Here is a 69,947-nt window from a genome sequence, read left to right as displayed (position 1 = left end):
AAGGCTTTCTTCTTGGGCTGCTGGAATGCCCCAGAATAGAGTTTTCCAGTCTCCAGCCTAAAGAACAGAGGGGTTCAGATTCTCTGCATCCAGCATTCCAATGACACCTGGGCACATACCTTCAGTATGGTGTCTCAGTTCTGGATGCCCAAGGTTCTGCCAGTCCAGCGCATCTTCTTCTCAGAAGAAAATCCCACAGGCCCTGTTGGTTATGGGAAAGATGGACTGTTTCTTGGTGGTTTAAGAGTTAGGGAAGAGACCTAGGAATCGAATTGTGCTTTGATTGGTCTTTCCTTTAGCCCACGCTCCCACAGTTCCTGAGGCATTAGGGTCGCCAGTTTCTGTACTTTCTGACAACAGTGTGATGTGAATCAACCTGACTCTAGGTTTCCTTTCTGTCAGTTGGAGACAGCTTTTTGCTCAGGGCGGCTAAGTCAGTAACTGTGTGCCTGCCAGCCATCCTGCCTCAAAGGTCCTGTTGCTCTTGGCCCTTCCTGTCCCCTCCATCCTTGTAGAGTTATCCATCGACTCTAAAGTCTTCTTAATGATGTTTTAATAGGGTTTTGGGAGAGAGTGAAATTAGAGGTATGAATTCAGTCACCATCTTAACCGAGAGACCTAACTTCCCCCCTTTTCAATATCTTTGTGAAAATATCATTCTTGGGAATAACCCTGCTTGGTCATGGAAGATTGCAGCTTTAATGTACTGGGATATGTTTATTTCTGCCTTTTCACTTAGAAGTCTTTAAGGGAACATGATTAGCAAGAAATGAGGCTTTCTAAGAGGGGGATTTAAAGAGAATGTCTCCAGTGGGGGTAGCTTTTATTAAGCATATGAGAAAAACAGCGTCTGAATCCTAGCATGCTGCCTGTAAGCGGCCCCTAATGGCCTGAGGAAGGGACAGAGTAGTGACTTCCTTTAGAGACAGCCAGGGCAGGTCTTTCCTAGTGTTGTGTTTGGAGATTCAGGATAAATCCCAGACTCTCACAGTCATTGACTGACTATGAGAGCTTAGTGGGAGACTGGATTTGAACTTGTATTTATTGACCCCATGAGTTCTGTGATCAGAAAATGAGTCTCGGATGCCTTTCTGAATCACAACACATTGCATGCTCTTCCTCAACCAAAAGACTATGCTGGCTCTCTGCTTTCTGGAGTAGGACTAGATCATTTTTATCTGTCTGTCTGTCTGTCTATTGGGGCTGGTTTTCATGTAGCTTAAGCTGGCCTCAAAATTCCCCTGTGGCCAGTCAAGGATAGCCTTGGATTTGGATCCTTTTGTCTTTACTGCCCAAAGAGTGATGCTAGGTTTTTGTCCTAAGACCCAGCACAGTGGGCAAGTCTTTTGCAGTTTGGTCTGTCTGCCTTTCTGTCTGTCTGTCTGATTGGTTGGTTGGGGTTTTATTGCTTGTTTTCGAGATTATCAACTTGTAGTCCTGACTGATCTCAAACTTTCAGTCTTTCAAGTGACAGAGTTAAAGGCATTTGCTATTCTCTCTCTCTCTCTCTCTCTCTCTCTCTCTCTCTCTCTCACCTTTTTTTTTTTTTTTTTTGGTTCTTTTTTTCAGAGCTGGGGACCGAACCCAGGGCCTTGCGCTTCCTAGGTAAGCGCTCTACCACTGAGCTAAATCCCCAGCCCCTCTCTCTCTCACCATTAAACACAGTATTTTTGAAGAAGGAAAGCAGGAATGGATTTAGACACTCCAGACAAACACAAACTACACTTATTCAGTCAGTCAAGGATACAGCTTCTAGACAGTGCAGCGGGCTTAAGTGACTGCTCGGTACTCCTAGCTAGCAGTCCTGTGAGGCCGTACGTACGCTTTCTTTGTTTCCATGCTCTTCTACCACGTCTTATTGGAGACATTGTGGTCCACCTCACACACCAGCTTGTATCACAAGATATTCTCTCCCACAGATATTTCTGAAGCTGAGTATTTTGGAGAGATTTTAGCAAAAAGAGGTGTTATGAATGGGGATTGACACTTGGCAGTTGGCCTGCAAGGAAGCGTAGGAGGCCCTCCTCAGTGGTTGTATGTTTGCAAACCACCAGGTGATGAAGAAGGCAAGCAGAGAGATTGAGTTCAAGTCTCTGACAAGCTGAGCAATCTTAAGCTATTTTGTAAGTTCTGGGGACTTACTTTTTCTATCTCTAAAATGGGAACATATTCATTCCCATTGTTGTAATGTAGATCTTTATCCCGGGCTTAACAGAGTGGATTTGATTGCCTGGGATGCTATCCTATGCCAGACTACCGTTGTGTGTGTGCATGTACTCGTGTGCATGTGAGTGTGCGTGTGTGTGTGTGTGTGTGTGTGTGTGTGTGATTGCGCGCGCGCGCTCGAGCGCGCCCAGTGCCCTCGCCCGAGGGTGTTTCTCCGGAATGGCGTGCATGTGGGTGTGTGCGCTGGGCCGTCCTCCGAGCCTGTGGCTGCCAGCGCCAGGCTGAGAACGAGGCACCGGCTCTCCCGCAGCTGATTGGCAGTGCTGGGTGAATGAGTGCGCTTGGGGCAGGAGCAGCGAGGCTGCTGCGGCTCGGCTCTGATGTGCGCGCCCGCCTGCCGGCCCGGGTAGGGGCGGACCGCGGGCGGCGGGCGGGCTGGGAGGAGGGAGAGGAGGGCGGACGCGGGAGGCGGCGGGGAGGGCTGTGAGAGCCGGGCAGCCGCGGGGCCCCGGCGCGGGCGCTGGGCCGGGGAGTCGGGCTCACAGCCAGGAGGCGGCGCCGCGGGGAGGGAGCGGAGAGCCGAACGCGAGCGCAGCCCGGCAGCTCAGCAGCCCGCCGCCTGCTGAGAGCGCTGCGGGTCGTAGACCTGGCTGGGGACAGCCCAGCTTCGGGTGGGCTAAGCTGTGATCGCCCAGCAAGGCAAAGGGAGTCCCAGCTTTGGGCGCAACGGAGAACAGGCTAGACTCGCCGAGCCTTGCCCAGCTGGGGCCCGCTGAGCCAGGGAGCCCCTTCTCCCAGGGGTTGGCCCGGGGGACTCGCCGGAGGGAGAGAAGCAGGTCCGTCGGTCCCGACTGGGGGAACGGGAGTGTGGTGTGCGCACGCGCGTGTGCTTGTGTGCCTGCGAGGGGTGGGTGTGTAAGGGGTGTGAGGGGGGCATGATAGAAATGATGGTGTGTGGTGTATCTGTATAGTGTGTGTTAGGGTTGTGTGTGTTGCTGATTGCATATGCAGAGAGAGAGAGAGAGAGAGAGAGAGAGAGAGAGAGAGAGAGAGAGAGAGAGAGCGCCACGTAGGAGGGAGAGGGGTACATCAGGTATCAGGGTGGAGTGTATACATGTGCAGGAGTGTGTGAAGGGTGCGTGGGTGAGTGTGTCACGGGTGCTAGGTGCGGCTGTGTGTGTGTGATGTAAGGGTACTGGGTGCACGTATGTCCCTGGTTCATTCTCCCTTCCCCCACCAGATGTGTTCTGGGGAGGGGGGAATAGCCTTTCTGCAACTGCCCCTTACCAAGCTTACCCGCCTGACCTCCTTTCCCACGGAGAAAGAAAGGGTTAATCGCTCCCTCCCTCAAAAACTCCTAGGGTCACAGGGAGGGTAGCAGCAGGCCAAGCCCCCAGAAAGACGGGAAAGGCTCCAGAGAGCCTCTGCTAGGCCAGGGACTCTGCTTCTCTGATATTAGCCAGTGTAGCCTTCCGGGTCAGATCACTCAGGCTTCTGTCCTGCCCTTCCTGAGGGCCTCGTGCTCCAGTAGTTTCTCTCAGGGACTGGAGGTGTGGATCAGGAGCCACCGGGAGGGTCTACTTTTTTGCCACTGTCTTACTGAAACGATGCTTGTTATACAGTGGGTCTCAGTAGATATTTGAGAGAGGGGAGAAAAAGCTGGGTAGGGGTTGGGGAGGAGGGAGAGAATCTGCATCTGGGAGGCCAAGTCGATTCCCTCTGTTCTGGTTGAGGAAGAGGCTACTGCTTGTTAGTCAGACATCAGTCCCTCTTGTGGGAAGGTTGGGTGCATTGTGGTGGTGGGGTGTGCAGAGAAGAGATTTGCACTGGAGCCTGCAGGAAGGTGCTGGTAAGAAGAGGTGCTGTGCCCCTTTCAAGCATAACATTTTGCTTGTGTTCCTGCACCTGCTTCTCTGTGATTAGAGCCTTCGCCTAGGGCATCTGATCCCCGGAAATGGAAGAAGGTGGTGGAGGCCTTGGCTCACAGGACTTCTCCTCCCTCTAGGACCCCTGAGCTCACAACGTGCTGACAAAGTGAGCCCCCTGCCTGCCCAGGCTGCTGAGCCAGGTGGGGCCATGGCAGGCCGTGGCTGCCTGGAGCTGGGGCTGTTCTGCTGGGTCCTGCTTGCTGTACCTGTGGGTCCACAGCCTGCTTCCTCTGTACCAGGTGCCCCTCTTACTACTCTGACCCCACCACCTCAGAGTGAGGCCTCTATGCTATCTCTCAACCTGGGACTAAACTTCAAATTCCATCTTCGGGGACCTGCTGCTGTCTGGGGAAGCCCTGTCACCGAGACCCATCCTCTCTCTCCTGGACTAGGCCAGGAGTCTGAGGAAGATCTGGAAGGTGATCTGAGGACCGATCCCCTTTGGGAACTGCTGGTGGGTTCCCCTGGGAACTATGTCCCAGAGTGGGGCTCTGCCGAAGGCAGCTTTACACCCTGGGCTTCCTCCCTGCCTCCTGAGTCTACATCCCCCCTCTCAGGGCCCACCAAGAGGCCCACTGCTCCCTCTCAACCTAGGATGAGCACTGTGACCTGGGCCACTGCTCTGACAGCTACAGCACCTCCAACCAGTGCTCCCAGGCCTCGGCAGAGTGAGCTTGAGCTGAAGTTCGATGTGGCTTTGAGAGCAGGTGCAGCCCCCACTCTCGGTCATCGGTCACTACCCCTGCTGCCCAGCCTGAGGGCCAGCCTGGCAGAGATTGCTGGGCGCTTGGGACCTTTTGGTAAGTAGCCACCCCATTTGAGGTGAATCTCTGCTGGGCATCGGTTGATGAATATACACTGTGCAGTAGTAGGTGGGAGGCAACTTCAGCCCAGACTCCTTCTGCAGGGTTCTTCGGTACTACTCTGTCTCCACTCCGCAACTTCTCGAGTCAGAGTTACCAAGGCACAACAGCACAGCCAAGTTTTGCTTCTGAAGTGTCAGATTTTCCCGGTGAGTGCTGGCTTTATTGTAACAAACATCTGCATGGGATCAGCTGAGCTAGTGGTCTGTGGTTCGACCATCATCACCTTTCTTGGCCTGAGGAATTGTCTGCATTGCTTTTTCTAAGCTCCGGGACAAGGGCTAGCATTCCTTGGTGAGGGGAGGGAGGGGGGAAAGCAGACTCCTTGATATATTGACTCTGACTTGGTGCTTGTAATTTAGTTCATGGTGTACATGTGGCTATTGTTCTTGGGGCTATGCTTTTCTTAACACAAGCTCTGAGGAAGGATAGAATTTTCTCCAGCTGGTAGGATGATACTTGAGCCCCATGTGCTTCTTTTACAGGGCTCTTTGGTACCACTGGGTCCCTTCCCCCACCACTCCTGGAAAGGAAGTTCTCAAGCCCAAGCCCATTGGATTCAGTGGCTTCCCCCAGCTCTGCCTCAATCAAGACCACACCAGTGCAACATGGTAAGCACACAAAGTCATTTGTATTTGACACACTGCATGCTGGACACTCAGCAGTATCCTGGGACCTTTCTGTGTCACTGTCCTCATAACCACCTCTCCCTTCATCGTCACGGTGGGGAAATTATACATTAATGATCTAACGGGTATTGTCTGGGAAGGTACTACATGGACTTAGGGAAGTGTTCTCTGAGTTGTCTGCTGCCATAGACAAAGTAGGACAGAAAGAGGTAAGTCAGAGCCAACCAGTGCAGGGGCTACTTCACTCCCCCTCCCCCCTTCCATCCTGGGTGCCTGGTCTGCCTTCCTCCCTCCACTCCAGCCAGCCTTGGAGTTTTCTCCTCTGCTGTTTGATCTGTCATGACATGCTGTCAGACCTGGACAAGGTTGAGCCCTTCACAGAGAAGATATTAAAGAGAGGACCATGAACAGACAGATGTCACCCTTGTTCTAGGGAGCCTTTCAGAACATGCACCTAGACAGGTGGATGGTGCCAAGGAAGCATTCGACTTCTTTTTTTTTTTTTTTTTGGAGCTGGGGACCGAACCCAGGGCCTTGCGGTTGCTAGGCAAGCGCTCTACCCCTGAGCCAAATCCCCAACCCCTACATTCGACTTCTTTGAGCCTAAGTCTTCTCACTTATATAGGGTCTAGTAATAGAACACTCTGTGCGTGCGTGCGTGCGTGTGTGCGTGTGTGCGTGCGTGTGTGCGTGCGTGTGTGCGTGTGTGTGTGTGCGTGTGCGTGTGTGTGTGTGAAACTCTAATGTCTCCAGGTAGTGTAGAGTCTTGCTGGATACCAAGTAGAAACTCATTAAACAGTAGCTCCTTAACTTTGCCTCTTGCTCACACTGAGCCTCGAATATACTCTCCCTCAGTCTTGCAGATACCCTGGCCTTGACCCCACCTGCTGATGGGATAACAGAGTTCCTAGGGCAGAGGGCAGGGGTGCTCAAGGAGAAGCTTTGCTAAATGAGGCCATGGGAGCCATGGGTAGGGACTTCCAGTCCAGCTTTGTTCTACTAAAGACTTTCTGTGTCTGTGAAACAGCTAAGCCACCCCACTAAGCTCGCCCATGGATACTCTGGCTCTCTAGCCCCAACCCTGACAATGTGCTGTATTTTATAGCATCCTTCAGCCATCATTGTAGTGTTCCCTCTGTGGTGTGCAAGAAATGGCCACTGCACTGTTAGTGTGTAGCAGCAGCAGCAGGATCTGCCGTGGGTGGGGGGCAACTCTGTGCCTCAGGGGATAGATGCTGGCTGGCATTCTGTCAGCCTGGGTGACAGTGCTGGCCAGGCAGGTTTAATGAGTCTGGACAGTATCAGAGGCAGCCCAGCCCACAACCCCCCTCTCCCCACCTCCGCTTCGCTGCTGGTTGCAGGAACCCAGAAGTCTGGGTTTTAACCCTTGCTCGTGTGTGTGTGTGTGTGTGTGTGTGTGTGTGTGTGTGTGTGTGTGTGAGAGAGAGAGAGAGAGAGAGAGAGAGAGAGAGAGAGAAAGAGAGAGAGGAAGAGAGAGAGAGAGAGAGAGAGAGAGAGAGAGAGAGAGAGAGAGAGAGAGGGGAGAGGAGATCAAACTTGTAACAAATATATTCTGTGTTGTTGTGTTGTTTTGTTTTAAGATAAGGTCTCATGTAGCTCAGGCCTGCCTCAAACTGGTTTTGCAGCTGAGGCTGGCTTTGAACTCCTGATCCTTCTGCTTCTACCTCATAAGTGCCGGTATTTCAGGTGTGTCTCACCATACCAAGCATCCTAGGATATTTCTAACTCAAGTATCTCGTTGTGTCATGATATAGGGCTCCTTTGCAGTGGGTCCCCTTTTCCTGAGGACCTTGTATTTTCACACTGAAATTTTATAATGGGCTCTCTCCCATATCCAAGGACTTCAGGCCCATTGATGAGTCTTCATTGTTCTCCCTCTGCTCCCTGATCATACTGGCAAGTCTGGGCTAAGAATGGCCAATGCCTGGGCTATCTGGTTGTTAAATATTTCCAGTGTCACTGCTGCAGAGGATCAGTCCTCTACAGTGCTGGAGTTGGGGGCAGGGAGAAAGATGCTGCCAAACCAGTAAAAGGGCTGCAGCTTCCAGCATCCAGAGTTGATTCCTCAGCCCTTTGATCTGGGCAGCTGGTAGATAATCAGACCTGGCTTCTCCTGGACCTAGCTTATCGTGTCCCATCCCCCTCCTCAGCCAGCTCTGCCTCGACAATTACTCATGTTGACACCATCTTTTCTCTCACTCCTGAGGTCAAGGGCCACAAGGACAGACTGGAACCTTCCTGAAGGGGTGGCTTGCTCAAGGGATCCATCTCCTGGGGGATATAAGGAATACAGGGCTTTTAGGGAAAACTCAAAGCTATTTCTGAGGAAGCTACAAATGGAGAGACAAGAGATGAGGACAAGTGGCGTCCTCAGAGGCAGAAGCTAGGCTGTCTCCTACCTGTCTTCATCCACACTTGGCCCAGTGGGGCTCTCTGGATAAACTCTGGTCCTTAGGAACACCGTTCCAAATTGAGAAGTTCATCTCTTATACTTGAGGTGTTTCTCGTGCTTTGCCTATTTTCTCTCCTGGATTTTATAACTGTGACATTCGCTCTATTGGCTATTGCGCTTGGGAATAGAGATGAGAAATGGGGCTTCATGTGGCCATTAGTGAGAAGTGGGTGGACATGTTCTCTGAGAACACGTGCCTGTATGGTAAGCACAGAGGAGAGGCGGAGGAATCACAGGTGGGGACAGACATGGGCTTCTGGGCAGGAAAGGACCAAAGGAAACCAAGGTAATCTAGTAACTGAGTAGCAGTAGGTTAGACCAGGGCATTAAAGGGGGCCAGAAACTGAGAAGATGAGTGTATTAGTTTGATGCACTGACTTCAGGCTGGTGCCTCCTCTGACCATCAGAGCTAAATGGCCACTGGGGAGGAGGGTAACACAGCACTAGGTCAGTGTCCTTCGAACAACTCAGACTGAGACAATAGACTGCTATCTACTCAGTGGGCTCACTGTTGTCTTTCTAAACAAGTTTAAGAGGTGCTAAGGGCTCTCCACACAGACCATAGACTTAAGTTGTTAAACCAAGCACTAATCTATGGGGCTGGAGACAAGATTCAGTGGTTAAAAGCACACACTGCCAGGTTGATTCCAAGAACCCATATTGGATAGCTCACAGTCCATAACTCCAGCCCCAGGGGTTGCAACACCCTCTTCTGGCCTTTGTGGACACATGCACTCAGCCTGTAAATACCCAACACATATAACTACAAATAAAATAGATCTTTAAGAAAGAACTAATTTGAAGTCAGAACTGATCACACACAAACAAGACGATTGATTGCAGATAAACATTAGCCAGTTATGATACTGTCCAGAATTATATATTGAATGATTTTTTCTTTTCTTTTTTTTCCGGAGCTGGGGACCGAACCCAGGGCCTTGTGCTCGCTAGGCAAGCGCTCTACCGCTGAGCTAAATCCCCAACCCCTTGAATGATTTTTTTACACACCTCATTTGTCTTCACGACTGTTCTGTGTAATAGGTATTCTTACCCAGTTCAGATTTCTGACGTAGTGGGAACTGAAGTGCATGCTGTCACTTGTAGCTGGCAGGGAGCTCTGCCCTTTTAAATTTCTGATTGCTACCCCCATGCCTTTCCTAAGTGTCCAATTCTTCTTACCGTCTGTCTCTTGAGCTGCCTGGGATTTCACTATGTTTTCTTCTGTTAGGTTTTTGCTGTCTCCAGCAGGAGGGAGAACAGCCCCGAGGTGGAATTTCCTCCATTATCCTGCTTTGGAATCAGTGGGGGATGGACAGGCAACTGGAGCATGAGTAGTGTAACCATTAGAGGTCCTTACTCCTCAGCACACACCTGTCTCCTGTCCTCCCCATCCCCTGTGGCTGTCTCTAGACTTCATTACCACCTTTGCTTCTGCCATTTTTTTTTTTTTTTTTTTGCCTGCAGCTGTGGTCCCACTGAAACTTCGAGGTGCAGGAAGAGATCAACTTCTAGCACATTCCTTTCTGCTTGGTCATAGAAGGGTCTCCAGTCTAACCTTTAGAACCAAGGGTTCTAAACTTTCTTACCGATACTAAGTTACTAGATTAGAACCAAGGTGTGTTTTTTTTTTTGTTTTTTGTTTTCCAGAGCTGAGGACCAACCCAGGGCCTTGGGCTTGCTAGGCAAGCGCTCTACCACTGAGCTAAATCCCCAACCCCAGAACCAAGGGTTTAATCCCTTCCAGTCTTCACTGACTTCCCTTTCCACAAGAGATGTGGGAGATGTTGGGGCACAGGATGAGGCCAGAGCCTCGGTTAGCACACCCCAGCACACCTGAGGGCTTCACTTATCTAGATAGCATGTTGCCCCACTATGATTTCCCCTAATTGTTCCTTTGCAGGGGCGGGGGGGGGAGTCCAAGGCTACTCTCTGAGACCCATCCCAATACTATTTTCTGTAAAATGGGAGTGAGGAAAAGGGACACCTATATCAAGAGCCTTATACTAGAAGGCGTGAATGTGGTGCTGTGGTAGAGCATGGAGGTCAGGGGAAAGAGTTTGAGCCTGGCATAACAGGTCATGTCTATAGTGTTAGCCTAGCACCTAGGAAGCCGAGACACAATGATTGTTGTGAGTGAAGAGGGCAACTTGGACTACATAAGAGGAGCCTGGACTACAAAGTGAGACCCTCTCTCATAAAACCAACAAAATAAACAACAAAAGAAAAACCCTAGATTAGTGGTTTTGTGGGTGAGTCATGATGGGGGAGCTACTGCTAATCATTGGCGTAGCACTGGGGTGTAGCCTGTAGAAAGACACTTAATAAAATGTGTTCTCTTTGGAGTGCTAGGGCAGAGGACTCTGACCTCTTTTCCTGCTCTGTGTGTGCATGCTTATGTTCAATGCATGTTCTGTGATAGGGACAAGAGAGCACCGGAAAGGGACAGGTGTGCATGCATGTGTGCACGTGTGTTGGGAGAAGCGTATTAGTACTCGTGACAGGTTATTGTGGGGAAGGGATGCAGATTGGTGCTCATTTGGGTCCTGGTACTTTGACTGTTTGTGACCTTGGATAAGCTCTTCTGCAGAACCCTCAGTTTCTTCTTCTGGTAAAAAGGGGATTTCATTTATTCAATGAAAATTACTCAGTGCCTCCCACATGCCACAAACCATTTAAGCATGGAGTTTCATATGTGTGCAAAGGAAACAAAAACTTTATTCTCGTATAACGTCTTTTCTGGTGTGGGATTGGTCTGGAGGGGAGCATCCACACACTTCCTTCCAGCAGCTGTAAAGCCCTGTAACTTCTTAAGAAAACGTCTCCCCCAATCTAATAAAATCAAGGAATGATTGAGGGTGTGTGTGGAATGAACAGTGGATAGGTGGGAGGAGAGTGGTCGCTGAAGGCTTCAGCCTGAAAGATGGGGTTCTGGGAGGAGAAGGGGAGAGAAGAAAAACCAGCTCCTAGAAGAAATTCAGATTACTAGCTGAGGGCGGGGTGGGGAGTTTGCTAATGGCTCCAGCGAAACATTTTCTGTCCACAGACCCCACTGTCTCCACTTCTGACCCAGACGAACTCTCTCCGGCCAGCTTCGGGAGTCCTTCAGCACAGCCTGGATGTGAGCCAGGCTCTTGTAGTGAGCCTGAGTTGTCGGATGACTCGGGGCAGCCGCCTGCCTCCCCGCTGCCTCTCTTCTTCTTGACCCTGGAGGCCGACTGGGCAGAGGCTAGGGCTCGCTGGGGTCTGGCCTGGGAGGCCCATGTATACGGAGCAGGAGCGCTCTTCGGCCTGGTGGCCCTGCTGGCTCTGTTGTCTCTGGCCCTCTTGCCCTGGCGTTGCCCGCCCGGCGCCCCCTGCCTGGCGTTGCTGGATCTGCTGCTGCTGTCGGCGGGGACCACCCGGGCCTTCCCGCTCTTCTACGACGCCTACGGTCATCGCGATCGGCTGCCGGCCCTCGCCTGGCTGCTGCTGCAAGACCTTCCGCTGCCCTGCCTAGCCGCAGGTCTGGGGCTAGCTTGCCTGCTGCTGGCCCGGCCGCGCACTCCGAGGTGCCCCATCGGCTTGGCGGCGCTGCTGCTGCTGGGGTTGGGGCTGGCGGCAGCGGCCGCCCTGGGAAGCGCAGTGCACCGCCCGCTGCGGCCCCTGCGGCTCGCCTCCCGCGGGCTGCATGCCTTCCTCGCTGCCTTCCTGTCGGGGCTCCTACTAGCGCTCTCCTGTTGGGGCGGCCGGCGGCGGAGGGCGGGGGCACCCTTGGGAGGATCTGGCTTTAAGGGTGCTACCCCTGTCCCACAAGTGCGCAGCCCCTTCGCCCCGCGGGAGTCCTGGAGGCGAGCGGCACGCACAGCTCCGGTGGCCGGGACCTTTGGGCTGCTGAGCGGAGCCCTACAGGGCTACGAGGTGCTTCACGCCCTTGGCTACGGAGGCCAAACAGGCTTGGAGGGGCCCTGGCCCTGGTGGGCTTTCCAGCTTGGTCTGCGTTTGGGAGAGGTAGGCGTCGCGCTCCCGTTGGCGCTGCTTGGCCTCTACCCCGCGCTCTGCAGTCCACGTGTGCCGCGGCGCTGCTGGGCCAAGCTTTTCCGACTGTCTCCGGGACATGCTGCCCCGCTGCTGCCAGGAGGTTGGGTCCCCGGAATCCGGGACAAGGAGCCCCTGGGTAGCGCGATCGCGCGTGGGGACGCGGAGCTGCTGCAGCTCTGCGCCCTAGCAGGCCCAGGTCCTGATCTCCTTCTCCAAGGTGGCAGCTGCCCAGGCTTCGAAGGTGCCAGGGCCAACACAACGCAGTCACCAGCCTCCTCCCCTAGCAGCGATTGCACGGTGGACTTCCGCCCGCCCTCGCCCATCAACCTGCGGCGCAGCATCGAGGAAGCCCTCTGTAGCGAGGCGCTGCTGGCTCCTGGCCTCTTTCAGGGCCCTGCCTTTGGGGACGCCCTGTCTGGGCTTGGTCTCTACCGCACCATCTCATTGGGGAACAAGACAGGGGCAGGACCCAGTGAGAAGTCCGAGAAGGTCCCTGGATCCCCAGCACCTCCAGAGCTTCCCTCTCCTGGGGCCTGGCCTCCCGGCAGCAGCGCATCATCGGGCTCTCTGTGTGGACTCTCACGGGACAGCTCATCCATGCTTCTGTGTTCCAGCCCCGACAGGCCCCCGCGCTGCCCGTTAGTCTGCGTCCTCAGTCCCCCGCGACCCTCAGAAAGCAGCCCCAGCCTCCCAGCCTCAGGGTCCTACCAGGCCCTATCCCCACCCTCCCGCGACTCCCCGGAACATGCTTCTGAACTGCAGGCTGAGGAGGCATTGCTGCAAGAGCAATTCCTGGACGCCTGCCGACAGATTGATGAGCTGAGCATGGGCAGCGACACCATAGACCTGTGAAGGGGCGGCTATTTCACAGCCGAGAAGCTGTTTGCTCCCTTTTCTGGCATCTGATCTGCTCAAGACCTCCTCACTGTAATAGTTCTCCAATTCTGCCTGGTTCAGATACCTCTCTCTGATTCTTTCCCATCCAGAGGCCCCTGGGTGGGTGGGTGAGCAACCAGGCTCTATGTATTGGGAATCAGTGCCAAGTTCTCTGGAGCCATGGAGTGCTGATGCCCCCAGCTACAATTTTAGGCTGGCAGGGTCCTACTTTCCTTGACCGTCACCAGCAATAAAGCTCCAAGGTGCTCCACTCCTGACCATCATATCCCCTAGCCTGGTGCTGAGTGAGACAGCTATCCTCAAAAGACCTAGTTCCCTGTCTGGGCTCTGTACCCACCTCTGCCATTCATTGAACCAATCCCTAACGATGGATCTGTGGCCCAAGAAACCTTACAGCAACTGAGTGGGAAACGAGCGTTTTCAGAGTCAATGTATCAATAAAATATTTTCAGAGGAGAATGTTCTGACTTTCTTGGAAAAGCTTGAAAGTGGGGGCTACAACCTCAGCAGCTCCACAGAAGTAGAAATGGTCTGCCTCAGACTCCCAGGGACCTTCACACGAGAGAGAGGACTCTTCTGGTGTGTGAGTCCTGAGACAAGCACCTGAAGCTGCCCATCTGACAGGCGAATGTCTTTTCCTAGAGAAGACACAGTCCTGAGAGGTGGGGGGACAGAGATTCTTTAGCACTTGGCAAAAATGCCTCTGTTCCTAGGAGCCCTGCCTCAGGTCTTGGGAGATCGCTTCCTAGGAGTTAGTTAATAAAGATCTTCATGGAAATGTGGACACACGTGTTAAAGGGCCTGATTCCTTCAGTCAGGCCATCCGACAACCTGTGTGCCAAGTTCCCACAAGAATCTACAAAGAGGAAGCTGTCTTTTCTCATCAACAGGGAGTCTTGGAGGCTGGTCTTACAAGGATTTCATCCCCCTTCCCCACAGAGCTCTCATCTCTGATCCTCAGTAGAGAACAGCTGTCTTCACTGCCCACCTCTTGCCCCAGCCCCAGCTTAGTTCTCTAAGAGAGATCACATTGCAGGGATCCATTAGCACACGGAACCACCAGCTACAGAGTATTTGTCCCTTTCCGGAAGCAGTTAGCCTCTGGTTATATATACTCTGTATATATTCTGCATTTGTCATCTGGCTAAAATGTAATGGTTACGGTGGCAGGGTCTTGGATCGGGAAAATGAAAAACCGGCAGTGTTTGGCAGATGTCCTGCATATCACAGAGAGACCTGAAGAGACATGCACATCAGGCTCAAAGTGGGGAAAAAAAAAAACCCCAGGAAGCTTAGTTCTCTCTCTCTCTCTCTCTCTCTCTCTCTCTCTCTCTCTCTCACACACACACACACACACACACACACACACACACACACACACACAGTTACATATGCACCAAACTTGGATCACCAGCTAATGGGGTTTGGAGAAAGGAGCCAAGAGGGATGCAGAAAGGGTGTCGAGGAGGGGCTGAGGCCCTTGTTCCCTGCAAATGAAGATCTATCTTGACTGAGGACGGCATTCAGGGCCTCAAGACCTCAGAGGGAGGAAGGAAGCCAGGAATGTCTAAGGGAGGGTAAGAGTCCTGGTGGAGAAGAGAAATGTGAGGTGAGACTGAGGGATGAACCTGGAGTGGTCCTGACCATGTCTCCTCCATCACCTGGCTCAGTGTGGCTCCGAAATTCTTGCTGCATCCTTACTCTGGGCTGAGGACCAGAGAACTGCCAGCTTCCTAATTACAGGCATTTCTCACTGGTGTCATAGTGGCTGCAGTGGGCCCAGCATTGGCACTGCACTGTATCATGCAAGGAATGCTTGCTGCTCTGGGAAATTGTTCTCCTTCTTACCCCATTTCCTCTTCCAGCGGCTTCTCCTCTGCTTCTGCTTGCACCTCGATCCTCTGTCATCCCTTCCTCATGCTCATCCTCTTCAGCTGCTCTGTCTTGCACAGTCTCCTCACTGAATCTGATTGGCTTCAAGCACTCCGCTCCCCTGAGCACAGCAGTCCAAATCTGGAGCTTCCCCAGTTCAGTCTGTCTCTGCTTGTCTCTCACAGACACTCGTTTTCCTGTCTGAAAGCTCTGAATGCAGCTGACGAGGAAGGAGGCCAAAGGAACATTTCTCAGTACTCGCCAGATCCGACACTTTGTTGATTTTCCCTCATAAGAATTACTCCCAGGGCTAGAGAGGTGTTTCAGCAGTTAAAAACTTTTTTCTTTTTTTTTAAATTTCAGAGATCTTGAATTTCTGACACACACACTGGACTGCTCACGATCACCACTAACTTCAGACCAAGGTGATCTGATGATCTCTTTTGTCCTTCATGGATACCTCTCTTATACACACATAGCCCTACAAATAAAAATGAAAATAGGGCTGGAGAGATGGCTCAGCGGTTGAGAACACTGTCTGCTCTTCCCAAGGTCCTGAGTTCAATTCCCAGCAACCCCATGATGGCTCACAATCATCTATAATGGCATCTGATGCCCTCTTCTGGTGTGTCTGAAGACAGCTACAGTGTACTCATACATGAAATAGCTCTTTTACACACAAATAAGCCACGACGTCAGTTAGCCCCACATTCTGTCTTGTGCCTTATCTCTTACCCAAAGCAGGCTTCTCAGAAGAAATAGATCCTAATGCATACATCCTACAGTTTCAATATTGATACTGGTGGGGGGGTGGTCTGAGAGATAAACTTCCATTCATTCATGAATTCATCCACTCTCTTAAAAATATTTGTTGAATGCTCAAAATATATCAGGTGATGAGAATAAAAATGCAGACCAAGAATATGTGATCATTTGGGACTTGCAGAGGAAAGGCAAGCACTAATAGAAGTCATTATAGCACAAGCAATTCTTACATTTGTGAGAAGTGGGGAGAAGAACTATCTCACCTTATAGAAGGCTGGGCTTATGGGGAGAGTGAGAGTGGAGTGAGGGATGGCGCCTGAGAAAGCCTGGCTAAGGACATCCCAGGCTTCTCTTCCTTCCTTTCCAGGCTTCAGCACAGTGATGGATGAGGGATAGGTCTGCAGTTTATTTCCCTTGGAAGCCACCTTGCAGGGTTCCATGACTACTGCTGTTTAATAAAGAACACTGCATGTGTCCTGAGTAGATGGATGAGCAAATATTCTTGGCAGAAGAACCATATGCCCGTCCTGATATGCATGGATAGAAGGGGACCAGGCAGGAAACAGATGGGGGATCCAGGTCTGAATAAAGGGAAAGACGGAAAGGCTTGGTTTTACTGTGTATTCTGAGGGACACAGAACCCTGACTATGGGTATTTGCTGCCCCCTAATGGACATTGGGAAACAGTTTAGTTTTTGTCCTTTAAGGAAAAATTGGATTTAGGGTATTTAGAACGTTTGTTGTTGTTGTTGTTGTTTTGTTTTTGTTTTGTTTTGTTTTTGAGGGGAGAGGAGGATTACAAATGAATATTAAATTCTTTCCCCTTTATCTACCTTAGCTATGACTAGTCCCCAATATAGGTTAGTATTTGAGGATAGGATTTGATTTTTAAGGAGGAGGATGTGGAATTCCAACCAATTTTGTTTAAAAGATGCTATTTCTGCCCGCTTTACTTTTTAATGTAAGATAGGATGGACTTTGTGGTAGCCTTGGCAATCTATTTTGTATTTCAGTGCTTTTTCTTCTGATTTATCTATTTAAAATATAACTGTGGTAGTTTTTTCCCCCAAAAGCACACATTACTTATTTGAAGCCTGTTATGACTTTATAAATTTCATGTTTAGTGCACCCCCTCCAGCCTTTACAATCAAGTCATCCATCTACCCACCCATCCATCCATCCATTCATATATTCAATATATTGAATATGGATGGCTCTTGAAATGTTCACTGTACCTTTCACCCTATGAGGTGTTTGATACCTACCAAACTGTTGAAATTTAAAAGTAAAGACTTTTTTTTCTTTTTTCTTTTTTTCGGAGCTGGGGACCGAACCCAGGGCCTTGCGCTTGTTAGGCAAGCACTCTACCACTGAGCTAAATCCCCAACCCCAAAAGTAAAGACTTTAAAAGCGTCTCAAGTACTTTTTGCAGCTAGGCACTTTGCAAGAACAGCAGTTTTCCGTGTACGACAGACAGTGAGCCCACTGAGTGTCAGACACTGAGGATGGCCTTGAGTCTATCTGATAAATAGACACGAATGAAGATCTTCTGTCTCTAGGCAGCAGTGCGATCTAGTTCTGTGCATATAAGCTGGGTGGTATGTTTGGCTTGGGTGTGCTCTGATGTGATCTTGCAGAGATGTAAGATTTTAAAAATGCCTGTCTCTCACTCCACACTCTATTTACATCAAGGCAGGAACCCTGTCTTTTTTTCGGCAACTAATTTTACCTCTAAAATATAGTAGGAGCTCAATAAATAAGAATTGAAAATATGGTTTCATACGTAGAATTTGTTATTTGGGGGATTTTAGTAGATACAATTTGTCTCTAAGACCAGGTGACATTTTGTCTCATGTTTTCTGAGGACATGTGAATTGTTCAAAATATGTATGTTACATACTTGTGTCTATGACGTTTTGGGTGTTTTTTTTTTCCCCCGCATGATCTGCGGCAACTCTTCAGAAAAAACTTATTGAACACCCACTCTATGTCAGATGAGGGCAGGCTTAGGGGGAAAATGACTTCTGCCTGCTTTGGTGAATTTGGGGTCGAGTTCCTAAATGAAAGATTTTAAGAGAGGGTAAAGTGTTGATGTCAAGTTTTCCCCAGTGGCGGGGGCGGTGCTGGGACTGCACAAAGACGGTCGCTGAAGAAGCTCCGCCCCCAGGACGTCATTTTTCTTTTTCTTTCCGGAACTTTTCCTTGCAGTTTGCGTTTCCTCCCGGACTCTTTTGAGCAACGAGTACTTCTTGAATTTCCCGGCACGGGTTTCCTGCCAGAGCTCAACCCAGCGGTCGCTCGCGCCGGTGCTGGTTGCGCGTGGTCTCACACGCTTGTTTCTCGGTCTCATGGCCGGTCTGACTCTATTCGTGGGCCGTCTCCCGCCCTCCGCTCGCAGTGATCAGCTGGAAGAGCTGTTCAGTCAGGTGGGTCCGGTGAAACAGTGCTTCGTGGTGACAGAGAAAGGTAAGGAAAGAGGTCGTGTGCTCCTGGGAGCTGGAACTGGTCGAATTTCAGGGAGCTATATATTTACGATCTGTTTGTTTTGAGGCAAGGTTTTCACTCTGTAGTCCAAACTGGCCTCGAATTCGCTACCGGTAGCCCTTATGCTTCTTCCTCCTGAATCCTTCCGATTAATGATGTGAGCCATCCCAGCTAGTTCTTTGCTCTCTCCAAAAGTACGGGACTGGGAACTAAGATTCTTTTCTAAACTGATTCAGTTTAGCTGTAGATTGGCCCATAAGATTGATTTATGAAAGGCAAAACACTTAACGTTTCTATTGCGTTTTCCCCTTTATTACGCGTGCTCAGAAGTTCAAACGCAAGCCCATTAGCCGGGCGTAATGGTAGTAATCTTAGCATTTGGGAAGGCTGTGGCAGGAGGATTACTGGGAATTCGAGGACAGCCTGGTCTATATAATGGCAAGTTTAGGACAGCTTGGATTACACAGCGAGACCCTACCTCAAACAAATAACCCAAAGTAACATTTAATAAAGCACCAGTAGGGCTTATTGAGAGTCCGGAACGGTGTTTAGTTTAACATAGGCTAATTTATTTAATGTTCTCAACAGTCTTATAGGACAAAGAGCCTTAATCCCATTTTTAAAATAAAGGAATATAAGCTTTAAAGATGCCTAATGGCGAATGAAGGTGTGGTGGTGAATGAAGGTGTGGTGGTGAATGAAGGTGTGGCAGGATGTTCCATCATACCCGTGAATCCCCAGATTGTGTTGTTTATTAGAAAATCCTACTTCTAGTTGTGTGGCTCACTTTTAGCACACACCTTTAATCCCACACAGCAATGGTTAGTTTGTAGAGGAACGTGCCTGTGTTTGAAAGTAATGTCTGAGAGACAGATAAAATGACACATCAGAGAAAGATTTGACAGACGAATAGAATACACCCAACTCTCACAAGAACAGGGAGAAAAGAGATCCCAGGAGCCATCCCACCTGATGCACAGAAAAAAACACCCCCAGGTTGTTCCCATCCCTTTGCGCACACGTAAGTAAATAAATGTTACAACACTGATGTGTCAGGAGTGGTGGTATCTGACTATAATCCCAGCAGGGTAGGTGGAGGCAGGAGGATTAGGAACTTGAGGCCAACTTGGGTTATATAAGACCCTGTCTCAAAAAACAAAGCCAGAAAGAAACATTAATGTCCTTTTTTCCTGGTGCCATTGTGTTTCTGAGAGGCAGAGTTCAAGTCCATTTAAGATTCTGCTTCACCCATAACCCACCACCATAGCCAAGGAAGGCATTGCTGCTGGAGGTGTAATGGACATTAATACTGCTTTACAAATGGTGCCAAAGACCACCCTCATTTACTGTGGCGTACAATGTTGAATTGGAGAAGTTGCCAAAGCCTTAAGACCAGTGCCAAGCCCATCTCTGTGGAATGTAAGTTTTGTGTACCCTTACCTTAAACCTGATGTTCTTGGTCTAAATCCTTACAATCTCTTATACCCCTTTTAAGAAAAATTATGAGCTTCCTCTCCAGTCAAGTGAGGTGTACTAGAAACGAGTGTACTAGAGGGGCTGGGGATTTAGCTCAGTGGTAGAGCGCTTACCTAGGAAGTGCAAGGCCCTGGGTTCGGTCCCCAGCTCCGAAAAAAAGAACCAAAAAAAAAAAAAAAAAAAAAAAAAAGATATCCCAAGCGAGTGTACTGTGGTAGAGGAGAGGTGGGGATGGAGGTAAAGTGGCCTGGTCCGGAATGGGATTGGCATGGCACTTCTTATGATTGTGAGGGTTCTGAATGTGTGTGGCAGTTCTTTGTGGAGACAGTTATTGTATGCCTTTATTTGGGCACGAAACTCACAGTGGAACAGCTTTGTTTTTATCGTACTTATCAAGAAGAGGTCTTGATTTTTTTATTTTCTGAAAGATGAGTGATAGGTTTTTGTGAAAGTTCTAAGAGAAAAGAAACCAATCTTCATGTCACCGTTTGTTCTCTGGTGCTGTGTGTCAGCCATGCAACCAGTTTATACAAACGACCATTCTGTATTATAGCACATGTCCTCTGGGGAGATTTAAGTGTATTTGAAAGGGAAGCAGAGCCTAAGAGTTGTTTCTTCTGCAGGTCATGGGCAGACATCGCCATTGGGGTGTGTGTGTGTGTGTGTGTGTGTGTGTGTGTGTGTGTGTGTGTGTGTAAGAAATTATAGTTTTATTATTAATTCCCCTCCCCAAACAAAGGGCCATGGTGAATAATTATTTATCTTTTAGGTTCTGTTATTCTTTGCGGAGTCTCATAAAAGGCCATGAGGCTGGCAAGGAGAAATTAACTTAGTTCTTTAAAAAATTAACTTCTTGGGCTCAGCAGTTAAGAACACTGACTGCTCTTCCAGAGATCCCAAGTTCAATTCCCAGCAACCACATGGTGGTTCCCAACCATCTGTAATGGGATTTGATACCCTCTTGTGGTATGTCTGAAGACAGTGACAGTGTACTCACATACATGAAATAAATAAGTCTTAAAACAATTAATTTCTTAATTTTATGGGCATGAGTGTTTTGCCTGTGCACCGTGTGTGTCTGGTGGTCTGGTGCCTTGCTGATCTTGGAGACCAGAAGAGGTCCTCTGGGACTGGAGTTACAGATAGTTGTAGGCCAACATGTTGGTGCTGGGAATAGAACCCCAGTCCTGTGAAACAGGAGTCAGTACCACTGAACCATCTGTCCAACGTTAGGCTTAGTTTTGACACTATTTTGACACTCATTTATTCTTCTCTATCTCAAATTATTCTTTGGAACGAAGGGATGGTCATACTTGTTTTACCTAGCTTGGTGTGTTCTGCAGCTAAAAGGAGGCCAGGGATTTATACCTTTTTTGGAAATATGTAATTTGGTACTTAAAATGTCAAGGTGTTGATGGTATAATGAGAACAATACCTAGAGGCTTCTAAACCGGGGTTTATTTATTTATTTTCTGAGGTTCTTTTTTCAGGGCCTTACTTATTGCTAATGTCCTCTAAGAGAAGACTGTGTTGTTATCATCTGGGTTTCTAGATCTACCATATGTATTTTTCCTACCCTTTCTGGTGATCTTTCCTTGTTGTATGTTGAATTCTTTTGTGAAGGCCTAATGTATATCATGGGTACTCCATATTCTTAAGATTATCAGGGCTGGGGTAAGAAGAGGACATCAAATTGGAAGCAGGAAGAAGATTAACAGTCCTCAAAGTGGAGAAGGAGCTTCGGATCCCAGCCATGTTCTTTTCCTTTGGAGACTCATCTCAGGGGTAGCTCACAGAGCGGCCGGGTGGAACACACGCTGGCTTAGTCTTTGACGACTTGGGGCCTCTGTCCTCTCACTCCAGGTCCCTTCCTTTGTGCCTTGTTCTAGGGAGTAAAGCATGCCGGGGCTTTGGCTATGTGACCTTCTCCATGCTGGAAGATGTTCAGAGGGCCCTTAAGGAGATCACTACCTTCGAAGGTTGCAAGATCAATGTGACCATTGCCAAGAAAAAACTGAAGAACAAGTCCAAGGAAACAAGGAAAAATGGTGAGTTTCTAGTCATGCTGCAAGGGTTAGGAAGACACTGAAAACCCAGAAGATCAGAGAGCTGGGGGAGTGTCCAAAACCTGAGTTCCCTAGTTTAGTTTTTGTTGCCAGAACTCCTCTGGTGTGCTTTGATAGTCATTCGCTTGCCTCTCTGTCTGTGCAATCTGGTTCCGGAATATTGCACACTTGATCTCATGGCAAATGCTCTCTGTATTGGAACCTTCTTCACTTATGTCTGTCCTAGAAATGGGTTGCAGACTTATCCCATGTCTCTCACTTTTTAGAAAATTCAGAGTCCCCAAAAAAGGAGCCAAAGCACAAAAAAGCCAAAGTGGCAGATAAGAAAGCCAGATTAATTATCCGGAACCTCAGCTTTAAGGTGAGTGATGGGGCTAAGTGTGTGTTCTAAAGGATGCTGGAGCCAAGTCAGGCTCGTTGGCAGAGATCCATCAAGAATGGGCAGCATTCTTTTGGGAAATAAACCTTAGCCTATTGAATTGGGAAAATGGACCTGTTTATTAAGGGCTCAGTGGGTAAAGATTCTTGTTGTCTTGAGTTTGATCCCTGGGTCCCACATGGTGGAAGAATACCGACCATTGCAAGCTGTCCTCTGATTTCAAGGCACATGAGTATGTGGTGTTCCCCCCAACCCGAAATTAAATGAGTAACTATAATTTAAAAGGACTTAGTAAATTCATAAAGTGCGAAGACTGATGCTTCCCTTTGGAAGAAGCCACTACTGAGAAAAGGTTCTGTGTGTTTAGCCTCTCTCTCCTTCCCTTTTTGAGTGAGACAGGGTCTCTCTGTAGTTCATGTACAGTTCAAACTTTGTAGCTGAGGCTAGCCTTTTAACTGGATCCTCTTGACTACCTGTTGAGTGCTGCGATGGCAGGTGTGGAACACCATGCCTAGCTTTTTTTTTTCTTTTTCTTTTTGGCTTCTTAGATACAAAGTAAGCTGTCATCTGTTCACGGTTATTTGCTGTTCTAATCGTGAAAGTTTAACAGATAGGAATGAAATGATCCAGACTCTGTAGAAAATGAACTCAGTAGTTAATGTTCCACATGTCTTTGCTGTGGTAATGGCTCTCGTTTTCCCTTTTCCCTTTTTCCTTTTGGCTTTAGTGTTCAGAAGATGACTTGAAATCAGTATTTACTCACTATGGAACTGTTCTGGAAGTGAATATCCCAAGGAAACCAGGTACTTCCACATCTCCATTGAATGAAGATAATTGGGTTTTATTTGTTTTTGTTGTTGTTGTGTTTGTTTGTTTATTTTCAAGACAGTATCATTGACTGTTCTGGAACTCACTCTGTAGACCAGGCTGGCCTCAAACTTAGAGATCTGACTGCCTCTTCCTCCCAAGTGCTGGGATAGAAGGCATGTGCCACCAAAGCTCTGCTTGATGAAGATAATTTAATGTGACTTTTTCCATATTACTGAACTGGAAATAAGTTGTTTGCTATGTTCATTGTGGCCCTAGACAATGTGATATTTGCAAGTTGCCCGGCATAGTGCTTGACAAGTAGGGAAGCCCAAGTGCTGGCGCTACTCCCTTGCAGAGATTGTTAGGGAGCTCAGACTTAAACTTGTGTCAGTTGCCTCTGGTGTTGCCGCATTGCTTCCCTAAAGCTGGAGTTACAGGGGTTATTAACTGTTGCTTTAGGGCAGGCGTCTCTTGGCTGATTGGCAGGCTGTGGCTTGTCAGCCTGAGTTGCTGTAGTCTTCTTGTTCTGTGCTACCCACTGCTGCCTCTAACCTTTTTGTACATTTATTCACAGATGGAAAGATGCGTGGTTTTGCTTTTATTCAATTCAAAAACCTCCTTGAAGCAGGAAAAGCTCTCAAAGGCGCAAATATGAAAGAGATAAAAGGTAGGTCTTCTACACTTACACCATGACTTTGTTATTTCTGGTGCTTGACTGAATTAGAATTAGCACAGTGTTCACATTTTTTGTTATGTTAGAAAGATGTTTCTGTGGCTTAGGCTCTCATCGCTAGGGTAACCTGGAGTTCCCTAAATAGCCAAGAATGGCCTTGAACATCTGATCTTTCTGCCACCTCCAAGTCCTGGGATTACAAGTATGCACCACCAAACTATAATTTTTGGTGAAAATTTCTAGTATTTAATCTTAGGCTGAATTTGAAAGATCTCATGCCAGGAGCCCTTTTTTCACTTGGTGGGTCTTTTGGAGTTCCTAATGGCTATCCTGGACAAAGCTGCTAATAAATGCAGTTGATGCCTGTGTTCTTCTCTTTTGGTTGGGCCACTATTCATCAGTGCTCCTGGGCTATTAATCTGCTCTTGGTAGTATCAGGTACTGGGCTGATGGAAGGGTCAGCTTAGTTCTTTCCTAACTTTTGAGCAGGATTTCCTTTGCTCCAGAATACTGTTTTGCTTCTTGCTTTTTGAAATATTTTTAAAATATTCACCTTTTTAAAAAAAAGTGTATATATGTATATATATACACGTGTGTGTGTGTGTGTGTGTGTGTGTGTGTATATACACACATATATACATATATATTGTCGCTGTCTTCAGACACACCAGAAGAGGGCATCAGATCCCATTACAGATGGTTGTGAGCCACCATGTGGTTGCTGGGATTTGAACTCAGAACCTCTGTAAGAGCAGTCAATGCTCTTAACCACTGAGCCATCTCTCCAACCCAATATTCATCTTTTTAAAAAAAGATATTTATTTGTGTGTATATATATATATATATATATATATATATATATATATTAGTGCTCTATCTGCATGTATACCTGCATGCCAGAAAAGGGCATCAGATCCCATTTTAGATGTGAGCGACCATGTGGTTGCTAGGAATTGGACTCAGGACCTCTGAAAGAGCGAGCAGTCAGGGCTCTTAACTGCTGAGCCATCTCTCCAGTCCCACATTTACAACTTTATCTCATATTATCTAAAGTGTGGTGGCTGTGTAAAAATGTGGAATTTCTGTTGTTAAAAGGTTAAGAATTAAAGAGAACTACGGAACGTTTTTAGTCTTGTTTTTGTTTTGTAACAGTATCTTACAAGGTAGTCCAGGCTGATCTGGAACTCAAGATATTACCTCTCTTATCTCTCAGAACCAATAGTTGGGCTTGAGAGATGGCTCAGCAGTTAAAGGCTAAGCTCACAGCCAAAAGAACCAATAGTCTCAGAATTGGCATTTCTTTGTTTCTATCAATATGTTATTGTCTTAAATGGGTGGGAATTAGGGATATTAAAAGGGAAAGAGTCTCTGACTCCACTTGTTTGACAGGGCGGACTGTGGCTGTGGACTGGGCTGTGGCCAAGGACAAATACAAAGATGCCCAGCATACTTCTGTCTCAGGTAAGATGCGTTGGCACTCGGCAGGAGGGCTGGGAGGAAGAAAGGACTCTGGTGGGTTGTTTTGTTTTTGTTTTTTTGAAACAGCGCTTCTGTACATAGTTCTGGCGGTCCTGGAATTTGCTATGTAGACCAGTCTGGCTTCAAACTCCTTGAGATCTGCCTGCCTCTGCCCCCCAGACAATGGGATCAGAGGTGTGAGCCGCCATGCCGAATGAACAGTTGCCGAGTTCTGATAAAAGTATGCTGGAACTTCCCTGTCGTAGTCTGTAGTGGGAATGTTGAGCTGTTGAGCTGGAGATACCCAGAGCATAGATAAGTCCCTTCCACCCACTCCAACAAAGACAAAGCATCCTGGGAAATCTCCATTCCTGTGGGCTCAGGATGCTTGTCAGTTCACATGGGACTGCCTGGTGATCTGATCGCTGGACATTCACTTCTGAGGTATGAGTGAGGAGGGGCCTTAGGTCATTTTTTCCTCACTTATGTTCTTACCTCATACTAATGGACTGCTGAGAAGAGAGGGCAGGGCTGGAGGGCGCATCAGTTAAGAGCACTGCGTTCTCTTCTAGGGGATCTGAGTTCAATCCCCAGCACCCACATGGCAGCTCACAAACATCTGTAACTCCAGTCCAGGGGATCCCATGCCTTCTGCCTTCTGAGGGCCCTGCGTGTTCATGGTACATAGATACATATGCAGACAGAACACTTTTATATGCATAAAGTAATACATTTCTAAAATAAAACTTAAAAAAAAAAAAGATAAACCAATGCTTTTAAGTCACCAGAGTCTCAGAGAATATTTCACATCAGAACTAAAGTTCATGGAGGGCCAGAGTGAGCAGTGTATTTGCTGTGGTGTGTACGTGGTAAAGAGTTTTGGCTGCCGTTTCTCATTCTGGAGCGGGTTAATCTCTAGGCTTCTCATGGAGACATCATTGTGGGTGGCGATGGCTTTGGGTGTTTTGTTTTGTTTTCCTTTATTTTTGCTGAGACTGTTTGCTGTCATCCTTTGGTGTCTGTGAGGAATTGAGCCATTGTCTGCTCAGACACCCAAACCCTCAGATGCTCAACTCTCCTATAGAATTGATGTAACTATTGTCTTAGTTAGGGTTCCCATTGCTGTGAAGAGGGACACGGCCATGGCAACTCGTATAAAGAAAAGCATTTACTTGGGGCTGGCTTACAGTTTCAGAGGTTCAGTCCATTGTCGTCATGGTGGGAAGCATAGCAGTGTGTAGGCAGACATGGCACTGGAGAAGGCGCTCTAGGGTCCTACATCCTGATCTACAGGCAACAGGAAAGAACTGGTTCGAGCTTCTGAACCCTCAAAGCCCACGCCCTAGTGACACCTACTCCAACAAGGCCACACATCCTTAGTGCCACTCCCTGTGAGCCTGTGCGGACCATTTTTATTCAATCCACCACATCTTCCATACATTTTAAATCCTCGCTAGATTATTTGAAAACCTAATATACTAACAAAGCTACATAGTAGTTGTTATTCTGAATTGTCTAGAGAATATTGACAAAAAATTTAGATATTCAGGATGAATACAGTATTTTAAAAAACTTTTTTGGTCTGTGGTTAATTGAATCTGAGTGTGTAGAAGTGATAGAAATGGAATCTGACTGTATAGTAAAAAAAAAATAGGAAATCCTGAAAAACCAAAGAAACTAGTACTTGAGGTATTAGTCGTTCCTCTTAATAATCTTGTTTTAGATAACAGATGAATTCCTTTCTCTGTCTTCCTCCATAGGTGGAAAGAAGAGCAGCGAGCGTAAGCCTAAGGAGTCGAGTAAGAAGAGCTGCAGGGTGGAAGAGCAAGTAGAAGATGATGATGATGATGGTGAAGATGAAGAAGATGATGATACCCAAGATGATGAGGACGAAAGTAGAGACTCGACGGTAGCTTCTCCTGTGAGCGTGCGGAAGAGGTAGGTGCACGTCCTGGACTAGAGTGAGCTTGCACGTGTTAGGAAGCTCAGCAGCCTGTGTCCCCCACGACGAGCTCTGAACCGTGCTGTTGCAGAGCAGTCAAGAGAGCAGCTCCCGAGGAAAGCACCGAGGAAGACACTTACGATGACAGCGATCTGGAGGAAGGGAGCAGCTCCTACGGCGACGGGACGGCACACAGCGAGAGCAGCACTGAAGAGCTGGAGGACGAAGGTTTGCTTGGATTTTCCTGGACAGATGCCTTCCCGCTTTGAATAAATTAATGACAAGTGGACACCAGCTCCGCCCGGGCCTCTTGCAAATAGTTTTCTGTCAAATTTTTAACTACTGTAAAGAGAACCTTTATTTTTCATTCTTTCCTAATGTTTTTCTTCCCATCCCTGTCCCTCTATTCCATTTTCCTCTCCCCTTCTCTTTTGAGTCAGGATCTCACGTAGCCCAGACCGACATTGACTGGACAGTGAGCTTGACCTTCTTATCCTTCCTGCCTTTACCTCTTTGGCAACTCGCACCAGCCCCTAGTTTGTGTGGTGGGGATCAAACAGAACTGTGCATGCAGTGCGAGCACTAACTGGCTGTGTCTGCTTTCCTCCGCCCCCTTTGTGAGCCAGGTCTCCGATGGCCCAGGCTGGCCTCAGTGCAGTATGCAGTTGAGAATGCCCTTGAGCCGGTCCCTGCTGCCTTCACTGTGATCTGACCCCAGAGCTGGGACCACAGGTGTACACGGTGCTATATGCTTTATGTGGCTCTGGGGTCTGGACTCAGGCTGCGTGCGTGCTGGGCAGTCATTTGCCACCTAAGCCATATTCTGATTCCTTTTGTTTCTTTATTGTTTGCTTTGTTTTAAAGATGAGTTTGAAATGATTGAGAATTTAGAGTCTTCCTTAGGGAAGTTAAAGCCTAGCCTTAATATTGAAGGTGTTACCACTTCCAATGGTCTAAGTCAAATAACTTGATAAACAGGATACAGACTAAATAGGTTTTTTTAAAAAACAAAACAAAACCATTTTGAGTTGATAATGTAGATAAAATGAGTCAGAAAAACAAAACAAACAATTCTGAGTCTGAGATGAGGTAAAGAACTATAAACTCAGCTTGGGCTTCCAGACAAACTTATGTCTCAAGTAAGGCCGATTTATTTTCTTCTAGTTCTGGGGGTTATTTGTCCCCAGACCAAGGTGCTCTGTTCCTGCCTTACTTAAACTTGCTCACTGTGACACTAGGAGCTAAAGGCTCACTACGAGGCTTGGAGAGGCACAGCTCAACTCCTCAGAAGGACTACTGGAGCACTGGTAGAAGTGTGAGCAAGTCCATATTGAGGAGAAGTAAAGCAGGCCATTGTATAGTGCGAAATGGCCAATAGCTGATTCCCAGGGAGTGTGTCGGAGTGGGTGTTTTTATTCAGCTGTGTTGCTTGTGTTTCTGTAAGCCTGGTGTTTTGGTTTGGCACAGAAGAGACAGAGGAAATCAGCTTTTTTGTTTCTGAGGATAGAGTCAAGGCTTTCACACCAAGGACACAGTGAGACCTACAACTTGGTTCATCTCCCTCCTGTCATTTTCTTTTTTGAAACTGAAAACTTAGTGGGACTCAGCTAAGAAGTTAAAAAAAAAAATAGTACAAAGGAGCTTATTGTAGAAACCAAAAGTTCTTTTTTTTTTTTTTTCCCGGAGCTGGGGACCGAACCCAGGGCCTTGTGCTCGCTAGGCAAGCGCTCTACCCCTGAGCTAAATCCCCAACCCCAAAACCAAAAGTTCTTACCAATCCAACAATTCTCCAAAGTATTCTCTTTTTTTCCCAGAAATTTGTATGTGTACACACAGCATATAAGCGGCTTTCTTAATTTTTTTTTTTTTTTAGAAAGGGTCTCACAGTGAAGTCCATGCTGGACTTGAACTTGAGATCTTCATACCTTGGTCTGTCAAGTGCTGGGGTTCCAAGCCACCACACCTTCTGTAATGTTTATTCTTCAAGCAGTGAGTTTCCTATTCATCTAGATTGTTAACTTCTTAAACCATATTCCCAGAGACAATCAGTATTATGTTTTTGTATACCCAGAGAACATTTAACATGTTTATAAGTAGAAACACATGCACATACATGCAGTTATAGTATAGTGTGTGTGTGCATGTGTGTGAATGTGTGTGAATGTGTGTGAATGTGCCACAGCAACATACGGGAATTTTCCTCCACACCTTTACCACATTGGACTATATTGTTTTTTGTCTTTTTGTTTTTTTTTTTAAGACTTATTTATTATACATAAGTACACTGTAGCTGTCTTCAGACATACCAGAAGAGGGCATCAGATCTCATTATAGATGGTGTGAGCCACCATGTAGCTGCTAGGATTTGAACTCAGGTTCTATGGAAGAGCACTCAATACTCTTAACCGCTGAGCCATCTCTCCAGTCCTATATTGGTCTTTTATGTTTTGCCAATTTAAGTAAAAAGTAGTATTTTTTCTTAAACTATGCCCCTTTCTCCTCCCTTTCTCTTGCTGCTGGGTATTGAACATATGTCCTTGGTTATGCTAAATTCACATTCTACCACTGAGCTACATCTTCAGTCCCTCTGCTTTTCTTTTCTTTTTTTTCTTTTTTCTTTTTTAAAGATTTATTTATTTATTATATATAAGTACACTGTAGCTGTCTCCAGACACACCAGAAGAGGGCATAAGATCTCATTATAGATGGTTGTGGGCCACCATGTGGTTGCTGGGATTTGAACTCAGGACCTCTGGAAGAGCAGTCAGTGCTCTTAACCACTGAGCCATCTCTCCAGCCCGCTTTTCTTTAAATATTTTGAGTGTGAGCATCTTTTAATATATCTAGTCATTACATTCTTAGTCCATTTTAAAATTAATTTATATAAAACATTTAAGAAGTTATCCTTTTGCCACGTGACTTGCATTTGTCTTTTTGAGGTTTTTTGTTTTGTTTTGTTTTGTTTTGTTTCTTGTTGTTGTTTACATTAGATGTTCCAGTCTCAAAGAAAAAGAAGAGGAAGTTACCCTCCGATGTGACTGAAGGGAAAACTGTCTTCATCAGGTATGCCCTCTGTATGCGAAGCTGTGTGTCCCCTTCACCTGTCTCCTTGCTGACCTCGCCTTCCCCCACTCACCTGTCTCTCCTTTGCCCTCTCCTCCACCTTCTCTCTCTCCCTTCCTCTTTTCCTCTCTCCTTCCTTTAGTACTAGAGCTAGATGCTATGAGACTGGTTAGCACTTTGGTCTGGGGGACACCAGTGAGAAATGTAAGAACAAGAGCTTAAGACCAGAGATAAGTAGCAGGTATGGTCTCTGTCTTTGTTAGAGTTTTTGTTTTATAACTGGGGTGGCATCTTCTAAAGCATTTCAGCTCTTAGCTGGTTCTCACCTTTACTTTAGGAGAGATACTGAGGATACTGAGGTTTGCCCGAGGTAACTTCTCTCTTCATGCCTAACTTCTCTTTTTCTTCCCTTTTTGTTTTTTATATTTTTGAGAGAGGGTCTCATGTATCTCAGCTTATGTAGCTAAAGATGACCTTGAACTTTTATCTCCTACCTCTACCTCCTGAATATTGTGACTACAGCTGTGTTCCACCATGCCTAGTTTATATTGTGCTGGGAATAAAATTTAGGCCTTTGTAAACACTACATCTATGGAATAGTTTTTTGTCAGCTTGACATAAGCTAGTCATCTGGGAAGAGGGAACATCAGTTGACAAATTGTCTCCATCAAACTGTCCCACAGCCAGGACTGTGGGGCATTTTCTTGATTAGCAATTGAGTGGGAGGGCCCAGTGTTGTCCTGGGTTGTATTAAGGAAACAAGCTGACAGGACTAGAGAGATGAGCGGTTAAGGGTACTGATGGATCTTCCAGAGGGCACAGGTTTGACTCCCAGCACCCACAGAGTGCTTACAACTGTGAAAGGATTGGCATCAGTCAGGATGCCCCAAACCAAGTTCACAGCACAAAGGAGATCTGTTTGCCCCAGAGAGACAAAAGGGCTGGGAACAAGAGACAAAGACAGGAGATAAAGGACAAGGTAGCAGGGGAAGGGAACGAGGGAGAGGGGAAGGGGTATTTGTCTCAGAAAGGGGGACAAAGGACTGCCTCTGGATGGAGAGGAGACATGTGGCCCTCGGGGAAATGGTGGTTTATAAAGGAAACCCTGTGTTAGTATGAGGTATTTAATTTTAATTGGGCATGTTAATTAGGTGAGCCAAGGGGGGCTTTTGATTGCTGGACTTGAATACTTTGTAGCTGGGTCTTGGTAGTCACCCTGGGTGTTGGGATGGCCAAACATAGGAATACACCTTGGTGACTGGCTTTAACCATGTAGTCTAAAGGTTTTTAGTGTGGCCGAGGGAATGGGAGAGAAGGGCAGGCCTGCCAGAGCCCCACTTGCACACTTGAGCTGGCCAGAGCCCCTTTATTCCCACCTTTTTGTTTCGTTATTGAGTTGTTTGGGGTTGGGCAAGTGGGCATTGTTCTGTCTGCTTCCTGCTGACATTGGTGCTTCGTTGTTGGACCCAAAGAAGCTGGGTTGTTGGTCCAGGTTGGGAAGAGCAAACTCTTTTACTTGTTGTACGTAGGGAAGTGTACTCTGTGTGGCTGGACCAGAATAGAGATTCTGAAGAAACGGTCAGGGCTTGGGCTGGAGTTGTTGGAGTGGTCTGTAGTTGATTTGAAATGTGCTGGGCAGATAGGCTAGGGACAGAGGTAAAGTTAGTTAGTTTAGAAAACATTTTATCTTGGATGTACATTTAAAATGACGGGTTAATGGTCCTGGGAGTTGGAGTCCCAAGACCAGGGAAGGAGAGATCCCACCCTTAGAAAGAGGCAATGGAGTGGACAGCTTAGGCTGTTGGTTGGCAGGAGGACTTTTCTGAAGTCTGTTTGAGAGGTCTGGAGAGGGGCCAGGGAAATTTCCATTGGCTGTCTGAGGTTAATCGGAGAGCCACTGTTATCTGAAAGCAGGGTCTTGTGTTGGGGAGAACATAATATGAGAGGCTTTTGTTACATCAGAGTAGTCTTTGCTGGGGTGTTCAGGTGGGCTCTGAAATTGAAATATTTTAGGAGCCTGGATGATTGGTGAGAGGGACGGTCTGTAACAGGGTTTGAGAGTGTGAGGATGGTGTGAGGATGGACACAGAACAGGGGTGAGGGAGCATCCTGTGCTGAAGGAGGGCTAGGCATGCTGTTGTCTGGGTTATGTAGTAGGGTATCCTGGAAGGACATGGGATGAGACATAAAAGGGGGTCACAGCTTGGTGGGCTGTAATGTTGTGATTATTGTCTTCACTAATAATGGTGGGGTCAGTGTGATGTGGCCATCTGACAGGAAGGAGCTGCCATCTATATGAAAAGCGGCAGAAGTAGGTAAGAGGACCGTCCTTTATGTGAGGGGGCTGGGGTCTTTGAGTGTAGAAGATCTGGGGAATGTTGAGGCAAAGAGATAAGGACGGATGGGTTAAAGAGAGGACTAGTTAGAAATGTGAGTTTTTGATAAGAAAAGTTTGGACGGTGTCTTAGTCAGGGTTTCTATTCCTGCACAAACATCATGACCAAGAGGCAAGTTGGGGAGGAAAGGGTTTACACTTGCATGCTGCTGTTCATCACCAAAGGAAGTCAGGACTGGAACTCTAGCAGGTCAGGAAGCAGGAACTGATGCAGAGGCCATGGAGGGATGTTACTTACTGGCTTGTTTCCTCTGGCTTGCTCAGCTTGCTCTCTTATAGAACCCAGGACTACCAGCCCAGGGATGGCACCACCCACAATGGGCTGGGTCCTCCCCCCTTGATCACTAGTTGAGAAAATGCCTTACAGCTGGGTCTCATGGAGGCATTTCTTCAACTGAGGCTCCTTTCTCTGATAACTCCAGCTTGTGTCAAGTTGACACACAAAACCAACCAGTACAGAGGGATAGAATACAAGATGGAAGAGATTGGAGTCCCCCATAAGCTAGGAGTTGAGAGAGATATTGATGGGATGGGATGGGAGGGAGGAAGTAAGTCCAGAAGTGGCTTGGTGTGGGAGTGTATCAGGGGTGAGGTATTCAGGCATCCATGAGTGGAGGAGGCCGTGAGGTTAGAGATGAGGAGTGGGGATGGCCAAGGTGGTTTACAGTGAGGTGTCCATGGGTTGACATGAGAGAGAACCCAAGATAGGCGCCTTGGAGAGGGGAGCTTTGGAAGGTGAGAGTCAGGCCCATTGAGCCGAGGAAACTGAGGAGTGAGGCAGATCACATTGACTTTCAGAGAGGTAAAGACCACAAATTAGGAGGTTATATACTGAAGCCAATGGGAGGGAAGAGGGAGGAGGTAAGCCAAGTCTATAGGAGTGCCTGGCCAAAAAGTTGGGGATTGTCTTCAAATCCCCAGAGAAGTCCAGTCCAGTTGGGATTGTTGAGAATCAGGATCCATCTATGTGAAGGCAAAAAAAAATATTGGGGATGGACATTCAGGAGTATTGAGTCCTAAGATTTAGGAGTGAAAAATGAGTTGTGGTGTTAGGGATAATGGAGAGGATAACCTAAGGGTTAGAGACTTAAAAGGTGTAAAGGGACAACAGTTAATAGACTGAAGGCCCTGGACTAGGTGGAAGGCTCTGATAAGGTATTTGGACTGTTACATGAGAGTATTGTAGGGTGACGAGGTGGGACATGGGAACCGTTTAGACACTGAATGAGGCCGAGGCCGAGGCTGGGCAAGAGTAGGGAGAACTGGGGCTTGGGGATGTAGGCAGAAGGCCTTTGAGTATGCCAGAGAGGGATTTATGATGTGCAGCAAGGGAAGGAGGTGGCATCCCATACAGCGGATTGACTCACAGAGGATAAGAGAGGTTTGGGGATTTCAGAGAGCAAGAGCGTGTACCAGTAGGGGCTGAGGGAAGGAAGAGGAGGGATGCAGGAGTGTCCTGAGAACTGTGGTCAGAAAAAGGCAAACTTGATGCTTGAGTGTGATAGAAAAGACGCCCTTTCCTAATAAGGGAATAGGGCGTGATCAAATGAGGAGAAACCAACCTAGAAAGGAGCAAGCTAAGGGAGGAGGGCTGTGGAGGGCTGCTGTGTATTCAGACTATAGGTGAGGGAGGGGGGAGTGGGACCAGCAGTAGCACAGAGGAGGAAAGAAGTCTAAAACAGCTTCTTATGTACCTGAAGTTAGTCCTTTCTCAGACCTTTAGGACTTACTTAAGCCTTTGCATCTTTAGACCTTAACACATTTCCTTGGACCGTCATCACTTCAGATCTCTGCATGCATTAGATTACTTTCTTAGACTGTATACCTTGTATCACTTTTTTTTCTTTTCTTTTTAAAAAAGATTTATTTATTTTATGTATGTTAGTACACAGTCACTGTCTTCAGACACACCAGAAGAGGACTTCAGGTCCCATTACAGATGGTTGTCAGCCATCATGTGTTGCTGGGATTTGAACTCAGGACCTCTAGATGAGCCATCTCTCCAGCCCCCTTACTTTTTTTTCTCAACCTACATAACTTCTTTGTTTTTTATAACCTTTAGAAATTCAAATATTTGTTAGTTATGAATCCTGTCAGCAAGGCGAACTCTACATATGAAATGGACTAACCAGGCTGCTGGGTGTTTGCTGTGGTTAAATGTCATCAGAGATCTGAGAGGGATAAATTTGAGTAGGAAGTACAATTTGTTTTTATATCAATTAAAATGATAAAGACTTCTTAGTTGTTTGAGACTGACGTGGGATCATTGCAGAAGCAGTTGGTCTTCAGTCGTCTGAAAAGAACTGCATTTAATGGTTGCCCAGGGCAGCAGGCCTTTGGCTGTCAGACTAAGGTCTGAGGAATTTTTCCTGTAGAGGAAGGACTCGAGAACATTGACCTTATTTTGGTGAGGCAAAGTCAGTCCAAAGTATCCCCAGTTTGTGTAAATTCCTGGCTGCAGGTGAAGTGTGGGGCCATTTTTCCCAGTGGTTACTGTTACCACAGGTGGAGTCAGAGCTGTGGTTTCCCTCTGTCTTCTTTGGAGATCTTAAAGTTTTCTTATTAGGAGGGGGTGTCTATTGTGGGAAGTTTTTATTGGATACTTTAAATGCCATATTCATCAGATCTCTGAGAAGTTTGAGGACCTTATATTAAGTATACCTGATTTTAGGCTTAATTTGAAAACACATATGCACGAGGCTAAAGAAAACCTATTTCTGTAAACCATAAATGTAATAAACTTTTCATCATTAGAGAATATCACGCTTGAGAGCTGAAGTCAGTGTCAGGGCAGGAAAGGGTTAGTAAGTTGGGCCCTGGTGAGGGCCTTGGCAGGCAGGGTCTGCTAAGATGAGCATAAATTGTATTGTAGTTCAGGAGGATTTGGCTTTAGGGAGGGAGTCGGGGGAGGAAGTGGAGGCCGTTGTAACAGTATAATACGGAGCCGCAGAGGGGGAGCTGACGTCTTCATGGTGGGTGGGTGGAGAATTGGTTTTAGGACTGGAGTGGGGGCTACATCAGGCTGAAAGGAGGGGGCTTTTTGAAGAGACAACAGTATGGGGGAGGGAGGGGCTGTTAGAACATTGCAGCTGGAACAAGTTCACAGTGGCTCTAGAGGGGGAGTGTGGGGAGTGGGGGTCACAGTAGCCCAGACATGGACCTAAGGAAGCTGCAGGAGGGACGTTGCAGAGGCCCAAAAGAACCCAGGAGAGCTGTCATGACTTAGCATGCAGCTCATGGTGAGGAAAGGATCTCACCGTGACCCAGACATAGGCCGAAGAAAGATGCAGTTCCTAAGGAGACTGGAGAGAAGACGTGGGATTGTTAAGGAGGGTCGGAGGGCAATAATCCCTCCCTGCCAGGCTGGCCTGTTCTGGGTTGTGCAGAATTGGCAGGGCTGTCATGGGAATGAGTGTAGCTGGGTGGGCTGCAGATGGGTGGGGAGGAAGAGGACCTCCTCTAGCCGGGTCTGTAGTAACTTGGGCCTGAGGAGTATAGCATCCTGGCTGAGGCAGGCTCAGGCAGTGTAGGCTGTAGGGAGGTGTGGGTGGGGCAGTCTGCGTGGCAGCACAGCAGCTGGTGGGCACAAGGTGCTGGCAGGCAGTACCCCTAAGACATGAAGTGGTACAAAGGCTTACAGTGGCATGTAGGACAGTTCAGACAGTGTCAGAATCACAGCACAGGGCTTGGATACATCCAGTGCTAACGTGCACTGCTAATGTGTTTTTTGGTGCAGGAAACTTCTATCGCCAGTGGAGGCCAGCAGGTCAAGGTTGAGAGACCGGGCATCCTCCTGATTCTTGAAAGGCCAAGAATAGAGATCTCTGGGACAGAGGGGTCAGCACTCAGACTCTGTCACCAAGAGAGAGCCCCCAGGGGGCCTGAGGAAGAGTCTGGGACTGGGACCTGGAGGCAGGGGGTGTGCTCCAGACTGTAGCAGTAGTCACCAAAAGTGAAAAGAAAGCTTTGCGGACCACACCGAACCAAATGGAATGTACTCATCAGAAGTGTAGGGATGTAGGGGGCTTGGGGGAAACTCACCAATTAGCCACTGTTGGATGGAGAAGGGGTTGGGGTGGGGGGTTCTGTAGGCCAAAATCTGAGTTTTGGCCTCGTACCTTCAACAGCAGTCTGTAACTCCAGTTCCAGGGGACCTGATGCCCTTTTGGACCTCTCTGTGCACTGCATGTGCACGGTGCACAGACATTCACGCAGGCAAAGCAGTCATACATATAAAGTATGAGTAAGTAAATCTAAAAGAGAAAGCAAACCGAGCAAGCCGTGGGTGGCAAGCCTGTAAACATGCCTCCATGGTCTCTGCTTTGTTTCTGGCTTCAGGTTCCTGCCACAAGCTTCTGTCATGGCTTCTCTCAGGACAGACTGTAAGCTGTAAGGTGAAGTAAACCCTCTCCCTCCTGAGTTGCTTTTGGTCATGGTTTTTATCACAGGAATAAAAAGCAAACTAAGACACTAGGCAAGCCCTCTGCCCACTGAGCTATGGTCCTAGCTAGCCCCTAACTTCTCTTTGAAAGTCATGTCCAGAATACAGGACACCTTTTGTTTCCAGGATATATGGATGGAGTTAGGGCTTCCTGCGTTTCATAGGTCCCGCTCATTTACTACAGCGCCAGCAGGCTGCCGAGTGAGATGGCTCAGCAGGAAATGGCTTAACACCAAGTCTGACAACCTGATCTTCAGGATTTACAGACCAGAAGTAGAGAACTAGATTCCTACACATTGTCCTGTAATTGTCACATGTGTTTCATGGTGCATATGTACATATATACATACTAAAAATTTTAAAAATACATGACAAAGCTTTAGATTCCCAGATTAAGGATGTTCAATGCTCTCTTTCCCTCCCCCCCTTTCTCTCTCTCCCCTTCTCTCTTCCCCTGTTTGCCTAGTCACTTCACCATGTTTTTCTTTTGTATTATTTTGAAGGATTTCATATAAACATGTAGGGAATATGTCTAGTTCAATAAAAGAAAGACATGTTTTTTACTAGCATGCTGTGAAAGCTTCTGATTGTAATAAGAACTCAGCCACAATGAGTGAAAAGAGGGCGGACTGGATGAATACTAGTTTGTTCACAGAATCAGTGTTGGCAAGGTGCAGATCCCCAGCAGGGGTGAAGGTTTGGGCATTTTTAGACTCCTGTTACTGGAGGTTGTGGGACTTTTGTCTGGGATACCATCTTTAGAAGTATAAATAAATAAAGGCCGGAGGTGTTTCTGTAAAGTGTATACTTGAAGGATAGAGCTAAGCAGAGCTTTCATGTCTATAGACGTGACTGTCAGGTCACGCTGTAGCCTACCTGCATCGTCCCAGAATCTGTGGCACTTCTATTTTGAAGTTGATGTATCTGCAGCTTTCAGTCTTTTTTATTTTGTCTATAAGTTTTAAATTCTCAGGTGAGAGAATCTGATATAGGAAGGCTGGGACAAAGGGACAGACTGATAGAGGATTAGCCACTAGGGGCCGCTCTTGTGTGCTGTTGCTTTTCTGAACAAGGGAGAAGGGATGTGAACAAGGCAGACATCATTAGTTGATGTCTAATTCATGTACTTCAGATTGAAACTCAAGGTCTTACTTTGTCACTGAAATTTGTGTGACATGTTTTTTTCCACAGAAATCTTTCATTTGACTCAGAAGAGGAAGCGCTTGGGGAGGTCCTCCAGCAATTTGGTGATCTTAAGTATGTCCGGATTGTCTTGCATCCAGACACAGAGCATTCTAAAGGTATTCACCCTCAGCTGACCAGGCCCAACATTAGGAAAGGCATAAATTATGCCATTCTGAGTGGTACACAGTCCGTCTAGGCTCTTTCTTGGCTTCCATTGAAAGCCCAAGGACATTCTGAGATTGTCTTTCATGACGTGGAAGTCAGCAATTTAATGGCTTTGCCAACCTTAATCTTGTCTCAGGCTTTAAGACTCTTATTTACTTTAAGATAATGGATTCCATTTGTTGTTCTCCTTTGCATTTCAAATGTGATGGCATCTCATGGGTATTAATCATTCCACATTGCTCAAAATTAATAGGGAACTTTTTTCTTTGATGCTTTTGTTAGAGATAGAAACTGACAGAAACTTTGGTGCATGGCAACAGTCAGAAGAAAACTATGCAGTAGGAGTGGTGCATGGGATATTTGCCCCTCCTGCTATTTATCTGTTACTCTTAAGGGCTAAGCATTCATTTTAGCACACTGCTGTGTATTAGAATGCGAATAGATACACATATATAGCATCAACCTATTTATAGTCTTTTACCTCATGGACTGCAGCCATTCTGTTTAAGCTTCACATTACTCAGAGTTTCCATTATTGTGACCAAATACCTGACATAGAGAAAGCACGGTTTATTTTGCTTTGGTTTCAGAGGATTCAGTCTGTTTTGGTGGGGAGGACATGCAGAACAACTTGACTTGTTATGGTGGGCCAGGAAGTAGAGAAAGGGTGGAGCTGTGGGCTGCTTACACTGTTTCTTTGATGAAATGCCACCCACCTGTAGGGAAGATCTTTCCCCTTAATCCGTCTGGAAACATACTCACAAATATACCCAAGGGTGTGGCTTCAGTCTCCTCGGTGATTGTCCAGCCAGGTTGACAGTGATCGGTAAACCATCGTAGTAAGCATTGAGGTCAGGGTTGGGGATTTAGCTCAGTGGTAGAGCGCTTGCCTAGGAAGCGCAAGGCCCTGGGTTCGGTCCCCAGCTCCAAAAAAAAAGAACCAAAAAAAAAAAAAAAAAAAGCATTGAGGTCATCATTCATTCTGATTCTCTAGTGATGCTATAAGCCCTTTCCTCAGAAAAATGCTATGTCTGAGGGTTTGTCCATGGTTAAGAACTTCCATTCTAAACCTTATTTTTCAACGGATAAAACTTGATCAATTTTACTTTTACTCAGTTAAAATAGTGGAAGGCAGTACTGAATGGCTCCCTGGAGGTAAGGGACATTAAATCACTGTGGATGCAGGTTTATTTACTTAGAAAATGACTAAAGTAATAAAATGTCCTCAGCTCTGATAGTCACATTTCTGGTTTGTTTTTCTGGAATGGGCAACTAGAATACCCAGAGTGTAGGCACAACACTATATTACTTTTATCTCTTAGATTAATAGCCTGCAATTGATTGCTAGATGTCTTTTCTGTTCTATTAGTCTTAATAGTTAATGATTTTAAAAGCATAATTCTTTTAGATTTATTTATTTATTTAATGTATACGAGTACACTGTAGCTGTCTTCAGACACACCAGATCTCATTACAGATGGTTGTGAGCCACCATGTGGTTGCTGGGAATTGAACTCAGGACCTCTGGAAGAGCAGTAGGAGCTCTTAACCGCTGAGCCATTTCTCCAGCCCTTAAAAGCATAATTTAACTTTTTAACTGTATTGTCATTTGCTGGCTCCAATTTGCTGAAGTTTTCTGACACCTTTTCTGTGTTCTCTTGGCAAGCCATTTTACTGCCTAGATACCTGTGATCCACGACTTTAGGGGGATGCTGAGACTGAGCCAGCACTGATGCTGGGACAGTGACTTTCCTATACTTTGGTGTCTCTCTCTCTTTCTCTCTCTTCTTCTTCTTTTGTTTTCTTTTTTCTTTTTTTCTTTTTTTTTCTTTTCTTTTTTTTTTTTGAGACAGGGTCTTACTGTGTAGACCAGGCTGGCCTGAAACTCACAGAAATCTGCTTGCCTTTACTTCCTGATTGCTGGGATTAAAGGTGTCCACCATACCTGGCCTGCTTTTCTTGATATGAGATGACTATGCAATCTGCCTATTAGAAATCTTTACCTCTGGGGTTGGGGATTTAGCTCAGTGGTAGAGCGCTTGCCTAGGAAGCGCAAGGCCCTGGGTTCGGTCCCCAGCTCCGGGAAAAAAAAAAAAAAAGAACCAAAAAAAAAAAAAAAAAGAAATCTTTACCTCTGCATCCTCTATTTCAGTACACTTGTCCTTCAGTACCCATTGGGGAACTTGTTCCAAGACCATGGCAAATACCAAAATTTACAAGTACTCAAGTTCTTCATATAAAATGGCATAGTGTTTGTATATAACCTATGCACATCTTCCCATACACTTTAATCTCTAGATTACATATATGCATGGATTAAGGAACAAAAATAAAGCAGTTTCCTCTTGGATTAATTTAGCCAAGTGTTAGCCTGATTTGAATTCTCCAGTTGTCTTGTGTCTGCTGTCTGTCCCTAATAGAGGACTTTGCCTCATACTTATTGGACAGCACAGAAAGCATGGTATGGTGAAGTCAAGAGGAACCTTTATGGAAGTCTTTGATAGGAATAAGTACCTTTACTACTTCCAACAGACCCAGTATAGCAACGGAAGTGCAACAGATGTTACCAGCCTGTGTCTACCTGGTGCTTTCAACAGTTACATTTGTTTAAGATTGTTTCCACCCTCTCACTGTTTTCAGCACACACACACACACACACACACACACACACACACACACACACACACACACACACACACAATTTTGGATGAGGGGCCTGGAAAAGTACATAACTTAATAGTAAAGCTATGCTTTACTGGGAAATTCAAGGCACAGTTAGGTTTACGGCATGCTCTCTTTATGGCAGTTAAGCCTAAAGCAGCTGAGTACACAGTAAATGGTTAAGCCTAAAGCAGCTGAGTACACAGTAAATGGTTACGTACGTAGTCTTTTTTTTTTTTTTTTTTTTTTTTTTGGAGCTGGGGACCGAACCCAGGGCCTTGCGCTTCCTAGGCAAGCGCTCTACCACTGAGCTAAATCCCCAACCCACGTACGTAGTCTTAAATGATCTCAAGGCATGTTATTAACTTCATGACAAGGCCTGGAAAAAAATCCAATCTCCTTGGGGTCAAGAGATGCTTTCATTAGAATGTGTCAAATACACACCCCCTAATAAACATAAAACAAGCTGCTGTTATATTGTTTTTAGAGTGTGAAGTCCCTAAATGTTCAATATGGATCACTTTCTCCCCGAGTGTTTTTGTTTCGTGCATGGTTGACTCCACTAATGTGTAGTTCTGAGGTTGAACTGTGTTTGTTTCTTCTGACTATCTGTTAGTGCTTTGTGCTGTAGTAGGTGGTCCAGATTCCTTAAGTACTTCTTATTTGTGGAAGATGCTACCTGATTAGTGTTTGAATAGCAGATGGGAGGTGTTGGGGACACAGTAGTAGGAGCTCTTGGCCTGTGTTGGGGACTTAGAGATCTCTCTAGATGGTGACTCTTGGGTTAACCTACTCCATGTGTGCCTGCATTCATTTCAATGTAGGCCTTAGCTCTGGGAGATGAGGTGGTGTTATTAGAGGAGAGAACTCTTTTTGAGTTTTGAGTTGTAAATATATTATGAAATATATTATACAACATATTTTTTTGAAATTTACTATGTGGTGAATTTGTGCAAATTTGCTTTTAATCCATAGTAGAAATTCTTTTGGATCATTCAGCCATTTATTTAACCCATGAAAGATGCTTTATAAAGATGCTAGGGCTGGAGAGATGGCTCAGCAATTAGGAGCACGGAGGGCTCTTCCAGAGGACCTGGATTCAATTCCCAGCACCCACACCTCAGCTCCAAGATCTGACATCCTCACACAGACATATATGCAACAAAACACCAATGAGCATAAAATAAAAATAAATTATTTAAAAAATCAAAAAATTATTCTAGAACATAGGCTAACAACTGAGCTCACGACTGTTTTCCTGCAATGTTCATACAATAGAGGCTGCCCTCTTTTACCCCAAGAGGCATAGCTACCATTACTTGATGCCTCAGGCATCTTAAGACTATGAAATATAATTAATTTCAGAGTGAAATGTTTCTAGCTCATCATTTCATGTGGGTATCATTAAGGAGAAAATTGAGACCAACTGCTAAGAAAGGATGTGTATGTTGTAGTATCTTTCTGGGGTCCCTCAGCACTCAACATAGTACCTGCTCCTTAGGTGCTGCTCCCCTCCTGTTTGTGTCAGGCCGTGGATGTTTTCAGTGCTGTCTTTTTGCTTACTGTGGGAATGAGGGTGTATCTCATTAAATTTTGTGTCTTTGTGCAGGTTGTGCATTTGCACAATTCGTGACTCAGGAAGCAGCTCAGAAATGCCTTGCAGCAGCTTCTCCAGAGACCGAGGTAAGGAAAGCATATCCTTCTCCTATGCCTGGGACACAGTAGCTTCTATAGGCAAGAGCTGATGCTTGCACTAGGTGGTAGTGGTGGTGGTGGTGGTTGTTGTTATTAATTTTTAATAAAGTGAAGACTTGAGCACTTTTTGCTAGGCACTGAGCTTTGTATGGGTGGCCTTAATCCACACTTTAAGATGATTGCAGTTGCCCATATTTCTTAAGTAAGGAAACAAGTTTGATATTTCTAGTGTTCATTGTTATCTGTGTATCAGCCTCTATTCTAGGCTAATAACATGAAAGACTGAAAGAAGGTATTAATGCTATTTGTGAAACTGGATGAGTGTCTGATAGAGAGAGTAGATATTGAGAATTTTTCTGTTTTTTAAATGAAGCATTCAGTTTTTGAGATGTTATATCCTATGTTGTCCTTGTCTCTTAAATATTCTTATACTAGCTTTAGAATGCTAACCATGCTTACAGAACACTTTCCTCAGTGTAGGCCTACTTTGGGACTGAGCTACTGTAAAGTAAACTCCTTACTGCTGGTTCTCTTAAGTACATACAGATGTGACCTTTTGTACAGTTGTAAAAATGACTTTGAGTCTCAAGGGTCCATGTGTAGCCAGCCAGGCAGATGCAGCCTGTGGCCTGGCTTCCATGGCAGTTACAGTGCGCCGACTCCCTTTCTTGCTCTTCCTTGGTCTATGCTAATGCTTACTTTCTGCTTGCTCCGTGCTTCAAGAGAAGGTTGTACTATGTTTCAGGGTGGTGGGCTTAAACTGGATGGCCGGCAGCTCAAGGTCGACTTGGCTGTGACCCGTGATGAGGCAGCAAAGCTTCAGACAAAGAAGGTGAAGAAGCCAACTGGAACGCGGAACCTCTATCTGGCCCGAGAAGGCTGTGAGTAGTGCACGAAGATAGCAACCGGGCATCTGAGTAGCCGGCCCCATGGCCTGAGGGCGAACCAGCAATTATATTTCGAGATGTATTTCAAATACAAACCCCAAATTTCCTCCTTAACAGTGTTTTATTGTTTTCCACTTCAGTTGGTGTGGCTTCGTTAGGAACCGTCACCCATTTTGCAGACTAATCAGTTCTGTTCTCTGCTGTCTGGTTGCCTCAGATTGTTTCCATAGCAGGATTGGAAGCACAAGGGAGGAAAACTCAAATTACCTGCTTTTGTCTTTGTTTCTAATGAGGCTTTTGTTTGTTTTTAAGAGGTTGAAAAATACAATTGAAATGACTTTTTTGTATTATTGATAGGTTTTTAAATGTTTACCTAGCATCTTTCTCATAATGTCAGAGAAGAATGAGAAATTAGCTTTTAAGTATTCATCAGCCTACTCCTGTGTAGATGCATAGTCCCAGCTAATAAAGTTAGGCTGTCAGCTCTTGGATCCACAGCCTCTGAAACCGTAATTCTGTCCTCTAGTCTGGCTCATCTAATTAATGGCTGCGTGATTCTCACCCGAGTGGGTGAGGAGCAGCTCAGTGTCAGGGCAGGTTGTTGGTGGAGCATTTTACGTTATAGCTGCATTCGATCGTCTTCCCCGCCTTCCTGTCTGACTTGCAGCCTGAATGTGATGCTGTTTGGAGGCAGAGAGAAACAAGATTACAAAATGTTCAATTTGTCTTTAGAGCAAGTCTAAGTCTAGAACTTAGCCCTGTAGCTATTTTTGGACCTAACCAACTGGCCAACACAGTCCTCAGGGTCCAGTACAAAGGGTTTGCATCATTCAAATCACATTCTTCCTGTTGCTCAGTGAACATTCCCTTGGTGACATCTTGGCCTTTTTCACTCTTTCTGCAGTGATCCGCGCTGGGACGAAGGCTGCTGAGGGTGTGAGTGCCGCAGACATGGCCAAACGCGAGCGGGTGAGTGGGTGAGACATCAGTTACGGCTCTCATGGTTATGTAAGAGAATCAGAAACAATTGTTGGGCTACATTGCTCCTGAAGAGCCACGTGTGAGGACCACCCTTTACCTTGTCAGAAAGAAGCACACAGGTGAATGGAGAACATGGGAACAGAAGCTGTGTAGGCAGGCTTAGGCACGAGAGGAGATGTGGGTTTTGGAAAGAGTAGCTAAGATACCTTTTGGGAGGGATGGTATCTATAAATTATACAATTACTATAGATCGACTTCATCTATAGGCTTTCTACCATTCATTGACACCTTGGCTGCCTAGTAGTGTATGGAGTAGCTGTTACTTTTGGACACATAGCTTACTTTTGTTGTTGTTTCGAGATAGTCTCATGTAGCTCAGGCTGACCTCAGTGTAGTCTACTATTTGTGAAGTTCTCATCCTCCTCCATCCACCTTCTGAGTACTGGGATTACAGGCCCATTGCATCATGCCCAGTGTACATGGTGCTGAGGATTGAACGTGTGTGCTAGGCAGACACGTTAGCAGCTGGGCTGGATCTCTAGCTTATGTAGTTTACCTTTAAAAGGGCAGCCTAGAGCCAGTGGCGTGGTTCAGTAGGTAAAAGAGCTTACTGAACAAGCCTGGTTGACCTGAATTGATCCCTAGAACCCACAGTGGCTCAGAGAATCTGCCCTCCCTAAAGTACCACATGCATAGTGTGGTTCACACAGACACACGCCTGATAATAAAATAAAGTAATTAAAGGATGAAAAGCCAGCCTAGAACTGTAAAGACACAGTGCAGCTGTGGAACCTTAGTGCTCAGTGAGCAGTAAAGGTAGTGTAGTGATCAGAGGAGCCACTGTGTCTTTCCAGCATAGCTTTGTTTTTTATAGTAGCATTTTTAATTTGGTTTTTGTTGTTGTTGTTGTGTTTTGTTTTTTTAGTAGTGAATATCTGGATATCATGGTATTGGAGAAGCAGTGCAATAAGATACACTGAGTTTTAGAGTTACTTTCGCTAGCTTACTGGATTGTTTATGAGTGTTATAAAAAAATAAGTTAACTTGGGCTGGAGAGATGGCTCAGCAGTTAGAGCACTGACAGCTCTTCCAGAGGTCCTGGGTTCAATTCCCAGCAACCACATGAAGGCTCACAACCATCTGTGATGGGATCCAATGCCCTCTTCTGGTGTGCATGAAGACAGCTGCAGTGTACTCATAAGTAGAATAAATAAATATTAAAAAAATAATAAGTTAGCTGTAGGAAGGAAGTACCAGACGTTCCCAGTTGGGTGAGTGAGGACTGAGTGTAAATGCTAACTTCAGTATTACGTATAAGAATATTTGTGCTAAGCAGGGCAGTGGTGATGCACACCTTTAGTCCCAGCACTGTGAGACAGAGGCAGGTGGATCTCTGAGCAGGAGTCCAGCCTGGTCCACAGAGGGAGTTCCAGGCAGCAGGGGTTATAAAGACAAACCCTGTCTTGAAAAAACAAAACAAAACAAAAAACAAATTTGTGCTGGGGCACATTTTGAGCTATGTGGGTTTTTTGGTTTTTTTTCTATTTTTTTTTTTTTTAAATCTCATTTGGCCCCATGTCAGTGCTGAGAGTTAAATATTGATCTGAAGTTCCATTTTTATAAATGAAAAATTGAATCTTAAAATGTCATTTGACTTCTCCAGTTGGGCGACTTTTGGTTCAGATCTGACTTTGGAGTTCATGATCATCCTGCCTCCCTGAGCCTGCTTTTCTCTCCGATGGGTGTGGCATGAGATGGGGTTATGACCCCCTTCTTTTAGACAGGTCAGAGCCTGCCCGACAGATGTACTGTATGTTCAGAGCTTGTCTTTTCTCCTCTCGCAGTTTGAGCTACTGAAACATCAGAAACTCAAGAACCAGAATATCTTTGTCTCCCAGACCAGGCTTTGCCTGCACAACCTCCCGAAGTCAGTGGATGATAAACAGCTAAGGAAGCTGCTGCTGCAGGCCACTGGAGGAGAGAAGGGGGTTCGCATTAAGGAGGTGAGGCTCGCAGTCAAGGGCTTCGTTTCAGGCTGTGTTGCCAGCGTGTCAACAGGTTTTCTTCTGGACATGTAAAGTTGAGTTTGGCAGTTTTCTTTTGGGAACTGTGTTTCATGTCTGACTAAATTACAGCAAAATGTGAGGAAATCTCTCATGAATTAATTTAGCAAGCATTTATTCAATCGCTGCTGTGTGGTCAGCATTACATAAATAATATGTGGATTTTGTTGCAGAGAATACAATTTATGTGTTTTGGTTCCTAAAAGAGGTGTGTGTGTTTGCATGCCTATGTATACACGTATTTGAAAGAGAGAAAGGGAAGGGGAGGGAGAGGAGGAGGGGAAGAGAAAGGAGAAAAGGGAAGAGGAGAAGCGGGGGAGAGGAGAGAGAAAGTTCACAGAGCACATGCAGGGCTCACATGGGGATGTCAGGACACCTCAGTTGTTCTCGGTCAGTCCTCACCTTCCAACTCGTCTGATACAGGCTCTCTTGTTCACTGCACTCCCGCGCCTACTGTTCTCAGCGCCTCTGTTTCCACAGAAGCTCCCTCTCCCACCATAGCACTGCTGAGATGACAGACACTCACCATCATGCCTGGCTTTTACATTGGTTCTGGGAATCTGAACTCAGGTTCTCATGCTTACGTGATGTCTTAGTTAAGGTTTTATTGCTGTGGACAGACACCGTGACCAAGGCAACTCTTATGTGACATTTAATTGGGGCTGGCTTCCAGTTTCAGAAGTTCAGTCCATTATCATCAAGGTGGTAACATGGCAGCACCCAGGCAGGCATGGAGTTCTACATCTGAAGGCTGCTAGCAGAACACTGGCCTCCAGGCAGCTAGGACAAGGGTATTAAAGCCCACGCCCACAGTGACACACCACTCCAACAAGGCCAAACCTCCAAATAGTGCCGCTCCCTGTACATGCCAAGCACTGTGCCCACTGTGCCCTTTCCCTAACCCCTAAGGTAGCGTTAACTATGTGAGGCTTCAGTACTCCGTCCTGAGCAGCACAGCCTTCACGTTGACTGCGTCTCCATTGAGTTACAGAACTGAGTTCGCTCAGCTCTGTCTCTTTTGAAGGCTGTACCATTATACTGGCCTGAGACTCTTGGTTGTTTCCTCAGATAGACTGAGCTCTTTGAGGAAACATAGTATCTCGGTTTTCCCAATCCTGGGGATGCTTGGCATAGAGTAATCTGTGATCTTTAGACTTAAAAGTGCCATTGCCAATCTTCTAGGTGTGCTTTATTTGGTTTTATTTTATAAACTGTATGCCTAGTACCCAGAGGCCACTTTAACATATTCCTTGGTATTGAGCAAGTAGCATGAGAGGACAGTAATGTGTGAGAACGTGTCTGACACCACAGTTAGTTGTGAGTACCCACAGTATTTGTGTGTGCCCGTTTTGAGCTCATGCAGTTTAGTGCACTTCTGTATATTGTGCATGTACAGGCTGTAACCATTTCCTCTAAGATAAAGCCTGCGTCCTGGAGGGAAGGTGGGTTGGTGAGCTTAGAAAAGAAACACTCCTTAAAGGCTCAGGACCTTCCTGAGACTGACCACACACTCTACACCTCTCACTCCTCAAGCGTGTATAAACAGTAAGGGCTACTGAGAGGTTAGACAGGCTGAGGCCTAGAAGAGGCTCAGAGCAGCCAGGCTATCGGGCAGAGGCAGAGACCTGATAAGTTGCCTGGAGGAGGCCCAGGCCGTTGAGCTACCTAAAAAAGACACTAACCTGTCGAGCTGCCTTCAGGCTGTGCAGTGTGCTACACACAGGTGCCCAGCTTGTGAGCTGTCAGCCCTGCTAGGGTGGGCTATTGATGACGTAGCTGTCTTTGAGTCATTTGAGTCATTCTGCTTCTGTAAGTAACCTCCAGTAAAGTGTCTGGCTCACCAGCTGGACTTTGGTGTTGTCCTTACCTTGGTCTGTCTTTGGTTCCCTGTCTTGGATAAGTAGATGTTTGTTCCCGTCTCCCCAGGAATCATGACAAAAGCATCATATTTTCTGTTCCTTTATTTGTATAAGTTCTGCATCTCAGTGATGTGTTTTGAATGATGTTTGAAGTGAGTATATTGAAGTCAGGAATTCGTTCTCTCCGTCCCTCTGCAGTGGACAGACTAGGACCTGTGCACGGAGTAGTAATATGTCTGTGTCTGTTGTACTTTGCCTCCTCCTCTACAGAAGAAGAGCAGCTGTAGGCAGTGATACTGTATAAGCCGTGCATTTTCTCAGATTACCGTCTGTGCTCCTCGTGACCCTAGGATATTTACTGTATCCTGACATTTAGAGGAAAATATGCACCAAAGAGTTTCTGCTGCTAACCCAACACAGCTGAAGCTTGCCGTATTCCGGGGCTCATCCCATGTCAGGATTTGTTTTTTTAATCTAAAACCATCAGGTCTCCATTAATTTTCTTCCTGGGGGCTGTCTTCAGGGATCGAGTCTTTGAACAGTTCTCCATTCTCAGCAATAAGTTGCTGAGAAGCTGAAGAATCCTGTAGCTCTTCGTTACATGCATTATGAACAGCTAAGTATTACAAACTTCCCTCAGGGCGTTGAAGAGATGGCTTAGTGGGTATGAGCACATAATGCTCTTGCAGAGACCTGATTTTGGTTCCCAGCTCCAGGGATCTGTTGCCTCTTGTGGACTCCGTGAGCGCTGCATTCGAGTGCACATGCGCACACATGGCCATACACATATACATAAGATTTAAAAAAATACATTTTTCTCTGGAAGTTTTTATTTCTTATTCATAACTACTGTTTTATTTTTCTTTTCTTTTTCTACTCACAGTGTAGAGTGATGCGAGACCTAAAGGCAGTTCATGGAAAAATGAAGGGTCAGTCCCTGGGCTATGCCTTTGTGGAGTTCCAAAAGCATGAGCATGCCCTCCGAGCCCTCCGCCACTTCAACAACAACCCGGAGACCTTTGGGCCCCAGAAGGTGAGTCTGCCCCAGAGAGACCCGTTTGCTGAGAGTAGCTGCCGTGTGTCCCTGGCAGGTGGTGGGAAAGAGTACCAGGTGGGCAGGGCAAGGTGGGGACAAGAGATGGTGAATCTGGTTGAGGTTCTCCTAAAGATCGTGACTGGGCACAACCTGCAGAACCAGCCTGTAAAGAAGGTGGGAGAAGCAGCCTCAAGGATGACAAAAGGAGAGGCGGGTGGGGGAGCATTAGGCCCACTGCACCCCCAGATTGTAAAGTCTTATGAATGATATTGTCTTCCTCTCACAGAGACCAATAGTGGAGTTCTCTTTAGAAGATCGAAGGAAACTTAAAGTAAAGGAGCTGAGAATCCAGCGCAGCCTGGTAGTGAACCTAAATTGGGTTTGGTTTTGTCCTGTGTGTATGTCTGTGTGTCTGTCTATTTGTCTCTGTGAACCTAAATTGGGTTTGGTTTTGTCAAGCATGTGTGTGTGTGTGTGTCTGTCTGTCTGTCTGTCTGTCTGTCTGTCTGTCTGTCTGTCTGTCTGTCTGTGTCTGTGCCATGGATTCTAGAGGTCAGAAGAAGACAGCTTGGGGAACTTGGTTTTCTCTTCTAGCATGTGTGTGCTGGGGCAGAACTTAGGCCGTTAGGCGGGTGGCGAGTGCCTTTGGTTGCTGAGCCACCTTCCTGGCTCCTGTCTGATGAACCCAGAACTCACAGAGATCTCTCTGCCTAACTACTGGGAGTAAAGGTGTGTGCCATCAGGCCCAGCCATTTTTTCAGGGGCTTAATTAAACTTTTCTCTTTTCCATTTTATGCTTCTGCCAAGTAGGAGTTTACTCTGTTTCCTAACACTCTCCCTGGTGGTTTTTTCTTTGCTGTCCCTCTCCTGAGTGGAAAGGGAAGAAAAGCAAACTGGTGTGATCCACCATGAATCTCTGTACAGTGTGTGGGGGCCATGTCAGGGCCATGTCAAAACAAGTGGCTGAGGCTTAAGTTCCAGAATCCTCCTCCTCCATCATCATCATCATCATCACCACCACCACCACCACCACCATCATCATCATCATCATCATCATCGACAGGATTTCCCTTTGTTGTCCAAGCTTGCCTTGAACTCAGAATCCTCCGGTCTCAGCAGAACTGCTGGTTTTAGACCATTTTCAATTTGTGTGGGAAGAAGGAAAATCAGGAGCTGTAAGCTTTCCTTTCTTGGCTCCATGTTCCCTGGCAAGTTACTTCTGTAAACTGTAGCTTGTAAAATAGGTTAATAACATCTGCATCCCTCATCTAAGGAGGCTTAAATAAGTTGATACACCATTGCTCAGCTGTAGTCACTACTCTTTTTACCCATCTTCCCTTGGGACATGCTGGGCTAGATTATCTTGAGATCTGTAATTATAGCATGCATCAATACTCGGCTACCATTTGCATGTGTAGCAAACATAGTGTTCAGTGTATGTGAAAAGCATGGCAATCAGATGAATGGTAACAGTGGCTAAAACTGTGACCTTTGTGGGAGAACCTGGGCTCTTACTCTTGGACTTACCAAATTGCCTTTACAAACACCTTCCGGGTGTTTCTGAAGCTGCCTGTACTGTCTTAGAAGTCTTTGTTCCCTGTGTTTATATACCTACTACACTTGTCAAGGTGATCCTTCCTCCTCCTTCCCACTGTCAGATAAGCCCTTCTTACACAGGCTTCATCAACCTGGTTGTTTTTGTTTTTATTTTGTTTTATTTATGTGTGTGTCTTGTATTAGTTACAGTTCCATTGCTGAGATAAAACACCATGAGCAAAAGCAAGAGTTTGTTTAGCCTCATGCTTCCAAAGGGGTAAGAGCCCATCCTGGCAGGGAGAGGTAGCAGCAAGCAGCAGGTATGAACAGAGGGGGAGGCTGAGATCACATCCTCAGACTGCAAGCCCAGAGCAGAGAGCCAGCTGGAGTCAGGGCAGGGCCGTGAGCTCCCAAGGCCTGCCCTCATGATGTATTTCCTCTTAAACCTCCCCAAACTGCGTGGCCAACGGGGACCAAGCATTCAGACACATGAGCCTGTGGAGGCCATTTCCACTCTCACCCTGCTTCAGTGCTAGGATCTCCTCTTGACTTCCTTACTTCACTGCCCCCTCTCTGACGCTTTCCCCTTCTTCATGTTGACCTAGGTTTTCAATCTGCCGTTTCCTTCCTCTGGAGGAATTTGTTTAGCATTTCTTGAAAAGTCCATTTCCTGGCCACAGTTCATTCGTTTGCTTGTTCGTTCATTCATTCATTCATTCATTCCTTTTTTAAAAATTATTTATGTATGTGAATACACTGTCGCTGTCTTCAGGCACACCAGAAGAGGGCATCAGATCCCATTGCAGATGGTTGTGAGCCACCATGTGGGTGCTGGGAAGTGAACTCAGGACCTCTGGAAGAGCAGCCAGTGCTCTTAACCACTGAGCAATCTCCCCAGCCTTCCCTCCCCCCTCTTTCTTACTGAGAAAGTCTCTTTCACTTTTGTGAAGGATAATTTCATTGAGTAGAGAATTCTAGATTGGTAATTTCATCTTCTGGAACTTCAACTACCTCCAAGTTACCTTCTTCTTGGCTTCATGATTTACTGCAATGTGACTGATAAATCTAGTTTGGAGTTTGGGATGTTTATTTTATTGGTTTTCTCTCAGCCCTTAGGCCTGTGCCTTAATATCTGTCACTGGTCTTAAAATTTTTCTAGCTGTATTACATTAAGTAGTTTTCAGTTGTTTTGTTTCTTCTGCTTGTGTTCACCTTCTTTGTGTGCTAAACTTGGGTGTGTGTGTGTGTCTTGAAACAGGGGCTCATATAGCTTAGGCTAGCCTCAAACTCCTGACCCATTCCCTCCTTCCAAGTGCCTAGATTCTAGGTGTGTGTTGTCATGCCTGGCCCATGTTTCATCATGGACGATTGTCACCGGCTTTTGAATACTGGGTTAATGCTTGCTGCCTGTTCCTGTTTGCTGCCTTGTCCCCTGCCTAGTAGCTGTCCATTACTGGGCAGCTTGTAAACTGCTTGCATTTACTTTTCTGTGAGCTGTGTGGGGCCGAGTTCCTCTTTGACCAGCTCATGCCAGGAGCCTCCTCTGCTGAATATGCCAGCAGGTAAACCGCATCTGGAAATCAGGTGGGCATTTCTTGTTTTATGTAGCAAAAAATGGGATCTAAGCCTGTGACCAGTAAGCCCCAAAAGGAACAGAAAGAACAAGGAAAAGACAAGCAACAGAAAGCAGCTCAGGGCGGCACGCGGGATCAGAGTAAGGCGCCTGGAGAGCAGGGGAAGGGCCGCTGCACCTCGTGGACAGGGTTCCAGACCAAGGCCGAGGTGGAGCAGGTGGAGCTCCCCGACGGGACAAGGAGAAGAAAGGTCCTGGCGCTCCCTTCACACCGAGGCCCCAAAGTGAGGTGAGGAGCAGGAGAGCCTCGGAAGAGGGTGCTTCCCAGTGCATGGGTGGTGTAGGTGGCTTGTCTTTGTAGCATTTGCTTGGACAAAAGGGGGACTTGTGCTCCCCTTCCCATGGGAGTTATCAGGAACGGCTCAACCCCCACAGAGACATGACTCATACCATGGCAGAGGGAACTCAGAGGAGCCACTAGGGCAGACTGCTAAGCCATTCTTCTTTCCTAAGCTTTTCCTGGCCTGTGTGTCAGCCGAGGCTCACCCGTTTGTTTCTCTTTGGGACAGTAGATTAGTGCTATGAACAAATGATCTTTAAAAAAAATCTTGGTAAGTAAATGAAGGTTTCTGTGATTTCCATTGCAGTCACGGGCAACAATGCATAAACCCAGAGAAACAAACAAAGGAATATGTAACTATTACGACTTAGGATATGCTGCTGTGGGCTCTATTTAAGAGTGACTGCTTTTAGGCTTAGAAACAGCTATGTAGAAAAGAAATTTGTCTCCTAAGCTCTTTCAGGATTCTGTGTGACATTTACTTGGCTATCTTATTTCAGGCTGCGGGACAGAGGCAAAGTGAAGTCCCTTCCTTCTAAGAAGCCAAAGCCCCAGATGGGCCAGCGGAAGCAAAAGAAGCAGCAGTCAGCTTCTTCCCTGCAGGTGAGGTCGGTGGGCCGAGTGGTTTGTGCTGCTGCTGCTCTGTTGGGCTGAGCAGAGTAGACTTTGTGGATAGCTGAGTGGGTAGTAAGGCGGCAGCTCCTAGAGGATGAGGGAGGCATAGTGTAAAAGTGGGGAGGAAAGTAGGCCCTTAGCTTGTGTTTCCTGTGCCTGCTTCCCCCCAGAAGAGTGTATGAAAGTAAATCCCACTTTACATGTAATATGTCTCAAGAGACACATTGCTCAGAAAGTCTTCAGACTATATCTGAACGGCCAAGTCTACACACACACACACACACACACACACACACACACACACACACACTCTATCATTATCATATCTACTGAGAGTAATCAGAAGCTCTTTATACCCTCTAAAATGTAGCCATTAAATTTTTTCTAATTGCCTCAAAAATGTTTTTTATTTGTGGTTAGGAGCGGTTAGGATGCTAACAGAGCCCACACATTACATTTGCAATATTCCTCCCTCCCTCCATTCTGTAGGTTTATTCTTTCTCACTACATTTCCCCACACTGTTAATTTGTTGGAGGATCAGGTCGTTTGTCCTTGAGGATGTATTTTATGTTGAGTTCACTTCCTGATGGTAATGTGTCTCTGTGACCGTGTGCCTGTCAGCTGGTGGTTAGGCCTAGAGCTGTAATCAGATCAGTTTTCTTGGATCACATCACTTCACAGATGTGCTTCCTTGCACCTTGTCCAGTGCTGCAGTTTGGTTGTTGACTGTTAGTAATGCCAAGACCAGTCAGTAGGTGTCAGGTTGTCTGCTTCACTGTTCCACCTAGAAACCTTAGAACCCCTACCGCCTTTTCAGCTTTGTTTGTTTGTTTGTTTGTTTGTTTTGTTTTGTTGTGTTGTGTTGTGCTGTGCTGTGCTGTGCTGTGCTGTGCTGTGCTAGGGATGGAACCCAAGGCCAGAAGTGCTCAGCTGCTGAGTTATGTCCCTAGCTGCTTACCTTTGATTTATAACAACAATGGACTGTTTTACAGACTTGTTATTTCATTATGAGTTACAGAATGGTGATTTTTCCAATACAGTCACCCCTTTTGCACCTAAGAATGGTGTTCTAAGAAATCTAGAAAGAAGAATCTTGACGTATAAGAAAAGCAAGCTTAGATGTTTTGGTTTTTTTTTTTCTTCTCCTTGCTGTGCTAAGTTTCCAGAGTAGTGATCTATTGCCATACCAACCTGCTCTGGTGGCCTATGAGACAGATACACACACACACACACACACACACACACACACACACACACGGGAACTAATTGATACATATATGTATGTATGTATTATAAAATCCCAAATTTTCATATAATGCTCTATGTTTCAACCAAATGCAGTCAATCAAATGCAGCCATTATTCTTGTTCTGTCTAAGCCAACAGAAGAATCTTGAATCAGCTCCTGAACCCTTCTGAAGAGATCTTGTCTGTCTTTGGTAGTGTTGCTTTCTTGTACAGGATGTTCTAGGTGCATCTCACATGTTTCTTTTCAGTTTTTGGCGATAGCCAGTTTCCTAAGAAGCTCTAGTTCTTTATAGTAGAAAATAATAGTTCTGTTGATCCTGTGTGCGCTCTCTCTCTCTCTCTCTCTCTCTCTCTCTCTCTCTCTCTCTCTCTTTCTCACACACACATATATATGATGGATACACACACACACACACACACACACACACACACACACACACACACACACACACACACGTAGTTTGTGGTATGTCTATAAACTGCAAACATGCCTAGTGCCCCTAGAAACAAGAAGAGGGTGCCGAGTCCACTAGGTTTGGAGTCACAGATGCTTGTGTAACACAGTGCGGGTTCTGGGAACAGGACCAGGGTCCTCTGGAAGAGCAGGCAGTTCTCTTAGCATCTGAGCAACCTCTCCAGCCTCCTTGAGCATTTGAGGACAAGCTTTTATCTCCCTCCCCTTTAAGAATAAAAGAGTCATTAGCATCCTGTTCTACTCAAATCTGTCTCTGGGAAGTTTCTGGCTATATCATACTATATTGTAGAAATCTAGTCTCAAAATTTCATTAATGGACTTCTTGTGTGGGCAGGAGCAAACAAGGGTGTCCAAACTAGCTTCTCCCAGGAAATCGTCTTCCTAGTGCACACGATCTTTGTACCTACGCATGTTTTGGATACCCTTGATAGGGCTTGAAATTAAGTGGGTAGCCCTTGGAAGGAGAGAGATGAGTCAGGAGTTCAAACACACCCTCAGATACATAGTTTCAGGCATGCAGAAAAGAAGGAAGAAGGCAGGTGAGAAGGCAAGAAAGCAAAAGGGAGGGGAAGGAAGAAAAAGGAAAAAAGAAAACCAACCAAACAAACAAATCTTATGTTTCCTTTCTTTCACAGGCACCTAAGAAAAAAGCTAAAGAAAGTAAGGCAGAAGCCCACTTCAACCGACTGGTTGAACAATATAAGCAGAAGTTGTTGGGCCCTTCTAAAGGAGCATCCCTTGTGAAGAGAAGCAAATGGTTTGACAGCTGATCGTGCCTGCAGCCTGTAAGAAAGCCATGTCTTTCACTGAGGAAAGGATCCTAGATGATACCCACTTTCTTGGGGACTCTGTGGGTTGTCTACATTCTTGGTCCGTTCTCCAGTGTGGTGTTTGTTAGCCACAAGGAAACACCTGAAAAGCACCATGAAGGTTTCTAACTTAACCGTCTTAGTGCTAAATCTGCACATGTAATTGCAACTGATTTCTAATCTCTTCTCAGATGGAAACTATTGTAAAGAGTGTCCCAGAGTACTGAATTTTAAAGATGCATATTTTGTTATGGAGTCTGTAAGTGAGAAATTGTGACTTTTTGGATGTGTCTCATTTTTAATATACACAAATATATTATTTATGAGTTTTTCTAAAAGAACCTTTTTAACATTTTTAATCGGTTACAGAGTTTGCACAACTAGGAGCAGAGAAAATGCTTACTAAAGTAGTCTTGAGTGCTGGAGATGCCAGGGAAGGACTGAAGGCCGTCCGTCTGGCATCAGGCAGCACCTGAGAACTGTCTGTCCCTGGCGGAGGGGCTAACTGGAGATATGGTTGCGGGCTGGGCACCAGCCTGACCACACATGGCCCAGATGTGCCCCTCAGCACCTTCTCCCAGGGACTGAGCTCTCTGGTGAGGGAAGGCAGTGGGCACGAGGCTCTGACCTATGGGCCTGAAGTCTTACCTGGTCCTGCAAAATAAACAGTTTAACCACATGGACTCCCGGCTCTTCCCTGCACTACATACTTTTAAACATTCTTTCTACCTGTACTTTGTCTTGTCTACAGAAAGCTGGCCATGGAGGGTGACTTAGAGTCAGGGTCCACACGGATTCTGACACTATGGAGAGTAGGCCCTTGGGAAAGAAGATCACGGGAGATAAGCAAAGCCCCGTGCTGTATAACTCTGATACACAATGTGGAGTACGTTGATTTCTGCCCCCTCAGAGCCTTGTGCCTGCCCCGTCTCCTTAGGATCTTGTTCCTCAGATCTCCACTGAGCCATCAGCACTTCTGCTGTTTCTTCAGTATCTGAAGTAGGGCTCCTCATACCTCCCCACTTCTGACTCCTGACTGGATTCTCAGATCCTGTTTGTTTCCTCTTGGCACTAATCACTATCTAAAATTGTCTCCCCATTAAAACATCTGCTTTGAGACTTCCTCTTGTTTGCCCTTACATAGTGGGTGTGGAATAAATATTTACTGAATGAAAAAAAAAAAAACAAAAACCAATAACAAAGGAACAGGAGCAGTGGTAGTCTGTAGAAAGGAAAAGGCTGAGAACTTAGCTTGCTTGGTTGCTGGCCTAATGTACTACTTTAAAGGATGCTATCCCAGAATATCGCTGAGCTGTTTTATCGCAGTGTCTTGGGAAAACCAACTAGCGCTCCAGAAAGCCCTTAATAGTTTAGAGATAGTGAAGGAAAAGTCATGAAAACTTTAGGCCCTTTAGAGGTATCCCAAGGACAGGTACTGTGTTTAGGGTCAGTTCTAGACAGGATGGGAGTTTTGAACACTGTTACAAGTCCCCAGCAACACATCTGTCCTAGAGATCGGGTAGAAAGTGCCTTAGGGATACTGTCAGAATGGCCACAACTTGCCTGTCAGTTGGTCTAGTTTCCCTTGCCCGACTCAGTCTGCTTTCCAGACACCTTTCTTCCAGTGCACACATATCCTTAATATTTGAAAATGTATCTTAATATTTAGGATTAGAGAAATTTGCCATCCTTTCAGACAGTGTTGCCAGATTCTCCTAGATCCAGATATTTCTCTAACATTTCTTTAGCAGCCCTGTGTGTTAAAACACCAGTCAGTCGCTTGGATATTATCGCACAGTTCTTTAGATGAGCGCTATCAGGACGCTATGCTGTTTCTCAATGACCAGACTCCTTGTGTGGGGTCTTCCTTTGAGACGCCTTCCCTTGGGATCCTCAGTTGGCTCCTTGACCCTTTGCCATGGGAATGTTAATGTGGGGAGAATTGTACTTCACTTTCTAGCCGGGTGTTTCAGGAAATGGGGTTTCTCAGTTAACTTGAGGGTCACGTCCCAGGTTGCTTGGTTAATAAGAGTAAGCATTTTTGTTAATCTCCAAGACTAAAGGTCATAGTGAGAATGACCACGTTTCACCTAACGTTTCTCGTATGATTATGCACTAGGATCCCTCAGGGGTAAGTAGAGAGTGGTGTGCAGCTCTTTCTGTGCCTTGTTTTTTCTTGGTTAGACCTAGGTTTTGAAGTTGGTTCTGTGGGTTCAGTCTGTCGCAGATGCTTCAGCTGTTGTAGAAACAAGAACTGTGGTTCCCTCTGATCCAATCCCAGAGCGTGCAATTCCTTGAAAGACAGTCACAGCTCTGAGCAATGGGGCTTCTGAGACCTGCTTTGTCACTCCATCTTGTCACTTGCATGTACATCGCAGAGCACGTTTAGACAAACCAGGATGGCCATGGTGATGCTCGGAAACAGTCTTTTGGGACCAATACCACGAGTGACTCGACTGAAATGTTAAGTGACACACAGCAGCCGTGTTTCCAAACATCCTTGGACGCTTTTGTTTTCTGTTTGCTTTTCATGACAGCTTCTCTGGCTGTCCTGGAACTCATTCTGTAGACCAGACCCCAAACAACAGAGATTTGCCTGCCTCTGCCAACTTGTGGAAGTAAAAGAATCCCTGGCTATTTTTGTCTTGAAAAGAAGTTTTTCTAACAATGATTTAGAGCCCAGAACCTCAAAGCTCCAAAGAGCTTCTTCCTCATTTGTCTTCCGTTGTCTGAGGAGGCTGGTAGTCAAATGTGCCACAGTGAACACAGACACTGCCACCTCAGGAAGTGCAAATCTGCGGTCTCAGCTCTTTAGCTGCCCTAGTTAGCCAGTTTCCACTGATGCTGATCTCAACTCACAGTGACATGAGTGACAGGCACCTGTCAGTTCTGTCATACAAGGAGCAAGTCTGCTCATGCATTTGGAACGTTCCTTCACTTCATAGATTGCTCTTTTATGGTTAAATCCACATTGTCACAGGACTGCAAAATGCTGACACAAGTTGGTATTTCAGTTCCTCCCAGCTCCTGCCTTCTCACCTCTTGACTGGCTTGTTAGGAGCCAGGGCGGGATTCCTCTCAGGCCAAATAGAGCTTTTCATATTTCTCATCGACGAATGTAGCAGGCACGGACACAGGTCACATTGGGTTCTCTCTTTGTGCTGGTTCCACCTTGTTCCTAGAATCCTTTGCAGAGCCTAAGATAGAGCCCTTACTGGACCAGCTCTTTGTTACCCGGCAGTCCAGACTTTGGTTGGTACTAAGACATAGTCTACAGTTACGTTGGCTTCTCATTCTGAACTGGTCATTGGCTGCAGACGGATGATGCTTCCAAGCTGATGAAGGAATACACTGGGAAGGCTGTTGGACGCTTCCTGGGAACCAGTTCTGAGAAGGAAACTGCTGAGTTGCCAAAAGGGAGTGTCTTGGTAATCATCAAATCTGGTATCCTTAAACATGTCTGTGCTGTCCGGAGCTCACTGCCTTTTATTGGTAGTAAGACTTCATTACTGAAGAGCCATCCTGGAAACTCACTGGACATCTGATAGGGTCATCATTTTGTCCTTAAAAGCAAAGGTTATATTTTATGTTTTCCTATAGACACCAACACCCAATGTCCATTTAGCATAGTAGGAGCTTGTGTGATCCTGAGCGCTCTGTAGTGGTTGGTCATACTAAGGCATACCTGGGCTTGTGAAGGACAGTGGGATCATTTTCTAAATCGAATTTGAATGGGCCACCTTTGTCCTTTTTGCTATGATTTGTCTGTAGCAAGCTACCTTTCTTCTCTACTCAAATTCCACTCACTGTTCTAGTTCAGGTTCAAGGCCATACTCTTGAGGTACCTCAACTCTCCCAAGGCGTAAAGATGAATTACTCTGAGTCACTGGCATACTTACTGACTGACCTGTCACTCGACAGCATATGCTACTGTGGCTTGCTTGTCTTTTCTCTAGGTTTTGTTGTCCCGTGGAAGCTTACCTGGCATATAGCCGACCTTAGTGCTATATTTTTAAGGATGGTTACCAAGGTGTGGCAGTGATCTTTACACAAACATATACACATAGTATACATAGTGCATGCCTATGAATATACACACTATGTGTGTGTGCGTGCATACAACAAATTATAACACATAAGATGTGTGTGTTCTTTTATTCAGCCAGAAAACATCGTTTCCTCTTTTTCTCCTGCACTGTTGTCTGGGCCCCATTCTACCAGCAGCTCCTTCAGATGTCGCTTTATTTGTCTGAAACACTCATCCCATTTCTATCTTCCTAGACCCCAGAGGAATGCCAGCCCTCAAGTACGGGGCTGGATGGTGAGGGTTGAATGTGGGCAGCTCAGCGCCAAGTAACTGACTGTCAGGTGTCTCCCCAGCTCCCCTTTCCCTTTTCTTCTTCCCTGGGCCAGTTAACACCCATATATACTTCAGCCCTGGGACACTCAAAAGCCATGTTTCGGATGCTACCACAGGAAACACTATCTGCTCTGGTCCAAGAGGGCAAGACAGTCATAGCACATGAGACCACAGATGGACTGGGTTCCGAGCAGGCTGTGAAAGGATGGACTGAGGTGTCCCTCGTAATAAGAAGCACCTGAAAGCATTGACCAGAGGTTGCCTAGTCCTCCAAACATCACATCTTAGCATCAGGGTTCTGGGGGACAACAGAGGCTTGGGTTATTTCAGAGATGGGCTTAACTACCAAGAAAGTGAACAACTCATCAAACGAGTGCTGGCCAGTGCCCCTGGTTAAGAGATGATGTCCCCATACCAGCTGCACCCCCCTGGGATGGCACTTCTGATTCTGAACCTACAGATGGGAAGGAAACTCCTAGTTTTTCTTCCAGAAGGCAGATTAACTCTGAACCATTTCACATCATCCTCTTCTGACCAACAGCCCACATCCACTCAGAGAATGGAGTGACTGCTGAATTCAGTGGTAACCAAACGTTTATTGTTATCTGATTAAGTCATAGGTAAACTGCACCCACAGGTTCCCTGCACAAGAGTGTCAGATTACAAAAGCATCCTGTAAAAATTCACCAGTTATACAGAACTCCAATGGAAAACATTGTATATTATTATTATTTGTGGATTGTATGCACATACTCTTTCTAAAAATTAAAATTTTATGAAAATGTTTAAAATTATAATAAAGGTATTGCATACATGTTAATCCCAGAGATTCGCTTTTTAAACATTGAAACACCAGTGCTGTTAAACCATTTTATTTAAGATATTATGCAGGCCGGGATGGCCTAGAATGTATGATTCCCCTGCATCAGCCTTCCAAATGCAGGGATTACAGGCATGTGCCACCACACTGGCCTGTGGACCCTTCTGATTCTGCTCACACTGGATCTGGCTTTGGCCAGCCCACTGCTTTGGGGTCTCACACCTCCATTTTTCAGTTACCCACAGTGTTCTGCCTAGCCCTCCCTCCAGACGTTTTTTTGACCCTTCCATCTGGACTCCTGTTACGTTGGGGTGTGGCTCAGCGTAGCAGTTCTCTTCTGCAGCTCCTCAAAGAGGAAAAGGTGCTTTGTTCTGCTGAATTATTTGCCAGCTGTGGATTTCAGCATCAGGCCCTGGCTTTCCAAGGTTAGCTCTTGACGTGTGCAAGATGTTACGAGGGGATAGTTGACCCTGCCTGGTAAAACCTGTGGACGTTCAACCTTTTCTCCTATGGGTTCCTCATAGTTCACTGAATGTTACAGGAAGTTCACATAAGATGCTTCATATCAAAAGAAACAGTCAGGAGGGGTTTGTGACCCCCTCTCAAATCACGCCCAGAGGCAGTACCTGCGGGAGCGGGGGCTAGTGTAGTGGGGCATGAAAGGAACCCAAGGACAAGGACGGGGGATGAATGCTGAGCTGGACAGTCCTTCCATTGTACAAACAATGGGGCTACCGGCTCAACGCCCTTCATCTTCCCAATCTCTAGAGCACTTTGTCCTCAAGCCTGCTGAGGGTGCAAGCCTCTGCTGCCTGTGTTATAGCACAGAGAGAAGAAGGTGGAGTCCACATCTACCAAGATCTTTTTCCCCACAAGGACTAAAGTGGATCCACTATCTCCACGGGCTTTTTAAGGAACCTGAAAAACACTTCTTATTAGGTACTAAAGGTTTTGGGGATTTAAAGTGGTTTCCTCTTTCAAATTACACAGGAAGAAAAGGAAGGGCACTTCCTGCTTTTTTGAAATAAGATGTTACATCCTGGATTGCCATTGAACTAACTACAGGACTAAGAATGACCTTGAACTTCTGATCCTCCCATATGGGATCATATGCCTACTCCAACACACATGGCTTATTTGGTGCTGGAGATGGAGCCCAGGACGTCATGTGTGCTAGGCAAACATCTCTGCTATAACCCTTAGCCCCAGGAAGGACATTTTCAATGTCACACTCTTCGGATGCCGAAACCTTTGAAAACTTCTCTTATGTAATTAATGTAAAATTTTTATTCTATTTCTCAACTTGAAAATTAAGCCATTTGCTTGGCCAGCTTCTTCCCTCACCTTCCCCCTCTATGTCAAAAGAAAGCACTTATAGCTATTTGGTTTTTAATTTTTTTGCCCCTCTCTTTTATATGTGTGCGTGTGTGTGTGTGTGTGTGTGTGTGTGTGCGCGCGCGCGCGCGTGTACATGCATATGCATGGGCATATAAGGAGTGTTTGAGCCCAGAATACATTTGTGTAAAGATTTTCTTCCCCATGGCGGGGCTCTGTATCTTGGCTTGCCACAGAGTTGCTCATACACAGCTGGTGTGGATCAGTTCCACTCGCTTTTATAACTCTCTTTCCCAGAATCCAGAATCCAAAGACATCTCCATTCCCCTGGAGGCCCGATAATGGCTGTTGTCCACAGTCACGAAAATCTCCAGGGAGAGCCATGGCAATTTGACAAGGGCTATTAAAGGGACATTAGGCTTGAAGTACCAGCACAGAGAATCACATACCTTTGAACCCTAGGACAGCTGCCAACACTGACCAATTGGGAGTCTGGCTCTCTAGCCCTGTGGCCCTGTGTGGGTGCTGCTGGCATCCAGCCACTGGAGTAAGTCCCATAGAAGGAGACAGGCTCTTAGAAGAACTGTTTGCCTCTGCTTTCTCACTCACAAGAGCACAGGCAGTGCAAACAGCACTCACCAACAACAGTAGCAGTTAACCTGCTTACTGGGACTGTGCTAGGACTTGGACTATTTCATTGAGTAAAATGCCCACTCACATTCTTGTGCCCAGAGACAAAAAGTACAGAGAGCAATGTCTGGAAAGGCACGTGGTCCTGCCCCTCCCTCCCTCACTCTGCAGACCTGGGCAGAAACTCACTGAAGCCCTGCCCAGGTACCTCATACATCTTCCCACACTCTGGGGAATCAACTAATTAGCAGAGGTTAGGACCCTCTGCAGAGCCAGTTGTGGTCTCTTTAGGTCTCTTCAGGTTTCCTTGTCTTTGTCCAACTTGGAAGTATACCTGGATACAGAAGTCACTTAAAAATAATGCAGTGTTAGAGGTCTCCATGGGAAGCCCCAGAGCAGGGTTCTGGGCACCTAGACATTTCAGGAGCATACACAGGTTGGAGTGTTGCATCTCAGATCAGGACTGGGTCCATATGTGTTCCCAGGGACCTGCTACATAACAACTTGGATTTTGAACCTCTTGGTGATACTGGGTCTTTTTTTTTTTTAAAGATTTATTAATTTATTACGTATAAGTACACTGTAGCTATCCACAGACACACCAGAAGAGGGCATCAGATCTCCTTACAGATGGCTGTGAGCCACCATGTGGTCGCTGGGAAATGAACCCAGGACCTCTGGAAGAGCAGTCGAGTGCTCTTAACCGCTGAGCCATCTCTCCAGCCCCGGTGATACTGGGTCTTAACTAAGATCTGTGTGTTCTTTTGGGGGGGTTGGGAGTGGGGGCTGCAGCAGATTGAGCTGCCCGGGATGGAAAATAACAAGGAGAAAGGATCAGTTTCTCAAAGTGATCCTGGCTTCTCTGGAACAAGGAAAGAGTGAGTTATATGATGCTGACTGGTGAGGCAGGCTGCGGGTGCTGCACCTCCTGGGACTGATACCACCTCTGTCCACCATTGTGTCCCACCTCCCCCAGGAAGCAGTGGTAGAGAGACAGGTAAAGGCCAAGAGTCAGGATGTTAGACACCCCTCCCTGCCCCCAGTCTCTTGACGTATGGACCGGGGAGTGAGAAAGCCCAGATTGCAGTTGTCAGCAAGCTCCTGATAAAATGGCCGGTATAAAGATCTGAGAGGTCACCGGGGATAAGGAGATGTGAGAGGCTTGGAAGAGTGGTCTCTGTTGTTCACACGAGAGACCCAGTACCCTGGGTGAATTCACATGAAAGGGGAAAGAATAACCAGCCGGGGTGATGCCCACCTTCAGGGCTATTGACTGATGCCCATCTCTGAGGGAGAAGTTACCTCAGGGATAAACAGCCAGAGTCCTGGGAAGGCTGTTTGTCCTGGGGGTATTACTAGCTTCATCTCCAGTCTGGGTAGGAAGTCCAGGACACCTGGGAGAAGCTTTGTCCCCCCATCCCACCCCATGTCACTGCAGGGACAATGAGGATCGGGCTCTCGTCATGTGTGACCTGCATAAGGCAATATCTGTGTGATATGAGCAAGTTCTGTGGGGAGTCTCAGGAACACCATCACCGTGCTCCCTATATCCCACCCAGCGAGGACTTCCTTGTTCATCAACCACACCAGATACTCACAGTTGGCCTATGAGGCGGTGTTTGCCTGCCAATCTTGCTGTAAGGGCGCGGCCTTCTTTGCCAAAGCAGAAGATGCCATTAACTACTGCCTTATACTGGGCTCATGCTGAGTTTGTGGACACGGTTTCAGGGCCATCGGCATCCTTCGCCCTCACTACAAGGCCCAGAAATGGATGTACTAGCAAATGTATTGATCAGAAAAGTCAGGCTCAAGGCGAATTTGCCTGAGTCCGTTTGAGGAATGTAATGGGACTGCTCCTTGGCTACTCACCTCCAGGGCTGTGGAAGAGCTCCATTGGAACCCCAGAGGAGGTGGGGCCAAACCTAGAGGGAGAGGCCACAGCTTCCGGTGGGGAAGGGATTGTTGTCTTCCTTAGAATTGTACCTCCAGCTCCAGCTTCCTGTGCGAAGCGAGGTGCTCATGCACTTCCCAGTCTCCTCCAGGTTCTTCTCCCTCGAAAAGCCTGGCTTAGCAGGAAATCAGAGAAACAGCCTCACGCCATGTTCATTTTCAGACAGAGGGGTTTGGGTGTGGTTGTAAGAGTTTGGATTTAAAATAGGGGCACCCCAGAATAGAGCCTGTTTTTGGAAATTTTAAGATAAATATTTATCAGTTTAAACACTGGATTTTAAAGGCCAAATTACATTGGATAATGAAAGGAGTTATTTTATGAAGATAGTGAAAAGCTCGAATGCTTTTAAAATAAGACTTGGTTCAAATGGGCTGGAAAGACGGCTTAGCAAGCAATGGCCCTCGCTAGCAAGCCTGATGAACTGGCTTTGATCTCCCAGATCCATAGGCTGGAAGGAGAGGACCAACTCTCACTCATTTCCTGACCTCCATACGCAGACCATGGTGTGAGCATGCCCCTGACACATGTGCCTAAATAAAAGTAAAAAAAAAAAATAATAAACTAACCTAAACTGTAACTTTATAAGATCCAGGAATAGCGTTAATTTGGTCGTTTAGGGTCCTAGGAATCAAACTCAGATCCTCTGCAGGAGCAGTGCAAGCTTTTAACCACCAAGTCATCTCTCCAACTCAGAGGACTTTGTAGAGCCAGTTCCCCTCCTTTTTATTTATTTTTATTTTTTTAAGATTTATTTTATGTGTGTCAGTACACTGTAGCTGTCTTCAGATACACCAGAAGAGGGTTTCTGATTCTACTACAGTTGTGAACCAACATGTGGTTGCTGGGAATTGAACTCAGGACCCTAGTTAAGAGTAGTCAGTGCCCTTAACCACTGAGCCATCTCTCCAGTGCCCCGTTCCCCTACTTTATATGGAGGCTCTGAGCACTGAACCTATGTGACGAGATTTGTACCAGGGCTCTTTACTTGTGAACCATTTTCAGGCCCAACATTTTTTTTTTTAAAGATGACCATTCTAGACTTGACCAAGGTAAGGACCATGAGAAAACTGTTTCAGATGTAGTGGCAGTCCAAACAGTCCAAAACCATCCTAATCATGTTTATATTCATATATATACCTATTTAAATTACTCATGCCCACAACCATAATTGTAACACACAAAAAGTCACAAATATAGAAATCTTGCCTTTGGGGGACAGACTCAGTTTCCCCCTTGCTGTTCTAGACTCTAAATGGCACGTAAAATCAATCCTATGGAAATAGCTTTTTTTTTTCTTTTTTTGCAAAGATGAAGTAGAAAAAAAATCTATATTTGAGATACAACACAAACTCACGGGAAGCCCAGCATTTGAGAGGCAGAGACATAAGGATCTCTGTGAATTTGAGGCCAGTCTGGTCTACACAGTGAGTTCCTGGACAGCCAGGCTACACAGAGAGACCCTGTCTCAACAAACCAAAACCAAACATCAATAAGACAAAACAAAAAACCCCAAAACATTCTATTACCCAAGAGTTTAGTGTCGCGTGAACAAATCCAATTTAGGATATCATTTGTTCCCACTGAGTCAAGTGCAAACTAGAGCTGATCTTTAGGTACATTTTCCCATTTTCCAAATGCTTGAAAATTGAGATAATTATCAAACATAAAACCAGTCAGGATAAGAAATGTTTGGTTCGGGGTTGGGGATTTAGCTCAGTGGTAGAGTGCTTGCCTAGGAAGTGCAAGGCCCTGGGTTCGGTCCCCAGCTCAAAAAAAAAAAAAAAAAAAAAAAAAAAAAAAGAAATGTTTGGTTCTTCTCCAAACATTCTTTCCTTGAATCTCTACATTTTATTTCCTCCTGAAGATCTAAAGCTTCTCTGTGCTGCAAAGGGATTGGGTTTATTGGGTTTATGTGCCACTGTCCGAAGCTCCCTCCCCTGCTTTTATCCTGAGGCCAGCTTCTCCCTCTGTGTCTCAGGCTTGTCCTGCACACTTACTGGAACATAAAGGGCTCAAGTCACCAGGTCATCGACCCTGTGTGTCTCTTCCTAACTGGGCCAATGATGTTCTTCCCAAGCCAGAAGTGATCTGCTTCACTATGAGTCAATTATATACATGGGGTGTTTCAACATTTCCACCCTGTTGGGCCGGAGGGGAAAAGTTCATCTTCAGTCTCTTCGTGATCATGTGATCATAAAATTATTAAAATAAAGACACCACAATGCTATAAAATAAAGGCACGAGAGGCTATAGGTGGAATAAAAGCATCATTGTGGGGCTGGAGAGATGGCCTAGTGATTAAAAGCACTAGCTGTTCTTCCAGAGGACCTGAGCTCAGTTCCCAGTCCACACTGGACAGCCCACGCTGCCTACTTCAGCTCCAGGCCATCTGACTCCCTCTCCTGGCCTCTATACTCCTTTGCACACACCCATACATAGAAACACGCACGTATACACAATTTTTTAAAAATTTAATGCAGAATTGCGTTTTGAAGGGTTGGCAGAAGAAAGGTTGAATGCTAGCAAAATAAACCAAATGCTCTAAAAGAAATAAGAATGAACCATACCAAAATTTCCCTGGTTTCTGTATCGGTTTCTTTTTCCGCTGCTGTGATAAAATGTTCCCACCAAAGCAGCTTTAAAGAGGCCTGGCTTATTTGACTCACAGCTCCAGGTTACAGTCCACCGCTGAGGGACAGTCAGTACGCAGAAAGGCAGTGGAAACTTGAAGAGCATGTCACACCACATCCACACTGAGGAGCAGACAGTCGTGGATGCAGCCGTACTGATGTGCAGCTCCCTGCATTCTTTTCATCCCCCAACCCAGCCTGTGGAACGGTGCTGCCAGTTAGGATGGGTCTATTTACCTCAACAGACCCAACTAAGAAATCCTCACAGGCACGTGCAGAGGTCCACCTTAGCTCGGTCTAGACCTTGTCCAGTTGATAGCGTGCACCATCACAGTTTCTGGATTCTGCCATTAGAGATTCTGTGACCCCATGGTACTGTCTAGTGTGCTTTGACATCTGGTGACCTTCCTGATCCTGGGGAGGCAACCCACACATCTTTAGCTGAGAACCTAGAGCAGTGGGTCTCAGCCTTCCTAATGCTGAAACCCTTTAATACGGTTCCTGTGTTATGGCAAACCCACCACCACCACTACCACCACCACCACTACCACCACAAAATTATTTTTGTTGCTACTTCATAACTGTAATTTTGCCATGGTTATAAACCATAATGCAAATATCTGATATGTAAATATCTCGACCCCCGGGTTAGAAGTGCTGACCTAGAAAGGCTGAACAATTTGCCTGTTAGTTTGCTTTCATTTGCAGGAATCAATTCTGTGGTCAGAGCCTCAGTCACTTCCTCTATCTGACTCTCACGCATCAATTAAGCCAATATTCGCCCTGCCTTACGTTATGCCAAGGCTAGATATTGGATATCTAGGAGCTACCTTGCTAGTTGAGAGCCCGTTAAAACTATTCCAACTAGTTATTCCGAGGGGTGTGGACCCCATTTCATTCGTGGAAATCACAATAAAGGCTCTGGCCCAAGCTTTCGCTTATTCTATTTGCTTCCTGTGTCCGTCCTGTCAGGGCCCTGCCTGGCCCCCTTTTCCTTGGCGACTGTAAATAATATATTCTCGTTAAAATACACAGTTGTGGGCCTAGAGAGACGGCTCTGCAGTTGACAGCATACACCGATTTTTGCAGAGGACCCAGTTTGGTTTTGAGCACCCACAGTGGATGGCACACATTCCCGTCTGACTCCAGATGCAGAGGATCCATTCTGACTAATCCTGGCCTCCTCAGTTGCCATCGCATGCACGCAAACACCTAAGTAGAAAGAAAAGAAATCTTTTTATTCCCCTCTCAAAAGGCCAGAGTTGTCATTGTCACCTTAGCTAATGAAAACCAAATCCTGGGTAGATTTAAAACAGTTATTTTGCTCGTCACGGTGAGGCCAGTATCATTCCAAGTTCACGGACAGCCTGGTTTCTGTAATGAGTTCTAAGCCAGTTAGGGCTTCCTAGAAAGACCTCCCCTGCAAAACAAAATCCCCCAACCAAACAACAAATAATGAGCAATGTGTTGCTTGGCTCGGGGCTGGTGTCTTAGGATAGGTAGAAGGAAGAAAGGGAGGCAGTGGGGGCAAGCTGCCTGTGCTGGCTCATCTGGGGAATCTGTCAGAGGAAGGGAGGAAGGGAGGGAGGGAGGGAGGGAGGGAGGAAAGAAGGAAGGAAGGAAGGAAGGAAGGAAGGAAGGAAGGAAGGAAGTGAGGAAGGACAAAACGGGGAGATGGCTCAGTGGGTAAACTGCTTGCTTCACAAGCATGAAGACATGAGTTCAAATCCACAGCATCCACATAAAAACACAAATGTGGCTGTGCACACACCTGTTCATCCTAATGTTTCAGGGCTTGCTGGACACCAGCCTAGATCCAGGTTCATTGAGAGAATGAATGTTACCTGTTTCAAGTAACAGAGCAGGACACCTGATGTCCTCCTCTGGATTAAAAGAAAGGGGGGGGGGGGCTGGAGAGATGGCTCAGAGGTTAAGAGCACTGTCTGCTCTTCCAGAGGTCCTGAGTTCAATTCCCAGTAACCACATGGTGGCTCACAACCATCTATAATCAGGTCTGGTGCCCTCTTCTGGCCTGCAGGTGTATTCATGCAGGCAGAAATCTGTATGATGTATACATAATAAATAAATAAATGTTAAAAAAAAAAAGACCAAAATGAAAGCATTTGGGGGGGGAAGATGCTCATTTTTTAAATTATAAAACATCAATAGAGAACATTTTAAAATGCAAATGATAAATTTATAAACCGTGCATTCTGCAAAAGGCTAAGCATAAAATTAGCATATGAGCCAATGATCGCCACCCTCCTTGTTATATCATTGAAAGAAATGAAAGCAG

The 69,947-nt window shown here is 46.2% G+C and overlaps 2 protein-coding genes across 11 annotated transcripts; both read left to right on the top strand.

Annotated features, from left to right (window-relative positions):
• The first annotated feature begins 2,355 nt into the window (after positions 1-2,355).
• Prrt4 (proline-rich transmembrane protein 4) lies at positions 2,356-13,429 on the top strand. 8 transcript variants are annotated; one of them, XM_087658645.1, is made up of 6 exons: positions 2,356-2,572; positions 4,172-4,333; positions 4,689-4,894; positions 5,002-5,106; positions 5,443-5,568; positions 11,103-13,429. In XM_087658645.1, the coding sequence occupies exons 3-6, from the start codon at positions 4,690-4,692 to the stop codon at positions 12,926-12,928; spliced, it is 2,262 nt and encodes a 753-aa protein (XP_087514771.1). In that variant the 5' UTR covers positions 2,356-2,572; positions 4,172-4,333; position 4,689; the 3' UTR covers positions 12,929-13,429.
• Positions 13,430-17,873: 4,444 nt separating this feature from the next.
• On the top strand, positions 17,874-56,608 carry Rbm28 (RNA binding motif protein 28). Of its 3 annotated transcripts, none has more exons than XM_087657188.1 (19): positions 17,874-18,036; positions 21,460-21,618; positions 21,903-21,997; positions 22,743-22,818; positions 23,400-23,492; positions 24,888-24,959; positions 26,717-26,894; positions 26,990-27,126; positions 29,889-29,961; positions 37,989-38,098; positions 42,418-42,491; positions 43,249-43,384; positions 44,295-44,359; positions 46,216-46,374; positions 49,177-49,326; positions 49,616-49,690; positions 52,474-52,727; positions 53,279-53,381; positions 55,752-56,608. In XM_087657188.1, the coding sequence occupies exons 2-19, from the start codon at positions 21,501-21,503 to the stop codon at positions 55,884-55,886; spliced, it is 2,103 nt and encodes a 700-aa protein (XP_087513314.1). In that variant the 5' UTR covers positions 17,874-18,036; positions 21,460-21,500; the 3' UTR covers positions 55,887-56,608. The 3 variants fall into 3 exon arrangements, with proteins under 3 accessions (XP_087513314.1, NP_001402807.1, NP_001101320.1); NM_001415878.1 differs by having other exon boundaries at positions 17,895-18,076; NM_001107850.2 differs by lacking the exon at positions 46,216-46,374 and having other exon boundaries at positions 17,895-18,076.
• The last annotated feature ends 13,339 nt before the right edge of the window (positions 56,609-69,947 follow it).

The sequence above is a fragment of the Rattus norvegicus genome, chromosome 4 (assembly GCF_021556685.1).
Source record: "Rattus norvegicus strain SHRSP/BbbUtx chromosome 4, alternate assembly SHRSP_T2T, whole genome shotgun sequence".
In the NCBI taxonomy this organism is placed as follows: domain Eukaryota; kingdom Metazoa; phylum Chordata; class Mammalia; order Rodentia; family Muridae; genus Rattus; species Rattus norvegicus.
The sequence above is the reverse complement of the archived record's forward strand: the minus strand, read 5'-3'. Positions and strand labels throughout refer to the sequence as shown.

What these genes read in the sequence shown, in the direction of transcription:
- Prrt4 (XM_087658639.1), top strand. Translation starts at nt 4,243, where the DNA reads ATGGCAGGCCGTGGCTGCCTGGAGCTGGGGCTGTTCTGCTGGGTCCTG. An exon ending in TGGGCGCTTGGGACCTTTTG is followed by an intron (nt 4,895 to 5,001) that starts GTAAGTAGCCAC and finishes CTCCTTCTGCAG; the next exon opens with GGTTCTTCGGTACTACTCTG. An exon ending in TGAAGTGTCAGATTTTCCCG is followed by an intron (nt 5,107 to 5,442) that starts GTGAGTGCTGGC and finishes CTTCTTTTACAG; the next exon opens with GGCTCTTTGGTACCACTGGG.
- Rbm28 (NM_001415878.1), top strand. Translation starts at nt 17,959, where the DNA reads ATGGCCGGTCTGACTCTATTCGTGGGCCGTCTCCCGCCCTCCGCTCGC. An exon ending in CCTGTGAGCGTGCGGAAGAG is followed by an intron (nt 26,895 to 26,989) that starts GTAGGTGCACGT and finishes GTGCTGTTGCAG; the next exon opens with AGCAGTCAAGAGAGCAGCTC. An exon ending in CAGCTTCTCCAGAGACCGAG is followed by an intron (nt 42,492 to 43,248) that starts GTAAGGAAAGCA and finishes ACTATGTTTCAG; the next exon opens with GGTGGTGGGCTTAAACTGGA.